Source organism: Leptosomus discolor, chromosome 4 (assembly GCF_034619465.1).
Source record: "Leptosomus discolor isolate bLepDis1 chromosome 4, bLepDis1.hap2, whole genome shotgun sequence".
NCBI lineage: Eukaryota > Metazoa > Chordata > Aves > Leptosomiformes > Leptosomidae > Leptosomus > Leptosomus discolor.
In genome coordinates, this window is record NC_141394.1 from 47,115,644 (window position 1) to 47,167,442 (window position 51,799).

The window sequence follows — 51,799 nt, forward strand, 5'->3', positions numbered from 1 at the left end:
CCAATTTTCTGTGATTTATCCCGCCAAATTCTACACCAATGATGAACTGTCAATTGTGCGTCTATAGTATAGCCTTCATCTATTTCTGTGTGGTCCTCACGCACTGAGCATCACCCTACAGACAACTGTTTAAGTTGTCCTATTTTCCTCATGTCTTTCCTAAAAGCTCAGTCTATTGCTGTCTTCCATCCCACTGCCTCTTCTCTAAATTCAACCTTTTGACTAGATCACCTTTTCCCAATTACCGTGAGCTCACCTCACCAGCTCTAGTTGGACCTCCTTGCCAAACCAAGCAAGTGTTCAAGGACGTTCTCGCCTCCCTCTCTCCCTTCTCGAACAGGCTCTGTCTCTACTCACAAGCCCCACCAACTGGAACACCAGCCCTCAGTTAGAAATACTGAGAAGCTCTCCTGGCACGATGAAGGAATTTACTGACTTGGAGTAAAAGGCAGATCTTGTCCTGAGAGGAAAGGACTGATGGGAATCTGTTTCCTGTTTCCCTAACTCTAACTCTACATCTTCCTAAATGACTGGTTACTCATTGTAGCTTAGCACTGATTTTGTTTTGCTATATTTCAAAGACTATTGGAAAAGTTGTAGAATGGTTTTTCCTTTTAAGGACCAAGAACGATCAAGACCAGAGCCTATTAAATATAAGCAAAGAGCAAACTCCATGACAGGACTGTTTCACAGCAAAATAACTACAAATTCAAGCAACATTCCTATTCCCAATTACTTTGATGTAGATTAACAGAAGTCCTGTAAGTCATTTAAAACATATAACTGTGCAGCTGCTTGTTGCAATTGACCACCTACATGAAGAAACCTGCATACAGGTTTTTGTAAATGTTATTTTTAGGTATGTTTAACAGGGGCTTAATTATTTTTTCCAACAGAAGCATAATAAACCTGCCTGGAACTGAAGTTTCAATCAGTTAAAATAGACTAATGCCCTCTCACAAACTATTTCTACAAGAGGGAGACAAGATTCCTCCTATTCAGCAGGCAGAATTCATCACAGAATTCATCTACAATGTTTAAAGTTGCCTCTGCTGCATAACTTTTGAATCTGCATTTCCGATGTCTCAATCACTACTCTTATTACCTGGCTATATGGCATACAATGCTTTACAGCAGCTTTTCAACTTCAGGTGGTAAGGCAGATGAGGAAGAAAAGGGAAAGAAAAAGGGACATAATTAAAGTTAAAATTAATTTGCAAAAGCTATCAGATCCCAAACAAATAATATACACAGAAAAGCATGACACAATTTAGGAAACAATATTTAATTTAAGTTAAAAAAAAAAAAAACAAAACAACCCAAAAGCCTCTGGAAGTGAACATCTATTTGCTAACATTGTTTATGCTACACAATTTCAAGTATTTTAAGTCTTGTTTTGCAAGCACCCTACAGTTATTGAACATTCTGTCTTCCTCTGATTTTAAAAAGACTGCCACACACCGAAACATCAAAAAAAAATGTTTTACAAATTTGTAAAAGCCTGTTCCACAAAATTCAGAGTCAAGAGATACAAATTTACTATCTGTTAAAATATTTTAGCTGAAGTCTTGTAATTCTAACATCAATTTGAGTTAATTAAGAAGTGAAATTTCTCCAGTACCACAAATCCAGGTTTCCACACAGATTAAATGTGGTACGCACATAGCACAAAGCAAACCCACCCTTATTTATGGGCAGAAAGAGGAAAGTAGAGTATTTAGAATGTAGACTTCCTTTTACACTGATTCTTATAGCCCAAAATACACCCCAACAGCTTCCCCCTTCGGGAGCAGCAGAAAAAGAAATTTTGAAGGCTAGTCCCTTAGTCACTCAGCTTCAAGGTCAGAATACAAAATTTATTTTGAAACAGCTACCATGTTGATATAATTGCTTTACCTAATATTCCATACAAAAAGTTATAAAATGATGAGGAAAAAATTGACTCTATTCTAACTATGCTTTCTAGTTGTATGTAAAAAAAGAATTGGCTGTTTTCCACAGTTTATGCCCTCATTTATAAAAACAGTTTAGGTTAGTTTATTACCTAAACTTTAAGAACTTGAGTTAAGAAGAAATGTATGATGACCCTACTATCACATTACCATCATTAGTAAACATGTCACATTCTGAATCTTCCTCCTAGTGGCAAAGATATGAAACCAAATTATTTACAAGAACAGTTTCTTTCCTCTGCCCCTGCAGCAAAGTGAAACATAGCACCAAGTAGATCTGGTAAGTGATCTGATCATTCTCCAGTCTCCTCTTCCTAATTTTTCAAGATACTCAGAACACTACTTTCAGATTTGCTTGTGCTTCAGCTAGTCAAAGTCTTCATTTCTAACATAGCCATACTATATTTTCCTTCCAGTAACGGACACATCTAACTTTGAGACAGTTCATTATGCCACACACGGTAGTGAACAGTAATTCAGATTTAAAAGTGGTATTCCATACTAACATCACATATAAATTACAGATAAAAACATCAACTGAAAAATTAGAACGTGAAATTCTTTTAGCAAGGGAAGTAAAATTCTTTGGTGAGCATAGAGACAATGCACGGAATCTGTTTCTTTGCATTGAAATCCTGCCGAGTCGAGCAGGACTCGTACTCCGCCACTCTGCGATTTACACGAGTTAAAATCTGCATGAGTTCAAGTTTCTTTGCATGTTCCTTCAGCATTTTACACAGCGACTGAATAAACCAGGAGCCTTCAGCTGAATTCCTCCAGGAGTAATAGCCTGTGGAAGAGAGAGATGTCAAATTGATCAGACGTAGCAACCTCTGACAGAGGACAGGACAGCAATTAGGGGAACAATGCATTGTTTCCAATAGCAATCAATGTGTTAAAATAAAAACTCAAAACCACTAACCAACAAAATTAGATTTTATAATCTCTCTAAATTCCAACTCTAATCCTCTCATCTTTTCTAACCTAAGAAAACTTTAGGTAGGTATAAAATCAAAAGGCAGGAAAACTATCTTCCACTGCAACAGCCTTAGCCATTGATCACTTACATAGAGCACACGTACAGGAAGGAGAGGTGGCAGTACAGATGGAGCCAAGATGCAAAATGGATTTCAGTGTCACTATCTTGAGGACTACACACAGGAATTAAAGACTGGAACCTGCTTCTGCTAACTGGTAATGTAAAGGGCGTACTAAGGGCTCTGCCACTACTAATTTTGCCTAAAGATGCAATGAAAATGGAGTCAATAGGCAAATAATATGCTGGTGTTTATCACCCACTTCTGTATATGCCTCTACAGATCTTTGATTGTTTTGTTCTCTTAGAACTAATAATACCTTTTTACTTCCTGCTGGTAATTACTCGCACAATTCAGATTAACTGAATTTATAGCAGGTGAACACTTGAGGGTTTGCTAGTGAGAAAGATCTATATTCAGGGTCTGGGGTTCTTTTTCGTAGGAACTGAGACTAGAAACTACCTCAAAAAGAAATCAAATCAGGGGAGAAAAAACAACTGAGGGAAGAAAATTTGTATTTCCCTGAAAGAGAAGAAATGAAGTAGTCACCCACTGACTGGATACAACAGCAAATTGTCATTTACAGTATCAATATAAGCTGATCTACGGATACAATTTCAAGAACAAGAATTTCTTTGCAAGTCTCTCACCCGGAGCTGTAGAATATGCATACAGAAAGTCTGCTTCTACAGGTATTTTTTGACACATTGTTTCTTCTGATCCACTGTCTGCCTCAATACCGGAATCTAATTCTGTCCCTCTACAAGCCTATTCAGTGGAAAGAAGAACGGAAAATAAAATAAAAAATAAAGAAACAAAGGCAGCAATCATGATCAGAATATTGATACATTTTTTCTGTTTTAAAGACAACAATATCCTGATTCAAAAACTGCAAAAATAACAAGAATTTATATGACACATTTTTATTAGACAGACTCAGAAGAAAAGTAACTAGAATTTATTTAAATCAGCTACACAGCTTGGTTAAAATAGATATTCACTCAAAAGCGCATTCAGAAACTCACTGAAATATTGGCTAGTGTAATTTTACGTAATCCATAGAATTAAGGTAATGCAATCCTAGCTATTACAAGTACTGCCCACCTAATGGGGCAAGCCGTGTCACTTTTAGACCTGAAAAGAATCTGAAAGTTATTCCATTTAAATCAGTTTTAGAAATAATTAACTTTTTTTCACCAATAATTAATAGGAAACAGTATTTTTTTTTTTTAATTATCCAGCTGATTTGATGATCTGTACATCACCTGAATGAAAAAGAGCTTGGGTTTTCCTGCTAAACTTCTGCACCTGTCACCTCTGAAAAGGCTTGTTAATGCTTTCAGTTCAAGTGGGCCATCTGTCCCATAGATTAACCCTTCATCACCGTGGCTTAGCAACACGCAAACAAAACTGCTTCGCTTGCTGTGATCTTCTTCAGAAACTTGAAAGAAAAAATAAAATTTTCTTAACTTCTTGCATTCACTAAAAGCTTTGCACATTTGATGCTTCCTCTGCGAGAGAGGTCTTTATGAACTAATCCCCATGTTTAGAAACCTCCAACCAGTTTTCACTTCTGAACAAAAGGAGCCAGCCTACTTTACCTCAGGAGGCTGGACACAGAAAACCCCAAATTAAAGGCCAATCCTACCCATTCTAAGGCGTGGCCACAGAACTAGGCCAGGAACACTGTGAGGAGACAACGAGGGTGTTCCCACAGTGTCTCCAAGTCTGAACGGTACATCTTGCTCATGCAGTAATGGTCCACAGTCCCGTGATCTGGGATTGGACTGTCGGGAAGTTCTGTGTTTTGGGAAAAGATGAGGAAGTTTTAGCTCTCTTTCCAATCAGAGATGCTTCAACTATTTGAATTGCATGGGAACTGAATGTAGCATAAAAGTTCTTGCTGCTGCAAGGACCCAGGTAACAGCATTAGCCTTCTCTCACTCTGGCCCTGCAGCAAGGTCTAGAAACGTTTTTTCAAGCCTCTGAACGTTGTACCTAAAAGACATTCAACCTTGATATAAAGTGTTTATAGATTTTTTAAATTTTTTTTCCATCTCATGGTGTGCAAAGACCATAGAATAGATACTGTCTGATGTCTTTTGTGCCTGACATTGTGGTGAACTGTACTTGAGGACCAAGATGATTCTTTTAGATATACAAAAAGATATAAACGAGGTTCAAAAGAAAAGATCCAAAAGGAATTTTGAGAGGGAAACTCAAGAAGATGCAAGAGTTTGCAGTTCAAAAGTGTAACAGTCCCAAAAGCTGAAGTCTTCTGTTTAGAGCTTGCCAAAACACTGAATTTCTATTCAAGAAAAACTATTTAGATTTTTCTCAAGCAATGCACACTCAGGCATTTCCACAATCTATGGACAAGCACTGCATCTAGAAGAGTCAGGAAAGGCTATTTTTTGGGAATTTCTAATTAGGCTGCAGTCTGTAGTTTACACAGTCTATTTGGAGGCCTTATACCACAGGTAAGACAGAGGCCTTTCCACTTTCAGCTACTGTCAACAGACAGGCTGCAACTATACTAATAAATTAACCATGCCTGGGAGCATTCTCTAGTGTAAACATTAACTGGCACTAAAAAACCTACATCTATGTTAACAAACACATTTTAAAAAAATCAAAACCAAACCAAATTGCAGCAGCCTAACTGGCTGTTGGGAGTAATCCCTGGAACACTTTTATTGTTGAACCGTGACCTGGAACAGTCTGGGAGAGCGCTAGTAGGCATGAGCCACAGTCATGCCAGAGAAGAACCCTCCAACAGTTAACTAGAACAGCCTGCATTCCAGGACTAGATACCTCCAGGCACCGTTTAATTTACCAGTCTAGATGTAGACAAGCCTAAACAAACCAGGACTAACACTAGCAGTAGTATAGAGCTCTCACTTGACAGAAGAGTGTTCTGTTTCACAAGTCAAACAATTAAAAGAGTAATTCAGTTCACACACTTGCAGTTCCGGTCCCTCGATCAGAACCACCCGCCCCCACCCCCCCGGATCGGAACACCTCTTGGGCCACACCACTAAGCACATAGCACAGAACACCTCTACCCAATTAAGCAGGTTTCTTTCCAACTCACAGAGCTTCAGTGATCCCAGGGTCAGAATATAAATCAGTCTGCATTTAAGTTTCAGCCTTTTTTCCAGCCTTCTTTAGAAGATCAGAAAAGACACGGAGACAACAGTCATGGCACAAAAGATGGAGAGACAGCAAAGATAAATAAACATAGAAACTATGAGGTACATGTATGCATCCTTAGCAATAAACCACCAGTAAGTGTGAAATACCATCTAAAAGAATGACAGAAGAAGAGATGTGAGGGATAGAAATGTTATTTGGAAGCAGTGGTTGATTTAATACACACACTGAACGTATTATTACTTACCATTTCTCAATAGTTCAAAAATGTCCCCACATGAAAGATCATTGTTGATCTTTATTTTATATCCCAACTTCATAAAAACTTCTCTGACACTTGCAGCATCTGCATCTGTACCAGAACGGGGTAACATCCCTATACATAAGAGAAATGTATTATTTTTTATATGATATAGATGGCATGGTCTGATTGAGCCAAATGCTTTTCTCGCTTACATCTGTATCAGTCTGGTATATTATTCCATTATTCCAGACCCGCTCTAACAGAAAAAACATTGCATTGTTGTATGTGCACACCATCTCCCTCTCTCTGTACTTATATTTTAGATTTATCTACTCCTTATTTTTATATCTACCTATTTATATAAAGGCTTAAAAAAGGATTTCATTTGCAAAACAGAAATCATGACTAAAAGTTAAGACGACTTGTACCACCTATCAATTTTTCTCCCCATTACTGCTATACCCTAACATGTTCCCTCTATACATATTTGGAAGAATGCACTGAAATGAATCAAACCCATGCAAACCACTTAATTGTACATTGCAATCAAAATTGTTCTGCATATTTAATTTTGAAGAATAATACATGCCATTAATCTAACACACATTTATCTATATTAAGGAAAAAAATTAAAAATTTGAAAGTGGTACCGGTCTGTCTGTGGAAGTTCTTATTGTTTATTATTACACATTCTCCCATCTCTGGATAATCCATTCTGTAACTGTAGTCTGGCAGAATTCCAGAGTCCATAGACTTGCTAGAAGGTAGGTTCTTTCTGTATAGAAATTAGACAAACTTCAGGTGTTAATTTCTGATCTCTCTTCTCTAGTTTCAAAAGAATAATAAAATAAGGTTATTTTAGCAATACCAGTGAAACTGATAAGGTTTGCTTCTTGTTCCCTAGAAGTTCCCTCTGCCAATGACACCAAGCTGTGTGGTGTAGCTGACACCTTGGAGGGAAGGGAGGGCATCCAGAGGGACCTTGACAGGCTGGGGAGGTGGGCCTGTGCGAACCTCATGAAGTTCAACAAGGCCAAGTGCAAGGTCCTGCACCTGGGTCGGGGCAATCCCAAGCACAGACACAGTCTGGGCGATGAGTGGATCAAAAGCAGCCCTGAGGAGAAGGACTTGGGGTTACAGGTGGATGAAAACCTGAATATGAGCCAGCAATGTGAGCTCGCAGCCCACAGAGCCAATCACATCCTGGGCTGCATCAAGCGAAGTGTGGCCAGCAGGTCGAGGGAGGGGATTCTGCCCCTCTACTCTGCTCTGGGGAGACCCCACCTGCAGTGCTGCGTCCAGCTCTGGGGCCCCCAGTATAAGGAAGACCTGATCGAGCAGATCCAGAAGAGGGCCACGAAGATGATCAGGGGACTGGAGCACCTCCTCTGTGAGGACAGGCTGAGAGAGTTGGAGCTGTTCAGCCTGGACAAGAGAAGGCTGCAGGGAGATCTTATTGTGGCCTTCCAGTATCTAAAGGGGGCCCAGAGGAAAGGTGGGGAGGGACTCTTGATCAGGGAGGGTAGTGATAGGACAAGGCATAATGGCTTTAAACTGGAAGAGGGGAGATTTGGATTAGATATCAGGAAGAAATTCTTCACTGTGAGGGTGGTGAGGCACTGGCACAGGTTTCCCAGAGAAGCTGTGGCTGCCCCCTCCCTGGCAGCGTTCAAAGCCAGGTTGGATGGGGCTTGGAGCAACCTGGTCTAGTGGAAGGTGTCCCTGCCCATGGCAGGGGAGCTGGAACTAGATGGTCTTTAAGGTCACTTCCAACCCAAACCATTCCATGATTCTAAGTTATGTCTGTGAAATCAGGGGCAGATCTGATTTAAGACTAGTGAAGGCTGTACTTGCCCAGAGGTTAAAACAAGACTGCTTAGTACAGTTACACTCCCAAATAAAACTTCTGTTTCGAGTTTAGTAAAACATGCACATACACAAATAATTAAAAAAAAAAAAGCTAAGAGTCATTTGTATTTGTAGCAGTCTTCTGTGCAACCCGTAACAAGCTTAAAATCTAAAGAATCAAGGAAGAACTGTGTCTATAACGATAATGCCTCTGCACAGGAAAGTATGAAAAATTAGTTTAAGGAAACCACAAATTATATCAACAAAAAATCAACCAGGTTTTTTTTACTATCATCTTTTGAAAGCTATGTACCTCAAGGCACAATCAGCTCTGAGACTGTAAATCTATTCTGAATACTAACCAGAAATCATATTACCATTGAACTTTCACAAGTAAACATTCAAAACCTATAAAGATCAAGACTCTATACCCAGCTGTAATTCTGCCTTAATGAGCACACCAACTACTCTGCAACAGCTGCCAATTTTACCAGTCCTTACACGCTGAAGTCGGTATGGATTTTCCCATTTGGGGGACTGGGGGCCGCTATCATATCGTATTCTACAAATAAAAAGTCTGTAATGCTCTTAAATCTAATTTTCATTGAAATACTATATAGAATGACTTCAGAAACAAATTAAGTTCCCAGAGAGAGAGTAATCTGATGATAGTGCTACACCAGCCTAACAACTAGCTGTCACCAGGAAGAACAGGCCTGCAGGTCAGCTCGAGCAGCTGAACTGTCTGTGAGATCTAAAGCAGTTCAGGTGAGCTCTAAAGCAGTTCAAGGAAAGGGGATGAACATTTAGTCCAGGGTGAGATAGAGAAATCTCTTTTCAAGAACAGCTAACCACTTGATAATACTGTTAAGGCAAGTCTAACTGCACCTCAAGTGTTTTGCTATCTAGTTCCTTGTACATACAAGCGGCCTGTTCTGTCAGAGACTGTATATTTTCAAAGCCAGTAAAACTCCTCTAATAGCTGTTAATGATTACAATTTACCATAACTGAAACTTTTTCCTTTTAGCATTATTTCTTCTATGGCTCCTGTCTTCTGTTACAGCAAAGATTCCTCAAGACTTAACTTGAAGACTTAAACGAAGAGTACCCCACTTACCCTTTGGAACCAGGAATAGATTTTGCATCTGTCAGATCTCCCCCCAAATGTGGTCCATCTCCTATGTCTGCCATTATGGCTCTCAATTATCAGCTTGAAAGCATAAGAAAATAGAAACATATGACAATTAATTCTCATATGAAATAATACCTTCAGTTTGCTTAATTTTTCTTAGATTTCCTTAAAGCCTTACACAATCAGAGACCAACTTTTTAGAGTTATAGAGAAAACAGGAATGTTAAAACGGGATATTCACATAGAATAACTAGCCTAGGAATATTAGTGTTGGTATGCAAAAAACAGCATTTCTGAGTAATCCCTACATATCTTATATTTGAAAGCTGAAGATGAAATATTTTTCTACATTATTGCATTCTAAAATGGCTCTGGGAAAAATACTCTGCAGATCCCTGTGACCAAATCATTGAAAATGCCTACAAAAGGCAGGATAAGAGAGACAAACAAATTGAAAACAATCTTTAAAATACTGTAATGTCCCTATGTGCATTAGCAGCATTTTAGCATTATGAATATTGTGAAATATATGGATCCTTCCATTTCAGTAAGACAGAAATCGAGATCCAAAAGCAAGCAATACAAGTTACTAGATGTGTGCAAAGACTAACATAGAAGATTAGATTTTGGGTCATAGTACTTTGAGAAATAAATAATTTCTTTGCATTCCATTTCAAATCAAACATCACTGCATCCAATCCTAATTGGCATATGTGAACGCAACTGCAATATAAGTAACATTAAACCCACAACAATATAACTTTAAATAGTTGATGAAATGAACTCTATGCTGTGGGCTAGTATTTACTTTTGACCAGAACACAGGACAAGAAATGATGATTGATACCAAGCCAGAAATCAATTTAAAAGCAATAAACCTCCCTCCCAACTACTCTGTGTTTACTCAAGGAACATATTACCACACTACATTTAACTCAGGATCCAGAAAAGGATTAAGCACAATAAAAGCTAAATCACCAGATAGGACAAAGTGATAAACGCTTGGAAGTTAAATAAGTGCTTAGACCTCAAGAAACAAACAAGGCACTACAAGGCAATAATTTCAGAGGAACTTACCTAGCAGATGCATTTATGGTAAATAGGGATGTTTAAATAACCAGACCACATAGTAAGATTTGCTCGTCAGATATGATGAAGATTCTTATTTAAGGTTTAGGATCTTTGGTGGCAAACTCTATTTGCCATCTTACACCATCATATTATTATTATATTAAGTCTCTTAACTTCTTATCTATACTCTATCTAGTACACCATGAACATCCATTTTCTGTGTCGACAATTACTGATGCATCAGAAGCACTCATCTGGGTATGTATAACCCTCTTTCTTTCCTTGTTTCTTAAAAGACATTTACTTACATTTTTACTGACTTCAAAAGATCTTCAAGGTTACTCTGAATATTATTTCTTTGTATCTTGGAGCACTGATGTGATTAAGAAACCTTCTCGCTCACAAAATTATTCCAGATTTGAGAACTGTGTCATGTAAATCAGCAGCACACAGGAAATTTCCTGAAAACCAAATTACAAAGGTATTAAATAAGCTCAATATTTTAGAAATAAAAACTCTAACACACATTATTGCTTTGTATTTTAGAAATTGACTTTAAAGACAGCATCATGGTGCAGGACCTACATCTATAGTGCTGAACTGGCCTGCCTAGCACCATGACCTGGATTCATTCATCCTAACTTCAAAGTCTAATTCCTTAAAAGTTCCCTATGTGAAAAAAGACAAGCACTTCCAAAGGGTAACTGAAGTACCTAAGAGCTGTGGCACGACAGTGATCCAACCCTACACCTTATCACTGGCAGAGAGCATTAGCAGTGACAACAAAGTCTAGCCTAGAGTGACAACTGGTGTGTCCACACAGCGGTAACTGAAAAGCTGATCATATGATCCTTGAGAGGTGGAAAGAATGGCTTTTATAGGGTAGAAGTTCCCCTGCTCCAGCAGAGCCCAGCTTCCAGGAGCTTCTATGTCTCTTTCAACCCTGTCCCTACCACAATCAGCCTTGGCTTTGGTTCCCAGCTTTCCTGAGCTCTCTGCCTGACACTTTTGAACAAAACTTTATTTTCTAGGAAAACATTCAACCAGACTGACCCATAATTCTGATGCAACTCATGCTGTTCCTTCATCTGGAGAAGCACTACATGCAGAAGCACAACCCAAACCCTTCACTGTGGCTGGGATTAACAGGAGAGCCAGGGAAAAGGTTAACTCTCTACCTTGTTTGTTCTTTGTCTGCCAACAGTAATGAAGAACTACACCATTTAAAAAAGCACAGTATCACGTACCAACTCCACTATCAACACCAGCTAGCAGGCGTACTGAGAGTAGCATAGCCATGTCAGCATGGAATTCAACTTCTGCTAAGAGCCCAGGTGTCTACTCCGGCTGTCTGGCACTGCGAAGATTTGCAGTGTCAGCGCTGCAAGTACACGAACCAGCTAGTGTGAACTAGTAAATGTGTGCCTACATGAGCCGTGGTCACCTCCTATCTATCATATAAGCCAGCCTGGGCTACCAATAACTACCTAGAGAAGGACTCAGCAAAAGTATAGGGAAAGCTAACAACTCTCTGGCCAAGAGATGAGACCTTGGAATCATTAGGGAGGGTAAGTGGATCATTAGGCCACCTTGGGTGCACATCAGGTGTGCTCCAACCAAACTGTTGCATCCCATTAGGGACTGGTTTTAGTAACCTGGTAGGAATAATGCTGGTGAACAACGGCAGACTTAAGTAGGCAAACTGGAGACCTGACAGACTGGGATCACTGCTAACACAAATGTTAAAGCATGCTACAAATAATAAGGAAGATCTTCAACAATTAAGTGACCTTAATTTAAGTCATCTCCTTGACACTTTTGCAACCTTAAAACTCTGAAACTTCTGTCCTTGATCCAATGCCAAAGAAACAATGACATTTTGAAGTAGCTAGCAAGACCTACAATTACAATGAACTACAGCACTTCGTTTCTGAAAAATGTAAAATGCATTTTTAACACTGTATCATAAAAATATTTCTTACTAAAGCCTTTGCAAGCCTGGCTCACAGACCATAGTTTCAAGTGTTTAATGAAGTGTTAGGGCTTACTGCATCCTACCGTATCACAACGGGAGCTTGCCTAAGCGTCTTTACAGAAGCTAGAGAGATAGCTAGAAACACTGGGTCTAATACATTAGGTATTTAAAATAGGCATGCATTTTCTACAGAATAGAATCTGTAACTCACCTTTAACTTTCATCAGTTTCTGAACACCTTAATGCTCCAAGCCTGCACTTCTTTAAAGAACAAAAGACATCCACAAAGAGAGATCTGTTTTGTTGCTAAGCACTCAAATGCACGTTTTAAGCAGCAGTATGTCTCCTGCTCTAAAGCACTGGTCAGGGTAACAGCAACGCTCTCTGGAGGACGGTGCTGATTCTAACAGACTACTAAGAATTGCCTCATCTTGGTTTAGGTAATGCAATGATGTCATGTTATGTCAAGCAGAATACACATTTCCCTGTAGAGGATGATCTCATGCTATTAGGGATAGGGAAAAAAATTCAGGACAGTGCATTGAGAATTTAATTTTAAATCATTATTCTGCTCCTTGATATTCTTTTCTCTGAAAGCTTAGGTAAGACAAGCTTTCAACTGTAAGGAAACTTAAAAACAGGCAGCTGAAATGACCAACAGCATTTTTCTAATCTAGCAGAACGTGTTCTATAGTTTTTAAGAAGCTTATTTTACCATCCCCCCCAAAAAAGTTAAAAAACCCCTATGAGACAGAGACAGCAAATATAGAGATGATGCTACAACGACCTTCACAGATACTAAGTAGTAAAAAGTAAACTGGTTCAAAAAGGTCCAAAACTATGCTCAGCAAACTACCAAAAATGACCAAAGTCTCTCTGGATAGCAATAAAAGCAAAAATATTTTTTGCCTTATATAGATACAGTTGTTCCAATGCTTTTCTTTTGATAGTAAAATGATAAATAAAACAATGTTTTTACTCCATTCCAGCCTAGATTTACTTATTCTGCCTGGACCTAATGAAAATAAATTTGCATCATCATATAACATGACTGCCATAAGACCCATCAGGTTTCTTTTTAAAGCAATATTTATTTGAATTGGGAACCAATGAGAGAAATTAATGATATAGTGATAAAAATAATACCAAAGCTTCTCAGACGGAGAAGGAAGCAAATAACTGAATTGTCTCTAGTTACCAACTGTATCTTGAAATACGCAAACCACAGGAGAAACACATGTTCAGTATATGCTGCTACAAAGCAATTACTGTAGCAGTATCAAAATACCATCCAGAACAGAAACCAGTATCATAAAACGTGTCCTTAAAGATTAGAAAAGGGCAGTTTTCCACCTCACGTGACTGAAAGAGGAAAGGTCAAGCATTCAAAGGAGGTATTTTCTGTAACATAAATACACACATGGCACATTGTGGTACTAATGCAGACATGCAAATTAAAAATTTTCCATTCTACAATGTATAATGATAACCATTAATTATCTAATTAATAACAGACAGAAAATATAGAAGCTGATTGTATGCAAAAACTAAAAATATTTTAAATACATCATTATGGTTTTTGTGTGTACTATCCCCCTATTAAATACTGCCAACACTGTGACAGCCCTTCACATTACTTCTGGTCTGGAGGTGGCTGTTGGAAAGCACTGACCCTGGGCCAGCACTCTGATCATCTGAAAGCAAACAGACTTTTAGTTCGTCAGCATTAATCTGCAAAATCAGCAAGACCTGAATTTATTCTGAGAGTAGGTGGGACCCTTCCTTATTCCTTCACCTACACCCATTAACCACATCACCGCTGCAACAAACACTAAGAAGCCTAACAAGGCTATCAAGGGCAAGGTGTATTATTTTCAAACCTACCAACTGACGAGAAGCAGATAATTAAAGAAGAGAATTACCAGCTGGAGGGTGAAAGACTAGATTACCAGCAATATCCTTCCACCTAGCAGGGAATAGACTGACACCACCTTGGACAGGGCTTCTACGTGCTATAAAAACCTAGTCGCAGCGCCTGTGAAGGCCTCAAGCGTGCTCTCTCTGCCCTGGCAGGATCGGTACAGCAGAGGTAAGAGTCCGTACCATGGCCTCCTCTTCGGATGATGCCTCCCGGCTATCGCACACCCACTCTTTGTTACCAAGCGGGTCGCTGCAGAGCCGTTTTCTAGATAGGGTTTAACCCGCTGCCTCCAAAGCTTTATATTGGTAGATCCAAACGCAGATTTTGCCCCTTAGTTATCAGTCTATCGAAGGGACACCAGAAAGCAGTTTAAAACTAAGGCTCCCCTCCCCCCCCCCCCCCCCCGCCCCGCATTGTTTAGGCAGCTTCTCCACAAAAACAGCCTTAAATGAGCAAACTGCCTGCCTTAAGCTTCTGGAAAACTAATCACCGAGCCCCCCCGCGCTCTCCCTCCGGGTAGGGGGAAGCGGCGGCCGCTGGGATGGCACCGCGGCCGGCCTCCTCCCGCCGCGCCCGGGAGGCGAGGCGCGGCGGCGGGGTACATCCGGCCCCGACCAACGACCATCCGCTGCTGCCGCCGGGCCTGCCGCGGCAGGAGCCCCGGGGGAGCGGGGAGGCAGCACTCTAAGCCCGGCCCGCTCCGGGCGAGCCGCGGCTCCCCTCCCGGCCCAGGTGCGGGGAAGCGCCTGCTCCCGTCAGCCAGCTCCCTGCGGGAGAGGCGCGGGCGGCCGCTCCCGCCGGACCGCGGCCCCGCGGAGGAGGACAGCCGCAGCCTGGCCCCGGGCGGACGCTAGCCAGCCCCACCCCGCGCCGCTTTGTTCGGTCCAGCTGCCGCGCCCCCAGCCCCTACCGACCACCTACCGGCTCTGCCGCCTGCCTGCTCCACCGGCGCTGCGCTCCGGCCCGCCTTCCCCGGGGCTGGGCTGGGCTCGGCTCGGCCCGGCCCGGCGCGGAGAGAGCACCTCCGGCGCGTGCGATCGCTTCGCGGCCCCTGCGGCTCCTCCCCATGCGGGGCGGGGGAGCCCGCCCCAACGGCACGTGGTTCAAACGCCAACGCGCCAGCAGCGCGCGGGACGCGGCGGTGAGTGGGCGTTGGTGGGGGCTGCCTTCATCCCGCGGAGCCACTCTCCGCCGGGCGAGGCGGTTCCCGGCCCTGAGGGGAGGCGGCGTGAGGCCGAGCGGAGGGTCGTGGCCGAGGAGGCGCGGGGCCGCCTACCCTCCCGCCCTTCCCTCCCCGCCGCCTTCCGGGCGCCGCCATGCCCTTACTGCCGCCGGTCCCCGGCTTCCTAGAGCGGGGCTTGCCGCAGCGAGCCGGGCCGGGCCCGGCCCCTCGGGTGTGCTCGGTCACACGGGGGGACACAAGCAGCCGCGGGCGTCGGCGGCCGTCACGCGCGGTAACGCCCGCGTAGGGGTGCGCCCGCGGGCTTTACGCGGGTTCGAGCGCCGAGCCCGTCATCGCTGCCCCAGAGCGACGCGTGACCCTGCGTTTAATGCTGTTAGGTTTGACTTCGTGTAACCCAAACCCCGTTGGGGTTGTTTTTTTTGTCTTTTGTTTTAGTTTCTCTGATGAAAAAAATGCTGGCGGAATGGTGGTTTATAAAGATAATCGCGATCTTAATTAATTTGCGGGGATAGCTACCGAATGAGAGTCTATATTTCAGATTTCAGCGCGGATGTGCTGGACTCTTATCAGAGCAAGACCTTCCACTTGCGGCGGGGTTTGTTTCCCACTGCTGTGTGATGAAAGCTCGGAAGCTGTACAGCCGATCCACAAACGTGGTGTGAATGTACCCGCCTACCAGTGTCCCAACAGGTTCAGCCTTACCCAGCAGCTCTCTGAAGCCAAGGGCTGGTCTCAGCTTCATCACCAGCTTTCAGGTCAGTTTCACATTTGTACGTTGACCTTCGGTAGCAGCAGTCAGAGAGTGAGTTTGAGATTAGAAACTAAGTTCTCCAGCTTCTTGCGACAGGCACTAGCCTACTTTTTGCGGTCTTTTCACCAGGTCTAATATCCTGCATTTTGCACAAAATTCCCCATATCTTAATTGTAGAAGCTACTTCCGTTAGGAGCACAAGATGAAAATTTGATGCTCCTTATTATTGCTGAGGGAAGGTGTATTGTGTTCATCAGTATGCCACAGTTCAGCTCAACATAAGGATAACTAAGCTAGTTTTCACTGATGTTAAGAAATTTAGCACGAGGGAGAAAGCTGTTCAGTACGTTTTTCTAAGGCTGAATCAGTAGCTAGGAGAAAATCTCACGGCTTTATTGGTATTGAGGAGCATGGATTCTGCCATAGAGCTATGTTGGATGATACACGCCAGCTGAGAAACCAATGTAATCCGTTATTTTGAGTAGCAGGTGATTTGCATGTCTAAGCTTCATTTCTCAGCAAGTGTGGATAGTGTGTTTTGTCATAATTGTTACAGATTTCTGAGCATGGGTTTTTTGTTGGGTTGGGTTTTTTTACTAAAATGTAGGAACACATACGATGAAATCGTGCGTTTGTGTTTTTCTTTTCCCTGTAGCACAAGGGAGAAAATTTTCATTTCTGAAACAACGAGTCCATTTGTTTAAAAAACAAAACAAACAAACAAAACCCACAGCCATCTAAGGTATAAAAATACAAGATGTCCACTGTCTTCATCACTAAAAAAAGTAGTCATCTTCCATAAAAAGAGGAAAATGAAATAGCAAGTTCTTTAAGTCATCTCCCAGGAGATACATTTCCCCAGGGTCTTCATGCAATCATTCTGCTGAGTCAAAAACACCAAAGTCCAATCATGTTGGTGACAAAATTTCTTTCTGGCAAGTGAAATAAAAATAAATACTCTCCTTACTTCTGGTGGGATAGAAGAGAGGATGATCAAGTAGGAGTTTCCCAGTAAACTCAGAAGGCTAATCTGTAGTTACACCTAGCCTGTAGAGCGCTCACGATTTACACTTGAACAGATGTGTTGTGTTAGTTATGGCTGGTAGAGGGACTGAAGTTACCTTGAAAAGACCTGACACGTTGGACTGCTGAGAATCCGAGAGTGTTTGCGCTACAAGAACAGTGATGGATCTCAGTTTGAAGTAAGGGTCATCAACCTTCTCCCAGGTTCACATATCCTCCCAGCTGTGTTTCTGCAAAAATATGTCCTAATCTAGCTAGGAAGTTTAAAATGAGCGGAGAATTATTGGAGATTCTCCTTTGCTTCTCTTCTTTTTAATGGTCATGTTGTGGGAAAGTGCTGGCGTAGGTGATACCTTTCGCACACAATTAGTTTTCAGCCAAGCCAACAGCATCAAAATGAAACTGAAGGTTCTGCTGGCGCTTCTGGGAAATGCTGATTGCTGTCTATAATTTAATTTTTCGTTTACAAAGAAGAAACTAATTGCATGAAAAGGGGGTGGAGGAAATTCACAGGGCAGGTGACTGACAAGGTCTGTAGAGGTAATATAGAGGTTTGACTGCTGTGAGAGAAAAAACATTCTGTTATTTAGACTTGACATAGGCACTGAACTATTGAAACACAGGCAGGCTTAGATGTACCGTGGGTGGTAATGCAAGCGTCCAGGAACCTTTACTGTGGAAAACTTGGAGGGGAATTCAGAGGATCTAAAATTTAGGCTTCAGGGCCCACAAGAGTGTTTAAATACTTAAATTTGCCTTATGGATCCAGCTCGTTAAAGGTTTGGACACTTTTGAGTACAGTCAGTTTCATGTTTGTCTTTCCTTGCAGCTGGGACTTGTTTTGAGAACTGAGTGGTTATGCCTTGCAGAACAAAAAGGCACGCCTTCATCTTTGTTACTTCTTGCCCCTCTTCCTCTGTTTCACAGTTTCTTAGCAATTCTCTTTACCAATTTGGAGGTGTTACAAGGGGCAATGAATTTTCCCAGGGAAAAAAGTTAATTATACTTACAAATAATTATACATACGTTAATGTGTGTTATGGTTTTGTACATTACTTTGTAGCATTTGGATTACTTTATGTAGCTAGAAGTTCAAAGGTTGCAAAATAGCAAGCATTACTGCATCATGTGCTATTTCTTGAAAAGAGGTAAGATTGCTATCTTAAGTTTGCCACAAAGTACATGAGGTTTTTAAAGCAGGTGACAGTATTACTGACCAGTAGCAAAGGTTGGTGGTGGAGAACGGAGCCCTCATTTTGGATTTCAATTCTTTTTCTTTGAGATACAGGGCTCAGAGCTGAAATCTTAACTTCTGTCAGAAACTCAAGTGCTGTACTACCTGAACAAATTAATCATCTCATTTGTCTCTCCAACCAGAAATAATAGTATTTTTTTCACTCCTTACTAATGTTGTGTGGCTAGTTAACACAGTCTGTATACTTTTTCAGCAGGAATGTAATACCATTCTGTAAACAAAAACGGAACTTCCTAGACCTTCCCTTGTTGTGTCTATTCTGTTGTGTTTATCTCTGATAAATATTAATATGAAGATCTTTTACTTCCAAAACTGTGTGGAAAGAGTTAATGCTAAGATGTGTATCGTAGCAAGGTTGGGTGTTGATTTGGAACATCGGCTACTCACCCATTAATAAATAAAGTATGCTTAACGAAACCAGAATCATAAGCAGTAATCAGTACAGGATATATTAAAATTGAGTCTCAAATAGAAATTGATACTGATTTGACTGTTTGTCATTACTTTAGGAGAAATGAAGAGAAAATGGGAAGAAAGACTGAACAAAGTGGAAGAACTAGCATCTCATTATGAAAGAAACCCTCTTCCTCCAGTTTATAGACCAAAACTGTCCAAACCCTTTCTGCCATCCTCTGTTTGGAAAATATTTTGTCGGCAGGCTGAAGCTTTCAATTATGTAAAGACTTGCAAAGAGGTAAGTTATTTGTTAGGTGAATGTCTCTACTCTAGGTACTTTCGAGGTTGAACTTCACTTAAAATCTTGGATGACAGTGAAGTCTTTATCAGATTGCAAGGTCGTCGTCTTCTTTTTCCTTCTTCCCAATCCTGAAACAGTAAGTACTTTTTTTGTCTTTGTAGGAGTTCATGGTACTCTGGACGTAGCTCTAAGAAGTGCTAGTTCTAACATATGAATTGATACATGACATTAACCTCCAACAGTAAAAGTGCTTTTTCGTAAATTGTAGTGATAGATTTGTTCCTTCTGGAGATAAGCAATCTGTCAGGGTTGGCAGGAGAATGGGAAGGTAATGAGAGTTCAGTAGGAAGAAAGAGGAGGAAAAGACTGAGGAAGAAAAAGAGATAAACAAGAGCCAAAATAAAAACAATACAGTTCTCCAATGACATTAGAGTAGCAAGTTCAGATGATAAGAAGTGATGAATCAAATAACATTATGCAAAACGTATCCTCTGTTTTCAGTTAAATACTTTTCAAATTGATTGCTGCTTTTAAAGTAAAACAGCGTGGAGAAAGCTGATATTTAGGTGTTTAAGTAATCCTGACAGTCAGTTTTCCAAAATGCACTCTCACTGGCTTGGCAGTAGGGTTTTTTTAGTGTGTTTTCTTTTCAGATTTCTATTTTCCAATTTAAATAATACAGAGTCTAAAGAATATTTGCTATAAAGACATATGCTGCCATCATGTCCATGAAGCTGCTCCTTTCAGGACATTGTTCCTTCTCCCATTAGATGCACTTGCCACTCAACAGAAACAAGAAGCCTTTACAGAGAAAACAGTTTACATTAATGTATAGTAAAGAAAAGCTTCAATTTTTACTCATGCAACTGACATCAGAATTATGTTCTTAATTAAAAACAGATGTTACGTAGCTTAAAACGGGATAAGTGATCTATTTATAGTTGTCTAGTATTTACTAACCTTTGACCAAAGAAGTTAATGTCAAATAGGAACTTCTGAAGACTTTAACTGGTTCTTTGAATAAAAAAACTTCAGTGTTTTTATTTTGAAAGGATGTTCATGTATTTGCCTTGGAAAAAAACGCACAAAGTGGACAGAGGTTTTACCTTGTGACAACATATAAAGAGCTTTGGTTTTATTACACGTGAGTATTTGAAAAGGTACCCTATATGTTACTATAAGATAGTAGTATACTGGATGGACTATTATGTAGTGATAGCTGTCCCCAGTAGCCATCTGCTGCTCTGACTAGCATAGAGTTGTAGAGGGTTGCCTGAGGTTTGATCTTGGCCGAGGGGAAAATATTTGTAAGGACAAACCAATCTGTTCTATAGTGGGTTTCAACTTTCTTTTGAGTTACAGACTGCCATTATTTCCTGTGAATTAAGGACTCTGTCTACTGAACTTAGAGCTAATAGCAGTAGATTTGCTTTTCCTGTCAGCTTTCCTCAGGGGATCATACCAACACATGACACAAACTTATTTGTATGATTAGTCATAGATCAGTTTTGCATGATGTGGTTTCAAGTATTGACAGTTTGATCATGAGCTGAACTTGTTTTCCCAATTTTTTGTTTTACAATAAAACATTTGGTTCTGAAGGAAAAGAAATCTAAAAGTCAATGTTTATATGAAAAGTAAGCTTGATATTTTTTTTTTTCCCTCAATTTGAAAATGAGATTAATTTTTAATTTAGTTGGGAAAAAAAGTCTATGATGTAATCTAATTTTTAGTGCTTAAGACATACGAGTGATAACTTACTAAGTTTTTTACTGTAGTTTCCATTATTCCTTATATTCTCAGTAGCATTCTGTTGACAGTATGTATTGTAAGACTTGGGGGGCATGGGGAGGAGAATACACAAATTCTAGGCCAGACAGATATCTTTGTTGATATTTGATGCTGGAGTTCCAAATTTTTCAAAGCATTGTAGGGCTGCTACTTTTTCTAATATGGGTGGTTGATCGAAGAATAAAAGAATATTTAGGACTTGTGGGATCCTTGTTTGCAGCTGATTAAGTATGTATAATATTTATTGTGAGAGGTTGTGATTTGGTTTTTTGGTTGTTTTTTTTTTTTGTTTGGTGGTGTTTTTTTGTTGGTTTTTTTTTTTTTAGCAAAGGTTGTAAAACAAGTCTTATGCATTGCTATGAAGTAATTCCTGAAAAAGATGCTTGCAAACTTTATTTTGATTTGGAGTTCCACAAACCAGCAAATCCTGGTGCAGATGGCAAGAGTATGGTTGCGAAGTTAATTGAGGTAAAGAGGAGCAAAGTCATGTTGTAGATTAGTATGAATTTGTTGTTGATTTAATATGAAACCAGAGTATTTACCAGTTTATCTTGATTATTCTGTCATAAAATGAAAAAGAATTGTAGACCTAGTGGTTATTTTTGATGAAGTAAAAAGTACTGTTTTAAGTGAGGCAAAGGTTCCCTCCCTTAAGTGAAAGGAAAAAATAGAGAATGATGGTTGTTGGGATGCTTGTATTCACTGTAGCTTTACTGATATGATAAGTTTGCTTTTGCAGATGGTTTTATGTGCTTTGCCACTTCAAAGCTGTAAAACTGAAGGAATGTTTAAGTACTCTTAAGAGCAGAGTCAATGAAAGTTCCATTCAGATATTCCTCAGTTCATTTCCTTTGCTAGCTGGTGCAGTCATATATCAAGGCTTAGATAAATGCCTCCTGATTTTAGGTGTCTTCAGATGGCAATTCGTTATAGTTGAGTTAAATAATGATGTAGGGAACATCAGGTGACTGCACTTATCAATTTGCTATCTAAAGTTAAGTATCTTTGCTAATTATCAATTTAAATAGTGCAAATCTCTGTTTTATTGTAATTTGGTTGAAAACGAGCTCTGCTGCAAATTCAATATGACAGGGGTGGAAAATAAAGTAAGTTTTTAGAATAGTATCTTCTGTTCCACTTAAATCTCTTTGTGAGTGGCCATTTATTTGTGAGAATTCTGACACTATATGTTCCTAGCTAGAAAGGGAAGAAAGAAAAAGGTGATTGAGGTCTTTCCTTTGTAAAGAACCCTTCACTGATACAGAATCTGGAGGAGTTTACTCTATTGTGGATATATTCTGAAATCTAGAGATTCCTCAGGTTGAGAAGAGAACTTTGGAGTGGGGGATCTGAGATGCTAAAGTCCCAGGCTTCCAGACCCTTAGGTTCTAAGTCCCAGTCCTAAACATGAGTGATCACCAGTTTAGCTTATAGAAGGTTTTTAGAGCTATTTTAGTGCCAGACATCTTATGTTTTCTGCTTAGTTAGTGTTCGTTGGGTCATACCAATGAATTAGTGAAATCATAACAGTGAATTAACACACCCACCCTTTATATTATGGTAGCCTCTGTCTTCCATTCTAGGTAAGCCTGCATTATCAACATTGTCACTGTGGGTGTGAACTGCTTTGTGGTGGGGAAAAAAACAGAAGCCACTAAATTAGACTTTGACTTGAAAAACTGAAAATCTGCTCAGCTCATCACCGTTAGGATAGTCAATGACTTGCTCATTTCAGGAAATACAGTCTATGTCAAATTTTGTTAAAATTTGCTGTTATGAGTTAGTTTGTATTAAATTAATTGTGTGCTCAAAATGAGAAAAAACACCTTGGAAAAAAGATACAGTGTCTATATTTGTGTTAGATTTTTATACATACCGCTATTAAAAATGCTAGAGAAAATACCCTAATTAATATTTATCATTTCAGCTTGTCAGCCAAAAGTTAAAAGAACTTTATGATGTAAATTGTTCGGCTAAAGATGTCTTGAATTTAGATTCCAGTACTGATGAAAAATTTAGTCGACACTTAATATTTCTACCCCAAAAGACTGTATTTAAGGATAATATTCATGTTGGTAAGTGTATTCTTTTCTCTTACACCTAGAAATAAAAGGTGAGGTTTTGACTTTGTACAGTGCCATCTCACATTTGAACATTTATTTTAGTGGAATTACGTGTGGAAACAAATATGTTTCCAGACAGCTGAAATAGAAACCTATTTCTATTTCATTATTTCTCTACTTATCTTGTACTTCCTTTTTCTGTAATTAGCATTTGTGTGGGCAAAGACATAACTTTTCTTTTGTGCCTGTATGTTTTATTTACAAAACGGCTGGCAAGACTGGCTTTTGGCTTGAAAATTGTTTTACAGTATGGCTATGGCTCTTTAATTTTCAGGTTAATGGCAGTTTTAATTAAAGCTACAGTCATTGGCTCTAAATACCAATGGCTTGTGGTCAGCACAGCATCAGAAGGGCAAGACAAAAGTGGTTTCAAGCCACCTGTTCAAAACATGATTAAGAGAAAGCTGAAAGCAATTTTAATTGTTGATGTAAATTGGGATTTCATCAGAGATGGCAACTCCAACATGAAGAACTGCCAGTTCAGGGTTGTCTTGACTCTGTTTTTAAAATAAGTGTGATAATACCTCCTCACTTCACAGTATTTTGAAGATACTTTAAAAATACTGTTTGTGAAGCACTGAGGTGCTTAAGAAAATGTTGAAATTCATAATTTCTTCTTGTATATGTATTCTGTGTGGTGTGCAGTAAAGCAGTTTTACAGACATAACATTGAACAATGAGGGCACAAGAGAATATCAGCTGGGTTTTGTCTGGGTGAAGCAGGAACTGATGGAAAGCAGCTTGCCCAGTGGTGCTATTAAAATCTGTATCAACCTACAAATGCAGAACTTTGGGTTATTTAACATTGCACCTGCAGCGTTGTTTTGTCATTTCTTAGTATTTGAGTGTTTGATTTCATAACCTTTGTTCCTTATTATGTTTATTTCAAACAAACAAATAGGATGAGGGAGAGGAAGCAGAAATGCTGTTATATAGTACCGTATGAATAATCTCATGGGTTATTTAGAAGGGATGAAATTTAGATTTGTGACATTTAGCTCTACCATTTGTGTTCGGGAGGAATGGTGACAACAGGAGCAGGATTACAAGAAATTATATGCTTTGTTGCTGGTTTTCCACTGGCAGTAGAATAGGAAGAGTTGAGGATGTTTGATTCATAATTTTGGTCCCACTTGGGTTCCTGCTTTTGTTCTGCTGTCTGCTTGGTCACGGATGGTCTGACTGTCCTCATGCCCAGTCTTCCTTTTCCTTTCTCACACTTACCTCTTTTTCTAGCTCTGCACCTTCCCTCATTCCAGTCTGGAGTAAAGCTTATACTGTTTTGTTTTTTTTTTTTATACTTCCTGTGTTTTTTAAGTAGCCTCTTACTGTGCACTCTGTGTGTCCTAGCAGGGGATTGTAGACCGCACAGGGAAGATGGGCTCTTTGCTTTTAGTAGTTAATGACAGCACAGTGATGCTATCATTAATGATGCAGTGCTGGGCTGCTTTCTAGCCTGCCACACTACTAGAGAAAATCTTATTTTCCTTTTGAATTGTCTAGTTATTTCAGGGGGAGAACGCATGTACTGTTGGATCAAAGTTATGTAGGGTGACACATGTTTTGTTTTGTTCTGAGGAATCATCTATGAAAGGTCAGCATGAACAGCTGGAGGAGTAGAGCAAACTGTAAGGAGAGGCTGGATCCTATAGGACTGTGTGCATGTACAAATTTTTTTTCACCCAAATATTTTTAATATACGCACATGGTCCATGGCCTAAGCATCATTTCAGGCCAAAATTCAGATCCTTACTCCAACACAAAGAGACCATAGGCTTTCTCAGAACCAATTTTTTTTTTCAGCTTTTTTTAAATTAAAAAAACCTATTTCTCATTCTTAGGAGCAGTGGAATCTGTGTCCCTAAACCTTTTGAGGAGTAGCTCACATGGCAAGCTAAGCAGATTGTCCAATTTAGAAGCAAATGCCCATAATGTTGGCTGCCAGCCCCAAGTGTGACACAGAGCAGTTATTTCTTATGTGACATCGTGGTAACAGCTACAAACCCCAAAGACTTAAATGGGATTACTGCAATTTTTAGTTCAAAAGTATGGTCTTTAACTCCTCTGACACTATAAAACTCTTAAGTAATACACGGATGAAAAATAATTTGGTATGACAGCAATTTCAGCCTGTGATCTTGATAACTAAATTACATTAGTCAGTTATATCTGTAGAAGCTTGAACTGTTTATTCTAGCCCATTAGTTAAGTGTTCTGTCCCCACTGTGACGTGAATTTGACGTGGTTACTGTCAGACTTAAAATCTGTTTAGAGATTGTTTATTCATGTTCTGCCTTTGCCTTTTTAAGAAGGTGTTGAAGTTGCAGCAGAAATTAGATTTTTTTTTTAATAGTTGAGATATGTAAATGTCAGTGTTAAATTCATGCATGTTATCAATAATGTTATACTCTAGACTTTTCATTAATGCATTTTAGTAACCTGCTTGACAAACCTGGCATAAAGCATATTAGCTTTGTACTTTGTGCAAAATGCTCTGCTGCAGTAAATAACTAAAAATGAGATTACTTTATGAAGTTATTTCACAGAGTCTATATATTCTTTGAGGTGACGGAAAGATTTTGTCTAATACTAAACTTAGAGTGTTAGTATATTTTTCAGATACGTTCAAGTGTTGCCTTTTTTTAAAATTCATCATCGTGGTATTCTGTCTAATAAAAAATACTTTCAGATGAGTTAGTGGTATTTATGTGGGATAAACTAGGATATGAACTATCACATCTTGGATGATACTGTTTCATAAGCATTTTAGGTCAGGAGTCATGCACAAAGTGCATGGGCTTGAAGTAAGATTAAAAACATTCAATGTATAATATTTGGAATTAGTTACTAGCTAGAATTGAAATGCAGGGACTGAGTTCATAGCACATGTACAAAGGCACAGGATAAGTCCACAGGAAAGCTGTGGACATCAATGAATTTACATTGATCTACACAGCTGACAAATCCCAAATATACAGTCAAGGATCGAAAGTGTGAAATGCAGGGTTTAGTTCCCGCATCTGACTGGTTAGAAGACATAGGAAGAGAGAAGACAACGGTGTGTGTGAATGGTAAAGAACTACCTCTCAAAATAATCTCTCACTGACAGAACACTTACTGTTCTGACACCAGAGTGATTGTTACTTAATTACCGACACAATAAAAGGAAGTGGTCAACCAGGACTTTTAAAAATACTTCGACATTTATGGTAATTGAAATAAACTTCAGTTCTGAAATAGGTACATTTTCTCCTTGAACTAAAGATCTGAGTAACTATTGTTATAAACCTAAGAAATGTTGTGTGCATATTTGAACACACAGGGTTAAAATGCTGTCTGTGACTATGAATCATTTGTGTGCCTCAGTAGTAATGAGTTATGAGGACGGTGGTAACTGATGCTTGATATACTGAGTCATTCTGCTGATATGTAGCATAGGAGGACCTGTATTTCATATTCTTTCAGGTTCCCCACTGAAGCTTCATCCAACAACTGCAAAATCCTCCTTGCCAGTATTCCTTCCACTTCATATTTTTTGTTCCACATCTGTATTTATTCTATTCTCTTCTGTCTCCCTGCAAGTAATTTGGCCATGGTTTTATTTGTCTGTCTGTGGTTACCGTCTAGCAGAGCCTGGAGGTACAATGGGAGTTGAATTACAATACTGGAAGTTTGAAAAGTCATTACAAAAAAAAAAAAAATTCATAAAACTAATTTGTTGTTTGAGTAAGCCCCGATCAAACACTTACATCAGTCAATACACCGTGAAGCTGCAGGTAAAGGTTTTTTAGTCATTCTGAAAGTGGAGTTAGGGACAGCAGTAGTAGAGGGACAGTCACAAGCTCTTCAGAGTCCTGAATCTGAGCTTGTTAATGTTGTTGCATGCTGTCATTACCTACTGCAAAAATATTGAGCTAAATGATTAAAAACTACCTATGATTGGATAAAAAAATAAGTTACGTAATAGCAAAGCTATAGAAATGCTTTATTCATGTATTGAATAGTTTCACTAGGTGGTACTTGAAATATTAAATCAAACTAGATTTTATGTAGTATTTATTACCTTGAGTACTTATTTTTTGATATCACTGTCATTAACAAAGTAGTCCTACATTAAGCATTTGAATAAGTCTTAGTACATATGCAGAAATGTTCCTGCTAAGCTAGCATGAAGACCAGACTGAACTTGTTCAGTAAGTTTCTGCCATTCTAGTGGAAAATTCAGGTTCACAGAAATTTCAGTGCAAAACTACTCCTTGTATTAATCATTACTCAAGATCATTTGTGCTCCAAGCATGGGATATCTTGTCTGTCAGAGGCTTTAATAACTGCAGTGGTACGGGTGTTGTGATGGGTAGGAGAAATTCCTTTGAAAGATACCAAAGCCATTAATTTCAAATTTGCACTTTTATCTGGGACTTTGAATTTAGTTTGGGAAATTGTAGTGACAGTCTATGCATTTTGGTTGAATTATCACAGAATCACAGAACAGTAGGGGTTGGAAGGGACCTCTAGAGATTGTCTAGTCCAACCCCCCTGCTAAAGCAGGTTCACCTAAAGCAGGTCACACAGGACCATGTCCAGGTGGGTTTTGAATATCTGGAGAAGGACACTCCACAGCCTCCCTGGGCAGCCTGTTCCAGTGCTCTGTCACCCTCAGAGTAAAGAAGTTTTTCCTCATGTTCAGGCAGAACTTCCCGTCCTCCAGTTGTTCCCATTGCCCCTTGTCCTGTCACTGGGCACCACTGAAAAGAGGCTGGCCCTGTCCTCTTGACACCTGCCCTTTAGATATTTATAAGCATTGACAAGGTCCCCTCTCAAGTCTTCTCCAGGCTAAACAGCCCCAGGTCTCTCAGCCTTTCCTCACAAGAGAGATGCTCCAGTCCCTTGATCATCTTTTTAGCCCTCTGCTGGACTCTTTCCAGTAGTTCCCTGCCCACCGGGACTCCCAGGTCCTTCTCTGCAGAGCTGCTCTCCAGCAGGTCAACCCCCAGCCTGTACTGGTGCATGGGGTTATTCCTCCCCAGGTGCAGGACCCTACAGTTGCCCTTATTGAACCTCATTAGGTTCCTCTCTGCCCAGGTCTCGCTGAGTGGCAGCACAGCCTTCTGGTTTGTCAGCCACTCCTCCCAGTTTAGTATCATCAGCAAACTCCCTTCGTCCAGGTCGTCAATGAATATGTTGAACAAGACTGGACCCAGTACTGACCCCAGGGGAACACCGCTAGTTACAGGCCTCCAGCTGGACTCAGCACCACTGATCACAACCCTCTGAGCTCTGTTCTTCAACCAGTTCTCGATCCACCTCACTGTCCACTCATCTATCCCACACTTCCTAAGCTTACCTATGAGGATGTGGTGGGAGAGTGCCAAAAGCTTTGTTAAAGTCAAGGTAGACAACAGCCACTGCTCTCCCCTCATCCACCCAGCCAGTCGTGCCATCATAGAAGGCTATCAGGTTGGTCAGGCAGGATTGCCCTTCGTGAATCCATGTTGACTACTCCTGATAATCTATTTTTTCCTCCATGTGACATTGAGGTGACTTTCAGATGACATCCAGAATGAGCTGTTCCATCACCTTTCTAGGGATGGAGGTGAGGCTGACAGGCCTGTAGTTACCCGAATACTCCTCCTTGCCCTTTTTTGAAGACTGGGATGACATTGGCTTTCCTCCAGTCCTCAGGCACCAATCCTGCTTGCCATGACCTGTCAAAGATGATGAAGAGCAGCTTAGCAATAACATGTGCCAGCTCCCTCGGCAGTCATGGGTGCATCCTGTTGGTGCCCATGGATTTGTGAGTGTCCAGTTTGCCTAAATGATCTCTAACCTGATCTTCCTGGACCAAGGGAAAGTCTTCCTCTCCTCAGACTTTCTGCCTTAGCTCCAGGGTCTGGGATTCCTGAGGGCTGGCCTTAGCAGTAAAGACTGAGGCAAAGAACATTCAGTAACTCTGCTTTCTCTGTATCCTCTGATACCAGGGCACCCGCCTCATTCAGCAGCGGGCTGCTGTTGTCTTTATTTCTGATGAGGTGGTTGCCAAGCCATCTCACTTCTCAGTTCTCTCTGTTCTCAGTAGTAAAACTGCAAAGGGGAAGATTGTGGCTGTATGATACAATTAATATATGCACAACTGTTTATTTTCTCATGTTTTAAAACCCAAAAGTTTAGTAAAAATATTTGCCAAGCATGGGTTTCTTAGTTACTAACCGGAACCATTTTGTACACTGGGCTGGTCAAAAAATTCTTTTTTTAAAAAATTCCAGAAGAGGAAAAAAAAAAACAACACCAAACTCCAGCCACTTCCATCTTGGCTGTTTTGAAAAATGTTTGTACAGGAACTGTTAAGTTCTTTCTTGAGTCATAATGACATTAATCTGCTTTGGGGGTTTTTTATTTGTTTTTAAGGTAACTTTGTGAGAACCATTTTGCAGCCCGCCATAAGGTTAATTGAGAGTAAAGCTGCTTCTGTGATTCCAGAAGGAGGAGCAGGGCATGTTTTCCAGTGTTCTGCAGAAGGAGTTGTATTAGGTGGTGCTCTTACAAACCTCACAGCTGTCGAAGATGCTTCCAAAGGCTGGTCAGCCATTGCTTGCAAAACAAAGGATACGGAAACATCACACCAGGGAGAGGATTTTGAATTTTCCTTTCTGATAGTAAATGATAAAGAAGGTGACAAGCAACTTTTTGTGGATCTAGGTAAATATGTAAGAAGTGCTTTCAAACCTCTTTGGAATGCAGCAAAGGTTGAGAAATGAGATGTTCCTTATCTTCGATTACAGATAGAAAGAACAACAGTGTTCTTATTGTCCCTACAGTCAGAATTTAAACCAACTACAGTAAGTGCTGAAACTTTGATCGTAAATACTATACCTTAAAGGAGTGTTAGATTCTTGGTCCATGGAACTCCCTATATTACTACATTTAATTATTTTGTTCTGAAGTTTGAAGAAACTCGTGACACACAAGACTTTAATTAATGTTGTTCCTAAGGACTTGGTGCTCCTTTTTGGATTAGAAGAGGATAGCGTATATTGCATTTTTGTCACTTCAGTGGAATTAGAAGCTGCTTAATTAGGAAACAAGTCTTACAGGCGTGGCCTTCTGTATTGTTCTACATGTACAAGTTGAGCCTTCTTCCCCTGTTTGGAATGGCAGTTGTCAGGTTTTAATGACAGAATAATAGAAATGTTAGGTTGGGCACTTCTTGGCCCAGCTGGGCTTAGCCTATTCATGGTATTAAAATGTTAAAAATCCCCAGGAGCACAACGCCCATAGTCAAACTAAAGTTTGAAAGTTCCACCCTTCTCCATCCCCATACCTGGTTTCTCTGCTTTTTGCCCTGTCTCAGTGAAATGAAAATAACTTCACATGCTTTTGTAAGGCAGTGCGTTATGTACTGGAGGACTTCATCTTGTTTCTTCTCGAACTTCTCTAAAGAACCCCCATTCCCTCAAATTCTGCTCGTGGAATTCAGGATGACTTTTATTGCTGGCCTCTTCAGTGTCTGACTTGTTGAAACGTAATCCCAAAGTTGGCCCTATAGTAGGCTCCTCCGTTACTGATTCAGAAGGAGTACTTTGCACCTACTGTTCAAAATTCCTTCAAGCATGTTCATGAGTGGAAATTTAAGAAAAACAAATTGTTTCTATGTTCACCTTTAAAGAATTTGATGATAGTCCCCATTGGCTGTTTGGTTTTGAGATTGGAATTAAATTTTCCTGATACATGTTTTAGACAAGTGGTGACTGGTCCACAAAAACTGAAAGTTCAATGAATATGAAGTCCTCTCTGGTTAAAATAATTGTATAATGAGCTTTTTATGCTCAATTGTATTTCACAAAGTTAACGTGAAAGCATCGATTTCTTATCCTGAAGGGAAACTTTTAGCAATGATAATGTCAGAGTGATTAAAATTTCTATGTAGAGGTGTTAAGTGTTTATCTTAATTCTTCTATAACATAAAAATGTACATGCGTGCACGATCTTGCTTTGTTGCATTTCTTCTATGGGATGTGAGCCAAAGTCAGTAGTAGTTTTTGTCCATTCCTTAGACCCATAGCTGGTCTTTAATTTGGAAGGACTAAGTATCTGAAAGCCTAGCCAGCATTGTTACATTAAGAAATATTGGTTGGACGGTTGGACTTGATCTTAAGAGTCTTTTCCAACCTTAATGATTCTATGAAATGTTTGTTTTCCTGTAGGAGTTTATACAAGGAATAGAAATTTCCGGATGTATAAATCATCAAAAGCAGGAAAAAATGTGATTCTGAAGATAGCAGAGGATAATAAGTTTGTCCCTAACTGTGAAGAGAATGTTTCCTTGGAAGAAGCATATTTTCTTTCCTCTTTGATCTGCAACATTAGGTAATTGTTTAATCCCGGTGGAACTTAAAATACTTTAAAATACATATTTTAGTGATTTTTCTTCTGAAGTGGTTATGAATAACTGGTAACAATGGGCAGTTATTCCATGAACATTATCACAGTGTAATTTAGCAGTTTCCAGTAGAATTCCTTGGTTTTGAAGAAAAAAAAATTCTTGGGATTTTTTTTTTCTTTTAACCTACCTTCAAATGTTTAAAGAACATGTGGTACAGCTTCTGAGTTGTGCCTCATCTCTCTATACACACTCAAAATGCCAAAGTGTAACCATTATTAAGTTCGGTCGGATCTACCTCTGATATATCTTACCCTGCACTGACTGTATCTTACGATGATCCTAATCATTACTGCTGCAGAAAGAAGGTTAAAATGCTACATCCATCCATATGGTATTATGTATAATATTTTTATTAAAAACATGTATTTCTTGTGACTTCAGTTTTTATGCCCTGAAGTGTTCGTTACCCTGAACTGATGCAGTAGCCCTGTAGCATAAATTGTGTAGTGTATTCAGATCGCAGGTATCAGCTGAGTCTGTCATAAATACAGAGGAGAAATTCTGCTGCGTTGAGTCTAGTCTGCTGTGATCATCTGCCTTCCAGCTATAATACGGCAAGGAAAAGCAGTTCATTGGGGGGGGGGGGGGGGGGGGAGAAGAAACCATTCCAAGCGTATGGGTGCATAAATATTACATCTAGAGCAAATACTGCTGTAAGCGTGTGGACCAGCTGTCTTTAAACGGCTGGGTCCTTTGCCAGGAGCCCTTTGGCTGTTCTGGAGGAGCAAACCCTGCCCTCTGCTGGTGCGGGGCGGAGGGAACTGTCAAAAGCAGAAGAAAAAAGTGCTACAGGGGTAGCGAAGGGTAGGGCAGAGTCAGAGCCTGGGGAGGCTGGCAGGGAGCTCCGGAGGACATCTGGTCCAACCCTGCTGCTCCAGCAGGGCCACCCGGAGCCGGTGGCCCAGGGCTACGTTACGTTATGCCCTACTGGGGTGTGCTGCAGTGTGTTGTACCATGCTACATTATGCTGCAACAGTCACGCATTTTCCTTTGTAATCTCTCTTTTCTTCAGCGTGAGGGATGACACAAAAGTTCTGTCTTCTGGCTTTTCAGAGGAGGAGAGAAAGACGTCTGCTTTTTCAAACAGTGAAACTACCAGCAGCAGTAGAGGTACCTCAAGCCTTTTCTACTGTATAGGAAAAAAAAAAGTAATCTTAAGTTAGATGTACTGTGACTTGCACACCTGATAGCCTCTAGGGGGGCTTTTCTGTAGCTCGCTGTCTGCAGTAGGCAGATACGGCTGCGCTGAAGGATGCCCTGCAGCACCTGAATGCCATCTACCCTCCCCTCCTCATGCTTTGTCCTTTCCCTCTGTACCTTGGGGGGTAGGGGTAGCCGTTCAAAGACCTACAGGGAAGTAACAGTGGATTTATCCTTGGTTTTATTTAAAGATTTGGAGTGATTCATGTCTATGGTCTATATACCGTGTAACATACAACTACATACTACACTAGCAAGACCAGCACCAGTATGTATATGTGGCCTTTGTTTTAACAGGTTCCGTGGAAGGTTATCAGGATTCACCGTATCCAGAAATTGATTATTTTGTTCACTCTTTGGTTAATAAAGATGGGGTACAAGGAGGTAAGGACCACTTTACTATTTACAAATGAGTGTTCTGCAGCAGTATTTTTAAAGAATTAATTTTACTGTTTTTCCCCAGTGATACGGCGATGGAGTTATTTCTCTCTGGAAGAAATACTTGTATATGACATTTCTGGTTACCGTTGGTGTGAAAATATTGGAAGAGCTCACAAAAGTAACAACATAATGTATGTTCTTTAACTATTAACTATTCACTTTAAAACAGCTTTATTTTCCTGCTCAACTGTTGTAAGGGTTACAAATATATTGTGCTATATTTTATTATATATCTATATTATAATATAAATTACAAATATGTTATAAATATAAATCTATAAAAATGCTGAAAACCTCTTCCAGATAGAATCAGTACCTGTTAAAATTTCTGCTCTCTTGCTTTGTGAGGATACAACACTTTCTAAAAAAAAAAAAAAACCAACAAAAACCAAAAAAAACCCCAAAACAAACAACAACCCAACAAACTTCCCCCCCCAAATTTACATTGTGCTAACTGAACTTGTATTTCTACTATTTCTATGAAGTAATCTTCATGTTATTTAAAAATACATGCCTGAAGATGCTAACATACAAGTTGGAGTACACTAAAGCTATTAAGTGGTACTGCACGTTGATGCTTCTTATCTAGGAAGCAGAACAATCAGAAATAAGAGAAAGAAAACAGACCACTTTTAAATCATTTACAGTGCATCTTAAATTACACTCTTTATGTAACTAAAATGACAAAGATAACTCCTGCCACCACTTCAGTCAAGGTGAATTTTGCGAGTGACTCTACAAGGACTGGGACTTCTGGTAATTTTAGCAAAATAAGCATTGAAAAGTTGGGTTTTTTAGATGGCATTAGAATTGCAGTGTATCATTGGTAGAAATATGTTCACTTAAATAATTCTATGTAACTTATAAAATAACTGAAAGATAAGGAGCGTGTGTTTGAGAAACAAGGGTATAAAAATACCCCCACAGCTACTACACTAGATGAACTTGGTGTTTCTCAAGCGAGCTGCTTGAAGCTTGGCGTTTCTGAAGCACAGCTGAAAAAGCTGGGTTGTCTTATCCAGAAATAGTGATTTTTATAATGAAATTATCTGTAACAGCAGCAACAAAATCTTACCTCACACTTAGGTCCCATATCCTAATCTTACTTTAATGACTTCTTCTTCCAAGCTTAATGTGATGAAGTTAACTAAATTCCACATTTAAATGTTAGTCTTAAAAGAAATATATTTTTAACTTAAGAAGCCTGAAGTTTATTGGGAAAAAAAAAACCAACCCAGACTGTACAAAACAAGTATGTTATGTCAGACTGTGAAAGCAATATCCATAGATGGGGACAAACAAAACCTTTTCATTTAGTGTCAGAATTTCCTATTCTATGCGTTCACTTCATTTAGGTACTGTTACTAAAAACTAAATTATTTCATTCTTAGGATTCTGGTAGATCTAAAGAAGGAAGTCTGGTATCAAAAGTGTCACGATCCAGTCTGCAGAGAAAAAAACTTCAAATCACAAAGTATGTGATCTCAAAGCAATTATACTTGATACTTTTTGGAATGTTCACTTTAATTAATGACCTATATTTGATTTAGGTTTTCCATTACCGCCTAGGATATGTCTCCCATCCCTTTTCAGAGAGGTATGTTTTTGTCCTATCAATATGCTGAAGTTGTTGTGAGTAAAGCTGTCTCTGGAAGTCATCGAAAATCCCCACTAACACGGTCTGTTGAGCTCCCTACAGCAGTTACACCGCTATAGAATAGCTCCCCAGAGCAGCCATGCTGGTGCAGTAGCTCCACACGCTCATTGTTAAGTTCTCCAGCAGCAGATCTAGCACAAAGACTGTCAGCACAGATAAAGCCGAGTTACTGGAACAGCTGAACTTCAGCTGGGACTAAAGACTTTCTTCTGTTTTGGTCTGAACAGCAGTTCCCAGTGCATAAACCGCAAGGCCACTGAAGGTGCAGAATGGAAGAACTGCCCACGTTAAGCTTTCCTGTGCTTGCTTGGCTTCATGCTGGGCCAGCTAAAACAGAGTGTTCCTGGAACACTGGAGTCAGTCAGAGTCAAATTTAAGTCAGTGACCCTCACATCTGAAGTTCACTTAACTCCATTTTAGTGTATTAAAGCAGTTACGTTTACCCTCACAGGTAGAATATTTAAACTGACCTAATACTGCACCTAGATTCTAAGCCCTGAACATAATAGTTTTTCCACCAAGTAGGCAGTAAGAGCTGGCATCTTTGCAACTTTTGAATTTACACTTTACACTTTCAAATGTCATACTGCAAAATGGCACATTAAGCCCTACTCAAGCAGATCTTCAGTAGCTATTAGTGTTATTTCACAGAAAGTGCAATTTAAATGCATTTTCAGATACTGACAGTATCTTTACAAACTAAAATTAGTTTTAATCTTGTATTATTTTAAGAAGCTGTATACAACAGACTACTTGTAGTTTGCAGAAAACCAGCAAATTTCTATTCCTGTTAAAATAGGCTTCCACAGGTTAACATGGCTCTAAATTAACATGCTGGAAAATCTGTCCTGTTGGCCAGGTTTCTGTAGCATCCATTACATGTGACAGTAAGAGTTTCAGACTTCGAGATCGCAGCAGTTAAAGGTATGAAGAATAAGTAGTATTCTTGTTTCTAAAAGGAAGAAGAGTATACACTAATGGATGAGAGGGGGAACACAGAAGAAAAAGTAAATCCACATTCTAATGCGTCAGACCTGTCAAAAAGCACAGTATCTCTAGAAAAAAGCTTGTCTCAAGACTTCCTGTGGTCAGACAGTGAGTGGGACAATGCAAGTGATGATGCCCGACTCCTAGAAGCTACTGAAGATGTGGAGCTAGCTGAAGCTGCAAATGATAGTCTGGATTATGCCATGGAGGAAATTCCTGATGAAGTTCTTTTGGAAGCTTTAAGGAAACAGGACACTTGCAATAAAGGCGGCAGCTAACCAGAGCCTTGGCTAGCAAATGCTAGCCATGAAGCTCGCGTATCGCATGCCTTCTGTGAAAGGTGCTGCACTGTAGCTCAAAAGCCCTCCTCCAGCGCTGTAAGGCAGAGAACTGAGTAACTGCCAGCAAACAGCTGTCCTCACAACCGGATGAGAAGATCACGGAAGATTACATGGGGGCTGGAGAGTAGCAGACTGAAAACTCGTCATGAATGCTGCTCCAAGTTTAGCACTTTTAACACTCTCTGCTGTGCAGTTTCTGTTTTGTTACTTTTATATCCACGTTTTACTGATAAGCCAAGTAAAATAGATTTCTTTACTTCCAGAAATGGGAGGAAATTATTTATTTAAAATACAAATTTAATAAAAAGATTTGTCTATCAATAGTTCAAAGTCTATGTGTTCTCTTATAAAAGTATGTATTGCTGTCAAGATCACATTACTTTAATAGCCCAAGATTAAAACCCAGCATTGTTAACAGAGCACAGAAGTTTTACAACTTTAACTGGAATTGCTACTTTATTAGTTTCACTGACTTTTTAAGTAAGTTCTCACACAGGCTATTTGACAATAGAAAGATACAATCTCTGATTAAGTCACTGACTGACTTACTTAAACATTGAAGCAAAATAGAACAACAATGATTAACAAGCTTTAAGCACTGACCATTCTAATAACTGTTCCTAACGAATGTCAAAAAGTCTATTAAAAAATGCTTAATGTTTCTTTGGTAACTTCCCTCTTTGTACAGCCAGAGCCTCTTCCAGTTTCCTATTAATATTCTGAAAGTGTCTCTCTGCTCCTAGAATTCTCCGTGACTCCACCAGAAGAGCAGGGAGGCTGGAAGTTCCATACTGTTGTTAAGGAAATGAAATAAAATTAAATTACAAGGCAACATCATTAACTCTTGGAAAAGTCACTTGCATATCTGTATTTATTTTTCCTCTATCTGAAACGGTGCCATAGGACTTTTAAAAGCGAAGAACAGCCAACATTAGAGAGTCTTCTGAAATAGTAGGATTTCCCTTACACATTGCAGGCACGTAGCATTGTCAACAGACACTACCACACCAGGCCATGAGCCACGGTAGAAGGGGAAGGAGGTCTAAGACCTCAGGAGAAGTTACTCTGGTAACTTAGCATTACAGAACAGACTTGTAAGTACCAGAGCTTTCCCTACCTTTGAACAATACCAAGAAAAAAAGATTGATTGCTTATTTCTCTTTCTTCAGTTTCTGTGCAAAACGTTAGACCTGAGGACAACAGTTATGTTTCTATGTCCTTTGAATTCCTGGACATAGCCAGCAAGGAAGCAGAATCCTCTCTGAAATACTGCAGTTACTAACATGAGACCAAAAAGAATGAGTGCGACACCACAGTACCGTTACAGCAATGATTCTCAAGTTGCTTCCACAAAGACAATTAACAAAATATTGCTATTTAATGTAAGCTAAACATTAACAGAAATGCCCATCAGTCCAGGAAAGAAAAAAGGGAGGGTGTGTGGGGGGTGTGTGCTGATCCAGAACAGTTCAGAAACACATGCAAAATAGGTACTTACTACCACTTTTACTTTTGGGTTTTCTTGTCTATAATCCAAACAGTCTTGCTGTAGCTCCTTTAAATCAGTAAGTAATTCAGTTGCTTGCCTCAAGGAAGATTCCCTTTCCTGTAACTCAGCATACTCTCTTTGTAGTTTTGTCAGTTGTGGTTCAGCTCTGAAAAAGATGAAGGCTTTGATGACTGTATCTGCATATTTCTTTCATGAGTAACTATGAATATATTTTCTCTGAAGAAGACTTAAGGGAAAGGTTGGTCAGAAATACAGAACATCAGTTAGAATAACATAGTTTAATTAGAACAACTAGCATATTACTTAAACAGGAGCATGGGTCCAAAGCCAACAAAAAACACCCAAACTTTTTTCCACATCTCTTTTGGGTCTGCCAATATGGCCACTCCCTCTTATGCACCTAAGTTTTTCAAGTGAAGCTTCTGAAGTACCTGGTGTTCTGCTTCTGCAGATGCCTGCCTGCAGGCTGAGGTGTTCAGCGCTTATGCCGAAGCATACTCAGGAGCCACAAACTACATGTGCCTCTGCCTAAGTAAACTGGGGGGCTCCACCATTGATCTATCACTTCAGAAACTGAACACCAACAGCCACTTTCATTTCACAGTGTTGCAGAAAAAAAGTTTTCTTAAGATGATCAAAGGATTAAAACACAACAAATAAAACCCTCGAAGACAGTTTTCAGTCGGGGGGGGGGGGGGGTAGGGGGTTCAAACCCACACTGAGGGATGCCTTTAGTTCATTTAAGTGAGTTTGTCCATAGTACTGCAAAGAAAACAAGACTCTCATGCCCACAGAGAAAGGGCTTTGAATCTGTCTTTGTGCATCCAAGCCCATGGCTCCCTGCAGCATTAACTTACAGCCTGTATGTTATATGCAGCTTCAGAATAAGGCTTGTCGCTAGTAACCAGCCGGATTTGGGGAAGTCTAATGGTTCTTCCAAAGAACATAATGTCTGTGCTGTGTATCTACATGATATGTAAGATTAATACCAAGTTAGAGAAGGGGAATTGTGTGGCCACACAAGATGGAAGCAAACCATGTACTCAGAAGCATCCCTGCCAAACTGCAGAGATGAAATATATTCTCCCATCTCAAAACCAAAAAGCCCCATGTTACTTTGGTAACTTTATGATTCATCACCTTTGCCATTCCAATTGTAACGTTAGTGTTTTCTTATGAACATACGGTCTGAAATACCATCCCAGTAACTAGTTACCTAAGAGAACCTGCAAGAATGACTATCTAGGCAACTGAAACATGGACAGGAGAGGTCATCCCGAGCTTCTGTAAAAACAGAGAGCAATACAGAACAGAAGTAGAGTTTCATCAAAATAAAATGAAGGAACAAAAAAAGTTACTTTCACTTCTGAGTTACAAAAGACCAGACTCCTTAAGTTCTTCAGGCTATTACTGTGCATCATTACAAACATACCCAATTAGCTTTTCTCTGAGTTGCCACAGTTGCTGCCCTTTCTTTTTGATGTCTGTTATCACCTGAAACAAAGAGTGAGGAAAGTCTGTGAATGGTTTCTGTAACTCCAAAGGCAAACAACTCAAATTTCATTGGCTTTTTTTCTTGGAGGTTTTATGCTTCTGATTCTGGGTGCCAAACATTCCAACATACAAGACCTTATAAACTGCTATATTTTACTTTTGTATTTTAAACACTTTAAAGCTCTTTAAAATGTCAAACTCTCACCTCCATCCAAAATTTCTCTTAAGGAACACTGCATTTACAAGCATCCAAAAGGAGTCTGTGACATTTTGAATTCAAACATGACCAACTCCAGCAGGTTTTTGTTTGTTTCTGTTTTAAAAATGCAGACTAATACGAATGTATGCTCAGTATGACTGCCATAACTAAGGAACTAAGCATAATTAAGCTTTCTTTAAGACAGCATCCAATTTAAATTAAAAAAACCCAATAAAACAAACTCAAACATAATAATAAGTTTAAATTTAGCAGCTACAACTCTGATTTTAAACAAATGTAGAAGAGGCAAAGTAAGGATAACTGAGCGGCTGTGAATGCTAGATGTGTATTAAAATTTCAATTTTACATGCAGAGTAGCTTACCCTATCACCTCAAATTAACAAGACATTAGCACATTAATTGCTACCTCCCAGAATAAGCTTTCTGCTGACTTTACTTGTTGAAAGCTTTTTTTGTTATCAAAAAGTTAGTGAAAGATGTTAATCTGGGCAGAAAGCCTCTGGCAGACAGTGCCTAACCTGCACTTAAATTTATCTCTGCTGTAGAGCATTCACCTCTCTCCTGATGAAACCACTGTCACGTTTTTCTGCTCTTACACTAGTTCCTCCTCCTGTCGACACTCCCCTGTTGCATTTTCAGTCAATTACTACTCGCTCTGAATGAACAGAGGAACGGCCTTCCTCTGAACAAAAATTTTGTATATATTTGGGGAATGCAGCTCCCTTAGACTTCTTTAAACTAAGGGATCCAATTCTGTCCTCACAGGTCACCATCTCTGCTGCTCTCCTAGATTTTATACTCATCTGTGTTCCTTGAAGGTTAGCTCTCAATATTTAATTGGCTCTCCAGAGGCCTCACCAGTGCTCATTAAAAAAAAAAAAAAAAAAAAAGCATAGATACCTACACATCCTAATGTGCACGTTAAGAGATATTAGTTGTTTAGTTTAACTAACTAAGTTTTAAACAGGAAAAATCAGAGTTATAATGCTGTGTGATTTAGCATGCTGTTTCCGTAACTTTACTGACTTAGCACGAGTAGCTAGATTTGCTGGAGCCTTAGGCCACAAGCTGTACACTTGCACCTAGATTTACTGGACGTGTACTGACCTTGTGCCCATTCAAGCAAGGCAAGGCCTCCACAGCCAGCACAAACCCGAAGATGAGGAGGCTTCAAGGCTACAACTACCAGCAGCAGGCACAACTAGTCAAGATAATGGCCTGCCTGGAGACAGCGGAATAGGAACCCAGTAAGGAGTCAGGGGGTGTCGGAGGATCTCAGGCCAGAATCACCACTCGACCAAAGGGCGCGTGAAGACCCCGTGAAGGGTGGATGTGTGGTCTGTAAGGGTATAAACGCCCAGGGATTTCTTTGTTCGGGGTCCCTCTCTGGAGGCGCCCAGCTCGAGCTGACCCTGCTGCTGCACCAGTCCATTAAATTACTCATTTTTGTACAATTCAATGCTGAAACTCTCCTCCGGGAAACGTGGGGTTCAGACTGCGTTTCTTTAACAGCACCTTCCTTCTTTTCACACCAGTACCACAGCATGTGTATGGAGCTTGTGATCCATCATATTTACTCAGATCTTTTCCAAAAAACCTCTGGTGGTTCCCTATCCTCTATCTGGGCAGCTGATTCTGTAGTACAGTACCCTTTTGTGTGAATTATTTTATTTCCTCTAGTCAACTTCTTGAAATTTCAATGCCCGCCTCTGTACACTGTACAATCTAGTGGTATTTACCTTAGCATTTTTTTTCTTCGTGTTCTGTAATTCCTGGACTTCCACTATCTACAGAAGAAAAGAAGAATTACAGATTGACTCTGGATCTTGATTTCATCTCTACCCTCCTAACAACATGGCTGCAAGAATTACTATGGAATAATATAAAAAGCTATTTAAAAAACCCACACCGGTTCAAAGGAAGACAAGTGTATCACTTGTGTTATCAGTTCTTTCCTCTCTCCTCATGCCAGAGGAACTGTTGCACAAAATTAGTCATCTTGCACCAGTTAGTGCAAGCAATACTCCTTGTACTGATTAGTGTCGTACTACCTAGCTTAATTTTTCCAAAACTTTATCTAAAATGTATAAATATAATAATTTTAAAACTTGCTTGTTCTAATGAATCGCTTACGGTCCTGGATGGAGCTAAAATAGAACTGATTCTCCGTTCAGTGATTCTACTTTTCAGCTAAGGCTCTTGTAAGTGACTGCACTTTCTAATATTAACGGCATATTTTTCGAGACAGTGTCTGCTTCTAGTAGTGACAGCGCTCGATGTTTATAGCTACTGCCAAGGAATGGTGTGCAGAAAGGCTCTTGCTTATACTTGCTCCCATAGAAACCAAGGTCACTGCTAAATCTTAGCCCAGCACTGACCATGGCAACTTAAAATTATAGTTTCAGTACTTATCCCTTGTACTTCTCACAATTTCTACAAAGTTACTCGTAATTAGTGAGAAGAAATCTTAGTCTTCCAAGTTAATAAGCTTTTTAGCTAGGTTCAAACTGTTAATTAAAAAAGGATTATTTTCCCTGAACTATGTTAGAGGCCTTAGTCAGGCCTCTACACAAGAGTCACTGAGACGCAGTATAAAGATTGAATCCTCAACCTTTCAAAACTCTGGTCCATAAGCTTTTTTAAAACAGTCATTGACGCAACTGTTTGCTCATTCAAAGTACTCTGCTCTCCAGTTTTACTACATAATGCTTTAGACAGACAAACACTTCAGGATTGTTAGATGCTTCCTGTTCTCAAAAGCTGACAATTTTGCAACGTACTTGCACACCAGCCACGTTGTGTCTAAAGGCAATTGTCATGAAAGCCAGACAGAGGCAGCAAATCATAATCTGCACACAACAAACTGTGTTTTCATATTATTTATCCTGACAAGAGATTCGAAAATTTAAAGTATCATAAAATAAATGTGAAAAGGACAATATAAAACCATAGGCGTTTTGACCACAATGTAATATACAGCTCTATAACCACTACCACAAAATTGACTTTATTTATGGCGTACTTACAAGATCAGTGATTTGGTCCCGGAAAGCAGAACAGAAGCCATTGATAGCTTTTCTGCAAATGTTTGATTCTACGCGTTGTCTGGAGAAGTCAGAGGGACAAAACACAACCCATTTGGTTTAGTAAAGGGCAAATCTCATCCAAAACCATTCCTTTGAGTAATGAATAAAACCCAGTGTTAAGCAGCTAGTAGCACAGGCAACTGCAGCTCTTTCACGTACTAGCAATAGATTAATTTCTACATTGAAAAACATCAGCTGAGATACGTTATTCTTATGTTTGAAAAAACAGCAAACCCCTGGAGACCACCTCAAGGTCACATACAAAAAATATCACCCATAGGAAAGCAGAATATTTACCTGTAATTTGCTGCTACTTTCTCAAATTCAGTCAGAACAACATCCAGTTCTGTAACATCTCTAACAGATCTCTTCACCTCTTTGGGACACCAAACCTGTACAGAACATGGGCTATCCTCTGAAACAACAGAATAAAGATAAGCATTGCACAATTCAGGTACACATTCTAAAATAACAGAAAAGTTATTGTGCCCACCATTAAAATAACCATCTAAAAGTTACAAATATTTTAACATGAAACTTGAGGATAGGGATATAGGAATTATTTCATCTCTCCTTGGCTGAGCAACTATGGTAGACTTATCTAGGAACACTTTAGAATTTGGATGATCAATGATATACAACTTATTCTTCATTATTTCAAGCAAGTCTAGGAGCACATTAGTAAACTAACTGACAAACTACACAGTGTACTATGGATATAGATGTTTGTGCTGTAACAACTATTAGCCTGAGATTAGGCAACCTGCATCACTCAAAGAATCAGGAGTTGTTATATTTGCGTAAGTTTCATACCATATCTGATTCAAAAAAAACTATATAAAAATGTTTCTTGGCAATAGTATTATTAACTAATTCCACAAAACATTTGTTTCTTTACACACTCCCAGATGTAAATCTAATACTTGAAGGTGATGAGTTACTGTTCAAAGGAAGCCAGATGACACCTGAGAAACAGTTTCTCTCTACTGAAAATGCCACTGCCTTGAAGCTCCCTGTCTCAAAGGTCTGCATACTGACAGCTGTGCCTGCTCTGTAAGTCAGGGGCCCTCCAAGTTCCGCCCCACAGCTGGTGCTCCAGGCTTCCAGACCAAGGGACGTACTGCAGTGTCCCACAGCTCCATACCCATGGGTGCAAACCATGGGGATCAGAGCGGTGTGGCACACCAGCCCCTCAATTTAACCATTACTAATGTACCGAACTGAAACTAAACCCTCCCATTTCTAGAAGCAATATGTTGCTACAAACCAGAAACAAAAAACATTGAGCTTTGGAAAAGCATTCACTTTGAATGAGGAAAAGCTACACGGGAGTTTTGAAAACTACTTTACCAGAAATACCTGATGTGCTCTCCTCTGAAGGTCGCTTCTTTTTTGCCTGGAACTGAGTAGTATGCAGAGCCTTCTGCTGTATAAAAAGCAGATTAATTTTTTAAAAAAAACCTCCCTAGGTTTACTCATTTAAAATTCTGACATGGCAAACGGAGAGAACGCAGGAAAGCGCTTCCTGGCTGGCACATCAGTAACATTTACTTAGGCCCATGTGGCCAGAACCGCGGCACAGCGATCACCCCGCTGAGGTGCCCGACCGCACCGACCAACTGATGCGTCAGCCGCTGGCCGTGCAGCAAGAGCAGGAACACTCCAAGGAGCCCACGGACCTTTGGTTCAGCGAAGTCACTGCCCAGTATTACCTGTTCTCTGACCAACAGTGCCTGCTCACCTTCCTTTTTACCCACGCTCTGCCCCAGGCCTTTCTCTGGCTACTTTGTGACACCAAGAGCTCTTCTACAAGAGCGCTGCATACACACAGTTTACTGATGAAACACTAACACTCTGTCCTGAATTTTACAACACGATTGTCAAACCTCCAGCAAATTTCTATACATAAAAAGCTTCGGTGCAAACTACCGTATGGCTCCTTTCATCACAGGCCTACATTCTCAAGCCTGCAGACAGTTAACTTCCTCTGTATGCCCCTGGAAACTAAGAGGGCCAAAAGCATTTTACACCAACTGTGGTCTAAGTGTGGAAAAACACTCATTCAAAACCAAGTGTTTTTTGTTTAGTTCTAACACATATTCAAAATTAATTTTAATGAAAAAAAAATCAATTCTCTCATAAACAGGATTTACTGCAATACTGAAAAGTACAAAGGATTTTTATACATATATATACATATATACATACACACACACACACACCATTCAGTATGCTGCTCTTTAAGAACATATATTCCAGATATGAAGACGACATTTGAAAGAAGAAGAAAACATCTTCCCAAATGTGCAAGAGAATGGGCTACAGGATCCAGGAACACCTAGCTATTACATTCCCTGCTGACACAATGACTGTAGCTTCAAGCATTTCACTTGGGTCATCCCACAGGAATAGCTGGAGGATTAGTTATTTTGGATACAATTAAGTACTAAGAAACAAACGAAAGGTCTCCCTCTCCCCCACATCTAATGCAGGCATGGCATGAATTAAGTTAAAATTAAATTGACTGATAATACTCATGAAACTTTTTCTGTACCACATTCTCCTTAAGGGCTTCAGCTTCAGGATCAGCTGTGTCGCATTTCTGAACATCACCATCAGACTTTTTTGGGTGATGAGGTTTTTTACTAGGAAAAGAAAAATATCCACACGTAAGCTCACTATATAGAGAGAAAGTACGATCTCCAACCATATACATGACAAAATCTCGTGTTTTGGGGAATGTTTGGTACTGCTACGTCATTTAGTTTGTGATTCCCAGATAGACTATGTAAAAAGTTGCAAATGGCACATAAAAGGAACAGAATCTTTATCCCTCAACAGCAACCCTCATGACACTTTGGAAATCCATTACTGACCAGTGGGAGAGCCATGTTGTATGGAGCAGAAACTTCAAAACAGAGACAAAATTACTACTGAGGATATTTCAGCAGGAATGGAGAAGGCTTTCTTGGTGGGGGACAGGGTCAGAAATAAAGAAAACCAAAACCAAACCAAAACAAAAAACCCCCACATACTCTCATACAAGCACTATTATGGTCTTGCTATTTCACTCAAATAGAACTGTCAGATTTAAACCAAATTTGATTTAACAAATGAGAAATATACTAAAATTTGCATTAAAAGATTTTTTTAAAGTAATTTTCTTTGTTATATATAATTTCACTGGCTTCTACCTATTTTTCAGTTTTTCCACCTTTTAACGTTAGGCACCAGCACTTAGAGAACTAATTAACACCTCACAGAGGTATTTTTAAATCCTTTCATATAAAAAAACCAGAGTAAGTACTTAAATCAATGTGCTGCTTACAGAAGGCAGAGTCTTATTTATTACCCCACTTGTCTTCTACATCCCTCAACCCTACTCACTCTTTTGGTTTCTGATCCGAGAAATTTTAAGTTAAAGCATCTGTTTAATAAGCAACTAGGGAAACCTGACAAACTGAACATTTTTCTAAATAATCTAAAGATTAAATTAAACGCTGTCAATTTTTTTTTTTCCACCACACCTCCTTTCTGTGTTTTTCCTTTGCCGTGCTGAAACATGACTAAGTGACTTGTTCTGTGAATGCTCCTCTCCACAAGCGTCCACAGCAGTACTGTGCAAAGGGTGATCTACAGAGAACAGAAAATAAACTGGATGAAAACTGTTCCCATCTGTTCAGGCAAAGAGCATGGATGCACTGGAACTGCCTCCCATTAAGCATCTAGTCAGAATATTTGTAGTTTGCTGACCAATACAAAGGAAATCTTGTTAAAAGTATTATTTGAGGATTACAAAAAATATATATAGTGAAAAGCTTCATTGTTTCTATACTCACCCACCAGGTATTTACTTACCAACTGAAACCAAAGGTGTAGCAAAGCTCAGCAAGCACATATGGCATACAGCAAGCAAAACATTTTGTACAGTTTATTTGAAGTCTCTCTTTGCTATGGCATACATAAGTCTTCTATACACTTAAACAACTACTTTCTAAATTTTACTTTTTTTAATATGGATTTTTAGCTGCTTTATTGGGTGCTATAATAAGGCAGTTACAGCTGCTACAGAATGTTCGTAAATGTAGAATTCTTGAAGGTAGCTACCAAAATAGATTAGAACTCTCAGAACTTTAAGGTTTTAGTATGCCTTCCACAGCATAGATTTCTTTTTTTCAAGCACATTGCCACAAAAATTTAGTGTCAGCTTACATTAGTGTTAGTGGGCATCCTTTTTACAGTTTTAATACATCTGCAGAAGTGAGGAAAATAAGAGTTTTTCATTTTCCAGCCTTTCACTCATGACAACCCTTTTGCTATACTGCTCTTTAAAGCTCATTTTCAATGCTGTTTATAGTAGTTACATGTACATTCCCATAATTTTCTTAGAGTAACAACTATTACAGCTGAGAAACAGCTCTTAGCATTTTCTCTACAACTTCTAATTACAAATTATTTTGCTTATGGTTATTGACATATAAGAAGTATATACACTTAGTAAGGGAGGACCTCACACAGGGGCACCTATTCCATCTAAATTGATTCTCTTTCAGAATACTGAGGCCTCATTGCACAAGTCCCATATGAAGCATGAAAGTGGGTTTAATGCTTCACCAAAAATAGTATGTTTTTCTGACATTACTTTTTAAAGTAACACTTGAAAGTGGCAGAACAACATCCCTGTGAATGTCTAAATTGGCTGCCATGAATACTCTTACAATAGCAAAAATTTCACTTCATAATTTGTGTCATCTGAGAACAACTTAAGATATTGAACTTTCATTTTCAAACGTAAAGTCTTATGCAATTGCAATGTTACATTGTACAAAATTCTACCGTTCAGACCACGAAACTTGAAAGGCCAGTATTTTTCCACTGATTTTTACTTGCACACATTATAGCATTATTTTCGTTACTTCTTAAAAGGACAGAAAATAACACCACTCTCAAAAAACCCTGTGTCTCTCCTGCCCATAACTTTCTCTGGCAAAGAAACAATACCTTTTCCTAGGTAAGCATTGCAGTATTTTGCCCATATGGTTTGTTCATGAAAAGCATACATTAAATGACATTCAGGGTAATACTAACCAAATGAATCATCAAGCTCCTCAAGCTGATTTGCTCCTGCTACCTTCAATATCCTTGAGACATCTGGTTCCTCAAGTGGAACTAATTTCCAATGAGAATGCGATTTGGCTTCGTGTTCCTGGATGGGTACGAAATCAACAGCTAGTTCGTCCAGTTTTTTGAGTATAAAACATCAAATATGACAACGAATTTCAAGAACGTTTGACCAGAAATACATTTAACCAGGACTATTGACCTATGATATAAAGTATCTGAAGCATGTGTTTTTTCCTCAGGCTATGGGGTTTTTTTCCCCTAAGAGAAGTGATGGTATAAAACAGATATATTCTGCTATTTGATACTATACTCTAGTGCAAGCTGTGCCTTATTTTATAAAACTAATTGTATAAGTTTAGAAATCTTGTAACAGTCTAATACCTGGTTTCTGTGATCTGTGACCTTTCTCTTTTCAGGCATTAAAATATTTCTTCTTTCATTTCTATTTTACATAGCTTTCCATCCTTGGCCAATTAATTACTTTCCCTTTAAAAAATTTAAAAGCTATAGTGTAACTTCTTATAAAAAAGTAGAATTTATATATCAAGTATTACACAGACACTTCTGTAAAGCAGAAGGGTAAAGAAGAATAGCACTAGTTAGTGAAATATTTGTAAATGCGTCATTCACACCGTAAGTGTGAGAATGAATTTCCTCACTAACTTGCGTGTGTGCACACGGAGAGGGAACTACAAGCGGAAAACACCAACTTCCAGAGCTTTTCATTTTACCAGTGCTTAGCAGTGCTTCACAAGTTTTGTTATGGTACCAAATATAGATGCATCAACTGTTTCCTCCATGAGTTGTTCTTTCTTATTTTTACAAGACTGTTTTCAAACTTCTGCCTGTCTGAAGGTCAACGCCCCGTTTTGCCTGATGATGTACTACCCCTACCAAAAAAAAAAAAAAAAAAAAAAAAAAAAAAAAAGAGAACCCCACGCACCCCAGACCTGCCCCGGCAGGGCCTGCACAGCACAGCTCCCAACACAACCCCGCCTTACGCCTGTGCACCCACCTCCAGCGCCAAGGCCACAGAAGCGCGGCAAAACGACAAACCGCTTCTGTGTTAATTCTGCTTGTCCTAGCGAAACATACCTTTAGTTTGTTTCCAGAACGATTTCTCTTCATTTTCTTCGAGGACATTTCGCTATTGCTAAATATACAACTGAGGATAAAGTTACTGAAAAATTGTCCCTGATGCAGATCTGCTTTCTCTGTCTCAGCACCTGGGAGAGAACGGGAGATCTTTGTTAACCCAACGTACGACACACAGCTCGCTTTAAAAGCGGTGAAACGCGCTTTATTAGACCAGCCCAGCGCCTGGCGTAGCTAGTAACGAGACGTACCCGTTAAAAAGATACACCAAAACACGGCACAACGCGATTTACACTGCGACTTTTGCTTTTTTGCTGCGTTTCTGTCCCGCAGGAGACCCCAGGCCCCCGCCCGCCACGAGCGCAAGGAGCCCAAAGGCGCCCCGGCCCCGGCGGGCAGAGCGGGGCCCGCCGCCTCGGGAGGAGAAGAGGCGGGCGGCGGCCCCACCGCTTCCGCGGCCCCACCGCTTCCCCGGCCCCGCCGCCCGGTCCCCGCGGACAGCGGCGCCCCTCGGCCCGGCCCCCTGCTGGGACCCACCCGCCTTCCCGCCGCGGTTCAAACGGGCCGCGCAGCCGGCTGGAAGGAGCGGCGCCACCAGCCGCCGCAGCGCCGGAAGAGGAACCGCTGTGGCACCCGCCCCGCCCCGGCTTCCCGCCCCCCCCGCACAGCCATGGGCCCGGCCGGGGCGGCGAGACGCGGTAACGGGCCTGGCCGTGGGTCCGAGCTGAGGCCCGGGGGAAGGCAGGAGAGAAAAGCGGGGCGGGGGGCTGGCCCTGGCGCCCAAGAGCTGCCAGGAGGAAGGAGAGCGCCGGTGGGCGGGGAAGGGCGGCTGGCTGGGGGGCACGTACTCCGAAATGGACTGTCAGGGTACCTGTGCGCTGCCGCCTTTTTTTTTTTTGGTAAGAGACTGATTTTCTTTTTCTTCCAGTGCCTAAGCACACCCAGGGTCTGTACTGACCAGCAGCGCAGTCTGGATTCAGGGGTCCAGAAGAATTCACCTAACCAGCCCTCTGCTGGCTCTTTTTTCTACCGACTAGTTTTCTACACTACAAAAAACCCCACGTTTTCTTCTCCTCCTCACACACGCCATGAACGGATGGTGTGCATAGGTGGCATTACATAAACAAGCCCAGGCATTGCTTGGCTCTGACTTCCAACCTATCTAGAAAACAAGTGAACAAGATAATTTCTACAAAGATAACCTGAAATCTAAGGTCAGAAACTTGAAGCAGTTTGGACACAAAGCATACAAAAATATTACTTGCTGTAATAGTCTGCCCCCAAAAAAGTAGGGCTCAGATTGAAAACTTGCAATTCTATACTTGGCTCTTAGTTACTCAGCAATTAAATTGATAGCAGGAGATTTAGCAATTTGTCAAGAGGGTGACTAGTTGCCACATCTCTTCATCCACAGGTCAGGGTGTTCTTCCAAAGATCATCTGCTGGTGCTCCCCCACTCCCCTATGTCCAACCAAGTAAGATAAAATGGTGAATTAAAACACAAGGAAGTACCACTTCAGGTTATCAGGTGGCAAGTTCTCTTTATACTTCCAATTTGCCAGCTATAGCACCCAGCCCCATCAGCTGAAGGTAACAAGCAGTAGTACAGCATTAATCGGGCACACCTTTGTTTCTGTAGTGAGAACTGGCTCTTCCAGAAAGCTTTCTTTGAGGGGATGTGTTAAGAATATAAACCTTGGATCCAGCTCTCAACCATCTCTTAGCCACCTCCATGAGGAAAGGTGTGGCGATACTTCACTCCATCTTTCCAAGCAGCATACACACATACTTGAATACAGTGACAAAAGTTTGGTTTAGATTTCCTTCAGTAGGGAAGAAAAGTGTAAAGGAACATACAAGGAGAAAGTCTACCATGGCTAGGAACAGAAGCATGCTGATTATTTCACAACAACATCTGTGTTAGCATTGACCTCTAAACATTGGCTTGGTGGTGAGGCTTCATCTACCCTGGTCTGATAAAACTGCCCATGACCTCTTTCATATGATACCCCTGATTAAAGCCAGAGGGACTGTATAAGGGAGAAGGGGAGGAACGATGACAACACATGAAGGACAACCACTATCACCCAAAAGCAGCATAAGAGTTAAGAACACTCCAGATTTCACTCAAAAGTGGTTTAGGATGATGGTAAGAACACTACCTAACAGTCAGAAACTAAGGAAGATTTTTGTTGTTGTTGTTTTAAGAATACTGATGGAGCAAGTTACACACAACAGCATCCCTTTCTTACAGATAGTGGCCAAAAAAAGCATGCCCATAAATATCAGACCAAAGCAAAAAGTTATCTTCCAAAAGTAAAGTGTCAACCACCAGCATTTATCCTCTGTTTAGTATGTTTGTAGCAGTGGAGTCCTCCAGCTTGCCAGAGTTACCAAATTACACCAGGGCTTGTTAGTCAGCAGCATCTTTCCTTGATAAACAAAACCACTTCACTGAGTTGAAATGCAGAAATATTTATTTTGGTTTCCTTCATTGGTTTTGAAAATTGTTTTGGTTTTATAAAACATAGAAATAGCCAACACTAAGCAAACATTTGAATTCCAATGTCATAAACTACTGCTCTAACAGTTGACTTGGATTTGTGTACCTTCATTGCACACATGTATGAAATTATGCTACAGAGTAGTGCATTACAATCACACACAAATCTTAGTGCAAACCTTGTTGTGCTTGTATTTTACATATATCCATGTTTTCAAAAAACAGCAATGAATGCTAATGCAAAACCAACTCTGTTAAAGATAGCAAAAGACTTACGCTGTAATAAGGCTTATTTCTGCTGATTTCTCAAACAAAAGGTAACTGGTTGTTTTGTAATTTATCTGCGAATTAGGTTTTTATCCCTGAACAGATACCTATCCTGTGCCAACACACAGTTCTGTTGGCGTATATAAACACTCCCAATTCCTGCAAAGCATCAGGCAAAAATATTCTACCTGACCTATTTTGCTATTCAGTGAAGAATACCCAGTGGCTCATACATAAAGCACAGAAATCTGAGAGGTTGTGTCAGAAGTTCTTCTGC

The 51,799-nt window shown here is 40.0% G+C and overlaps 3 protein-coding genes across 5 annotated transcripts; 1 reads left to right on the plus strand and 2 right to left on the minus strand.

Annotated features, from left to right (window-relative positions):
- Window positions 1–1,269: 1,269 nt before the first annotated feature.
- Window positions 1,270–10,890, minus strand: CASP3 (caspase 3). Its single transcript, XM_009960375.2, has 7 exons — window positions 10,747–10,890; window positions 9,353–9,445; window positions 7,037–7,161; window positions 6,390–6,518; window positions 4,255–4,430; window positions 3,640–3,757; window positions 1,270–2,742 (listed from the first exon to the last, which is right to left on the minus strand). The coding sequence occupies exons 2-7, from the start codon at window positions 9,424–9,426 to the stop codon at window positions 2,516–2,518; spliced, it is 849 nt and encodes a 282-aa protein (XP_009958677.2). The 5' UTR covers window positions 9,427–9,445; window positions 10,747–10,890; the 3' UTR covers window positions 1,270–2,515.
- Window positions 10,891–19,060: 8,170 nt separating this feature from the next.
- PRIMPOL (primase and DNA directed polymerase) lies at window positions 19,061–36,160 on the plus strand. The gene is made up of 12 exons (XM_086464169.1): window positions 19,061–19,240; window positions 20,296–20,387; window positions 21,361–21,502; window positions 22,962–23,109; window positions 29,563–29,853; window positions 31,359–31,521; window positions 32,610–32,707; window positions 33,095–33,181; window positions 33,261–33,369; window positions 34,630–34,712; window positions 34,789–34,835; window positions 35,855–36,160. The coding sequence occupies exons 1-12, from the start codon at window positions 19,061–19,063 to the stop codon at window positions 36,158–36,160; spliced, it is 1,746 nt and encodes a 581-aa protein (XP_086320295.1).
- Window positions 36,161–36,507: 347 nt separating this feature from the next.
- On the minus strand, window positions 36,508–49,030 carry CENPU (centromere protein U). 3 transcript variants are annotated; one of them, XM_009946435.2, is made up of 12 exons: window positions 49,004–49,030; window positions 48,753–48,883; window positions 47,622–47,739; window positions 46,061–46,166; window positions 45,088–45,178; window positions 43,884–43,956; window positions 42,831–42,948; window positions 42,474–42,552; window positions 41,187–41,234; window positions 39,166–39,227; window positions 37,722–37,878; window positions 36,508–37,014 (listed from the first exon to the last, which is right to left on the minus strand). In XM_009946435.2, the coding sequence occupies exons 2-12, from the start codon at window positions 48,798–48,800 to the stop codon at window positions 36,877–36,879; spliced, it is 1,038 nt and encodes a 345-aa protein (XP_009944737.1). In that variant the 5' UTR covers window positions 48,801–48,883; window positions 49,004–49,030; the 3' UTR covers window positions 36,508–36,876. The 3 variants fall into 3 exon arrangements, with proteins under 3 accessions (XP_009944737.1, XP_086320294.1, XP_086320293.1); XM_086464168.1 differs by having other exon boundaries at window positions 43,893–43,959; XM_086464167.1 differs by having other exon boundaries at window positions 43,884–43,959.
- Between the last annotated feature and the right edge of the window lie 2,769 nt (window positions 49,031–51,799).

Bases quoted from the DNA above. Each gene is read 5' to 3' on its own strand.
- CASP3 (XM_009960375.2), bottom strand. From the start codon at position 9,426: ATGGCAGACATAGGAGATGGACCACATTTGGGGGGAGATCTGACAGAT. The intron at 6,519-7,036 runs GTACCACTTTCA...TCTTATGTATAG, and splicing joins GAACTTCCACAGACAGACCG to GGATGTTACCCCGTTCTGGT. The intron at 3,758-4,254 runs GTGATGTACAGA...TCCACTGAATAG, and splicing joins CCAAGCTCTTTTTCATTCAG to GCTTGTAGAGGGACAGAATT.
- PRIMPOL (XM_086464169.1), top strand. From the start codon at position 19,061: ATGAAGAGAAAATGGGAAGAAAGACTGAACAAAGTGGAAGAACTAGCA. The intron at 31,522-32,609 runs GTAATTGTTTAA...TCTTTTCTTCAG, and splicing joins TCTTTGATCTGCAACATTAG to CGTGAGGGATGACACAAAAG. The intron at 34,713-34,788 runs GTATGTGATCTC...TATTTGATTTAG, and splicing joins AAAAAACTTCAAATCACAAA to GTTTTCCATTACCGCCTAGG.
- CENPU (XM_086464167.1), bottom strand. From the start codon at position 48,800: ATGTCCTCGAAGAAAATGAAGAGAAATCGTTCTGGAAACAAACTAAAG. The intron at 45,179-46,060 runs GTGTGGTGGAAA...TTCTTTTCCTAG, and splicing joins AGGAAAAACACAGAAAGGAG to TAAAAAACCTCATCACCCAA. The intron at 37,015-37,721 runs GTAAGTACCTAT...CCTTAACAACAG, and splicing joins ACCCAAAAGTAAAAGTGGTA to TATGGAACTTCCAGCCTCCC.